The sequence below is a fragment of the Somniosus microcephalus genome, chromosome 25, assembly GCF_052327205.1.
Source record: "Somniosus microcephalus isolate GS21.2 chromosome 25, FLI_Smic_1.0, whole genome shotgun sequence".
Taxonomy (NCBI): domain Eukaryota; kingdom Metazoa; phylum Chordata; class Chondrichthyes; order Squaliformes; family Somniosidae; genus Somniosus; species Somniosus microcephalus.
The window spans coordinates 50845659-50917747 of record NC_141011.1 but is presented as its reverse complement, the minus strand read 5'-3'; the positions used below and the strand labels follow the sequence as shown (position 1 = coordinate 50917747).

At 47.8% G+C, this 72089-nt stretch overlaps 1 long non-coding RNA gene across 2 annotated transcripts; it reads right to left on the bottom strand.

Annotated features, from left to right (window-relative positions):
• Window positions 1-13670: 13670 nt before the first annotated feature.
• Window positions 13671-63483, bottom strand: LOC147100794 (uncharacterized). Of its 2 annotated transcripts, none has more exons than XR_015073576.1 (4): window positions 63303-63483; window positions 23165-23372; window positions 19283-19450; window positions 13671-14285 (listed from the first exon to the last, which is right to left on the bottom strand). It is a non-coding gene; the product is annotated as an uncharacterized LOC147100794 (long non-coding RNA). The 2 variants fall into 2 exon arrangements; XR_015073577.1 differs by lacking the exon at window positions 13671-14285 and adding an exon at window positions 15672-18345.
• Between the last annotated feature and the right edge of the window lie 8606 nt (window positions 63484-72089).

Here is a 72089-nt window from a genome sequence, read left to right as displayed (position 1 = left end):
GAGACGTCCGGTGGTCGTGAATAGGCGCTATATAAATGCAAGTCTTTCTTACCAAGGATTAGCTGAGGAAGTGAAACAACACTGGAAAGGAAGAGTCAATTATGTTAAAGGCTGAAGCCAGAACCAAAATTCTAGAAGGAATGATTTATATAAGCTCACCCTGTGAGGAAGTCTACTGGCAGATGAGCAGGAAACATTTCATTCAAGAAGATAAAACTGTAGCTTCTCCCTGAGTAATGCTATCAAGTCATAACACTGTCAAAAGCTGTCCTGCAATCGTAGAAACAAGGTCCGTTTTGTGAGGAAACGCAATCAATATGCAAAGCGTGCACTTCCTTTCAAATGCCATAGCCCACTACCTCCTTTGGGACAAATGCATCAATAGACAGTAACAAGACAATGACAGGTAAGTGGGAGGCAAGTGGCACTTGTGATTCGATGGTAATACTCATGTAGCTAGGTATTGGAATGAATACACAGTATTAGCAAAACATTTTCTTACATAAGTGCAATTCTAACTTTGTAGCAATTAATTTGAATACATAAATTATATGTGCAATTGACGGCATATTTATACCATGCTAGTGCACGCTAATAGAACCAGGGCCATGTAGTGCTCAATCTGTTGGATTCTGCAAAATCTATTTGCAACTTTGGGTACTTCTGGATTACAAGAAAGTTTTAGAAATTTCAGAAATCTATTCTCTAGTTATTGGTACAATAGCAAAATACTGCGGATGCTGGAAATCTGAAATAACAACAGAAAATGCTGGAAATACTCAGCAGGCCAGGCAGCATCCGTGGAGAGTGTTGTGTTGGTACCTTTCTACCTAGACACAATTTAGGACTCAGAACTCAGAGATTCAAACATGAAGTGCTTTATTGGAAGGAAAGGAAGTTCTGGAAAGTTCCGAACAAAGAGAGCTAAACTTAACAGAGAACACCCAACCATTTATCTCCTGTGACAGCGCCACCACAGGTGGGAGGAGAACACACAATAGAACATACAATACATAACATTTCCTCCCCTCTTAAATGGAAGGTCAACAGTATTCCTCAACAGGTAAGTTACTTTCAATGCACTCAACGAACCTAGGGTAGAGGTAGACTGCCTCAACCCCTGACTTTACCCTGGGGTTTATTCTGCCCCAGTCTTGTGGGTAAGTCACTAAGCCTACAGATCCAAGCGTCTTGGAGGCCGCCGCTCTCTGACAGGATACCGGCGGTCATCGCTGGCTTCCACAGCAGTAGGCATTGACACAGGCCTAGATAGAGAAGGTGCCTGTGTCGGTCGAAAGTCAGGAGTTTGCACAGGTGGAACAGTCTCTTTGACTTCCTATGTTGGAGAAGAGCACTGTGGCAAAGGATGCTGGTTTGCGGTATCATCCGGAAACAGTTCAGGCCAACCAGCCGTTGGAGCCTCTGTGGCTGTCTCTGCTCCTAGCAACAGTTGATCTGTGTGTCTTCTCCAGACGACGTCCTCAGCAGTCTCAACCGTGTAAGACACAGGGCCTGTCTGCGCGATCACCGTAGCAGGAACTCATTTCGGTCCAGTGTTGTAGTTTCGAGCTAGGACGTGCTCTCCAGGGTGAAACCGTCTCTCCTTGGCTCTTTTCTCTCTCTTTTCAACTTGAGCTTGTTGTTGACAATGGACAACCTGTTCTGCCCTTGGAGGTTTGAGTAAGTCAAAACTTGTCCGCAACTGCCTCTTCATCATGAGCGAAGCGGGGGAAGTTTTGGTTGTGGTATGCGGCTCGTTCCTGTAGGACAACAGGAAGCTGGTCAGACGTTGGTGGATTGAGCCCTGACCTTGCGATGCCTTCAAGGCGTGCTTCAAAGTTTGCACAAACCTTTCTGCCTAGCCGTTAGTAGAGGGATGATAGGGCGCAGACCTGATGTGTTGGACACCATTCACATGCAGGAAGGTTGCAAACTCCTGTGATACAAATTGTGGACCGTTGTCACTTACGAGTTGTTCCGGTGAGCCATAACGGCTGAACATCTCACCAAGTTTCTCAATTGTTTTCTCTGCCGTGGTAGACCTCATCACAGCGACCTCCGGCCACTTGCTACGAGCGTCCACAACCACCATAAACATCTTCTCTTCGAAAGGACCGGTGAAGTCCACATGTACTCGCTGCCACACTTCTGCAGGCCAATCCCAGGGGTGTAGGGTTGCCAGCTGTGGAACATTCCGGACCCTTTGACATGGGGAACATGTTTTGGCTTTCTCCTCAATATAATACCATCGAGACCTGGCCACCAGAAGTAGCTTCTTGCCATTTCCTTCATCCGAACCATCCCACTGTGGCCTGTATGAAGTTGTTGCAGTATAGGTTCCCTCAGAGGTGGCGGAATGATGACACGGCGTCCCCAAAGAAGACAACCTGCCTGGACGGAGAGCTCATTTCTTTTTGAAACGTAAGGTTTCAAACTAGGAGAATCTCCTATAGCTCTCCCTCGAATGACATCGTCCATTACCTCAGACAGGACTGGATCATTGCGGGTGTACCTTCGCACCTGAACTGCAGTGACAGGTGCTCCCTCCACTTGTCTGTAACCCCTTCACGGTTCTCTAGATATATGTGAGATGTGGTCTCTGTTGTAGACAGTATTCTATAGTCCAGTAAGGAGATCACTACTACAATGGCTTAATTCTAATTATCTTACTTTATAGTTTTAACGTCAGACAGTATAAGAAGATTACGGGTCAATGACCTAAATTAGACATTTGCATACATTAGAATGAATCTAGACATAATAAACATACATTCTCCATTTATATGGATTCAAAGGAGAATCTGTCCCTGTGTCCAAATTCGAGTGCACTCTTTTGTTGGCGCGCTTAAGTTGGAGCTCATGGTATGTATAATGTTTGCAAGACTTACGACTCCGAACCCCTTCGTTGAATTCTCTTCACGATCACTGAATCCCACTTTGAGTTCTGGATGCAGAGCTACTAATACGAAGGGCGGCGGCCGAGTTTGGAAGCCCGGGACGGGATGCGGCAGCCATTTGCCTCCTGAGCCCTCTTTTCAGAGCTCCTGCCCTCTTTTCTTCCAGTCGCTCGCATTTCCCGCTCGAAAAACCCGACTCCACCCCTTCCTCCTGGGGTTTCTGCCTGGAGACTGCGCAGCCTCACTGTCTGCAACAGTTGATACTGGTGCAGAATTATGGAAAGTCTGCTCTTAGTCACATTGTGTCCGTAAAAGTTCTTGCCGTACCTTCACATGGGCAACTTTAACCCAGGGATTTATAACAATGATAATACAGTGTCTAAGTTAAAGATTGATAACCATACTTAGCATACATAACATTTCCAGTGGGTATTACATGTCTAAAGTAGAAGATGTCTATCTGACGAGGCTCTGGGGGAGTAACAGGCAAGGGTAGCCTCGAGAGACCGTCTGTGTTGCCGTGCAAGTCTGATTTGCGATATTTGATGTCGTATGTGTGTCCTGACAACAGTAAAGCCCACCTTTGCATCCTGCTTGCAGCGAGAGACGGAATTCTGGTGTGGGGCCCGAAGATTGAAGTCAATGGACGGTGGTCCGTCAGGAGTGTGAACCTTCTCCCAAACAGGTACTGGTGAAATTTTCGAATTCCAAAAACGATTTCCAAGGCCTCGCGCTCGATCTGCGTATAGTTACTCTTGGCCTTGTTCAAGGTGCGTGATGCGAAGGCGATAGGTTTCTCTTCACCCGAAGGCATGATGTGGGATATGACTGCTCCCACACCATATGGTGATGCATCACATGCTAGCTGCACGGGCAGCTTTGGGTCGAAGTGTGTCAGGACCTCCGATTTCAGCAATGCTTTCTTTGCTTGGGCGAAAACTTCGTTGCACAGTTCAGTCCATTTCCATATTTTGCCTTGACATAGCAACTGATGTAATGGCTTCAGCAATGTTGCTAAGTCTGGAATAAACTTCCCATAGTAGTTAAGTAGCCCCAGAAATGAACGTAACTGGCTCACATTCTGGGGTGCTGGGGCCTCCACGATTGCCTTGACCTTTGACGGCACCTTATGCAGGCCAGTAGCGTCAATCACATGCCCCAGGTACTCAACTGAAGACTGAAAGAATTCACATTTGTCTTTATGAACTCTGAGTCCGTACTCTTTCAGTCGTTGTAGTGTCGCATCCAAGTTCAGAAGATGATCCTCCTGATTTGTCCCAGTGACAAGGATGTCGTCCAGGTAGCACTGGACTCCTGGCAGTCCACTCAAAATCTGATCCATTGCCCTTTGGAATAGAGCAGGGGCCGACGTAATTCCAAACGGAAGGCGGCAGTACCTGTATAGCCCCTTGTGTGTCACAATTGTCAGCAGCTCCTTTGATTTGTCATCGACATGCATTTGTAGATAAGCCTGGCATAAGTCTATTTTGCTGAACTTTTGCCCTCTGGCCAGGCCCGTAAAAAGATCATCAATGTGGGAAAAGGGTACTGTTCCGCAGACAGCACCGGGTTAATAGTCACTTTAAAATCCCCGCAGATTCGAACAGATCCATCCTTTTTCAGGACAGGAAAAATGGGTGTGGCCCATTTGCTCATGCTCACAGGCTCCAGGACTCCATTCTCGATTAAGGCCTCCAAGTTAGCCTCAACTATTGGGTGTCACCACTGGTGGAGGGACAATCAGTGCGGATGGAGGTGGACACAGGCGCGGCTGGTAGCACGGTGGCATAGTGGTTAGCACTGTTGCCTCACAGCGCCAGGGACCCGGGTTCGAATCCGGCCTCGGGTGACTGTCTGTGTGGAGTTTGCACATTCTCCCCGTGTTTGCGTGGGTTTCCTCCGGGTGCTCCGGTTTCCTCCCACAGTCCAAAGATGTGCGGGTTAGATTGATTGGTTATGATAAATTGACCTTTAGTGTTAGGGGGATTAAATACGTGGGGTTACGGGGTTAGGGTGGGATATGTGTTGGTGTAGGGGTTACAGGGATCGGGTGGGATATGTGTCGGTGCAGGCTCGATGGGCCGAAATGGCCTCTATCTGCACTGTGGGGTTTCTGTGATTTCTGTGATAATTGCATAGGGTATAGGTCGGGCTTTGTGAAACTTCGGCTTGCTGTCCGGTTTAATGTCCAGTCTCACGCTGATCTTTTTCATGCTCCCAAGTTCCCCATTGAAGAGTTCTGCATGTTTGTTTAACACTGCAGTCAGACCTGACTCCCCTTTTGACATCATGCGGACTGCAGGCCAGTCCAGCGTGATTTTCTCTAGCCACGCACATCCCAGTAGCGATGGGTAATTTCCCTTTACCACATATAGTGGCAGTTTTGCAGTCTGTCCGTTCAATTTAACTGTCACCTCAATGACGCCTCTCATGGCCACAGGTTCGCCGGTATACGTCTTTAGCACAATGTTTGTTGGCTGAAGGGTAAGATGCTTTAGCATTTTGTTGTAGACAGTGTCTGAAACAAGGGACACAGCCGCGCCTGTGTCCACCTCCATCCGCACTGATTGTCCCTCCACCAGTGGTGACACCCAGTAGCCATTTGAATCACCTGCAACCGTCAGTATGTGCACCTCTTCCTCCTCAGAGGTGTTGCTCCCCTCTGTTTTGCTTGTTCCATCATACTGCACTGAATGAACACTCTTTTTCCTCTCTTGTCCAAATACAGACATTTTGTTTCCATGCTTCCCAGCTCTGTCTGTTCTTTTTTTTACCTCTACAGGCGCGTTCAATGTGACCCTTTTTGCCACAATTTCGGCATTCCAGCTCTGTACACCAGCAGTCATTAGCGTGATGGCCCGTTTTCCCACAACGGTAACATGTGCCGTTCTGCGCACCTTTAGGCTCAGATGACACCTTGTGAACTCTCCCTGTTGAACTCAACTGGTGAGCCTCCTTTTCCACCATCTCCATGGAGACACTAACTTCAATGGCCTTTTCAAGAGTAAGGTTGTCCTTAGTAAGAAGGCGCTTCTGTGTGGCTGCATTTTGCAGACCACACACAGGTCTGTCTCTAATGGTGTCATTCAGCACCTCCTTGAACTGGCAGTGTTCCGACAACCTTTTTAAAGCAGCAATAAACATCGTCACAGATTTCCCCTCCTCTTGATTCCGTTTATGAAATCTAAATCTCTCAGCAATAACCAGAGGTTTTGGTGAAAAATGTGCTCCAAGAATTTCCACTAGTTGCTTATATGTTTTAGTTCCTGGCTTATCTGGTTGCACGAGGCTGCGAAGTAAATTGAATGTCTTCGGCCCGATTGCACTCAAAAAGGTAGGCACGACCTTTTCATTTGCCACCGCATTCGCCAATACAAAATAGTCAAAACGTTCTGTATAAGCGCTCCATTGCTCCACATTTTCATCAAAATCACCGATGTTTCCTAATATAGTAGCCATCTCACGTTTCAAATTAAATTTTCTGTTTACTCACTGCACCCGTAATGTTCGCAGATTCATCCCATCCTCGTCGCCACTTGTTGTGTCGGTACCTTTCTACCTAGACACAATTTAGGACTCAGAACTCAGAGATTCAAACATGAAGTACTTTATTGGAAGGAAAGGAAGTTCTGGAAAGTAATAGAACACACAATACATAACAGAGAGGGAAATAGAGTCAACGTTTCAGGTCTGGGACCCTTCATCAGAACTGGAAAAAGCTGGAGATGTAACAGATATTAAGCAGGTGCAGAGACGTGGGTGCGGGGGTGGGGGGGGGGTGGTTTAGGAGGGGAGGAAGGAATTGAAAGAATATGCTGTGAAAATGTTGCAAATGGAAATAGCAAAATCATACAGCATGAAAAATGGTGGCAGGGATTATTATCTGAAATTGTTGAACTCGATATTGAGTCCGGAAGGCTGTAAAGTGCCTAATCGGAAGATGAGGTGCTGTTCCTCAAGCTTACGTTGAGCTTCATTGGAACAATGTAATAGGCCGAGGACAGAGAGATCAGAGTGGGAGTGAAGCAGAGAATTAAAGTGACAGGCGACCGGAAGCTCAGGGTCACCCTTACGGACTGAACGGAGGTGCTCCGCAAAGCAGTCGTCCAATCTGCGTTTGGTTTCCCCAATGTAGAGGAGACCGCATCGTGAGCAGTTATTGGTGTAGTTATTGGTGTAGCTTCCAACACAAATACTATACATAGCAGACATATGAAAGGAGATATCTGACCTTTACATTGGGAGCAACACCGGAATACTTCATTTTTATTTCTCGCACCAATATCTGCCCCACTTTTCTCCCCTTCCATCCTCTCCTGAAGCCGTTGACTTATTGCTGGTTCCATGAGTGCTGGGGACCTTCCAGTATCTCACCCAAGTGGCCATAACAGTAAGTATTGTCAGGCTATTTTGTTGAAAAGGGTGGGGGTCAACACAGCCAAGCCTGATCCTGTCCATCCCGATATAGGAGGGATGTGATTGCATTGGAGAGGGTGCAGAGGAGATTCACCAGGATGTTACCTGGGCTGGAGCGCTTCAGCTATGAAGAGAGACTGGACAGGCTGGGGTTGTTTTCCTTAGAGCAGGGAAGGCTGAAGGGGGGCATGATTGAGGTGTACAAAATTATGAGGGGCATAGATAGGGTAGATAGAAAGGAACTTTTCCCCTTAGTAGAGGGGTCAATAACCAGGGGGCATAGTTTCAAGGTAAGGGGCAGGAGGTTCAGAGTGGAATTTGAGGAAAAACTTTTTCACCCAGAGGGTGGTTGGAATCTGGAACTCACTGCCTGAAAGGGTGGTAGAGGCAGGAACCCTCACAACATTCAAGAAGCATTTAGATGAGCATTTGAAACGCCATAGCATACAAGGCTACGGACCAAGTGCTGGAAAATGGAATTAGAATAGAAACATAGAAGCATAGAAGATAGGAGCAGGAGTAGGCCATTCGGCCCTTCGAGCCTGCTCCGCCATTCAATGAGATCATGGCTGATCATTCAAATTCAGTACCCTGTCCCTGCCTTCTCCCCATATCCCTTGATCCCTTTAGCCTTAAGAAATATATCCAACTCTTTCTTGAATATATTTAATGAACTGTCCTCCACCGCCCTCTGTGGCAGAGAATTCCACAGGTTCACCACTCTCTGGGTGAAGAAATTCCTCCTCATTTCAGTCCTAAATGTCCTACGCCTTATCCTTAGACTATGACCCCTGGTTCTGGACTCCCCAACCATCGGGAACATCCTTCCAGCATCTAGTCTGTCTAGGCCTGACTGAATTTTATAGGTTTCGATGAGATCCCCTCTCAATCTTCTAAACTCCAGTGAGTATAAGCCCAATCGACACAATCTCTCCTCATACGTCATTCCTGCCATCCCAGGTATCAGCCTGGTGAATCTTCGCTGCACTCCTTTCATGGCAAGAACGTCCTTCCTCAGATAAGGCGACCAAAACGGCACACAATACTCAAGGTGCGGTCTCACCAAGGCCCTGTACAACTGTAGCAAGACATCCTTGTTCCTGTACTCGAACCCTCTTGCTACGAAGGCCAACATACCATTTGCCTTCTTAACCGCCTGCTGCACCTGCATGCTTACCTTCAGTGACTGGTGCACAAGAACACCCAGGTCTCTTTGCACTTCCCCCTTCTCCCAATCTATTGCCATTCAAATAATAATGTGCCTTCCTGTTTTTGCCACCAAAGTGGATAACCTCACATTTATCCACATTATAGTGCATTTGCCATGTTTCTGCCCAATCACCTAACCTGTCCAAATCGTACTGGAGTTTCATGACATCCTCCTCGCAGCATACCCTCTCACCCAGCTTTGTGTCGTCTGCAAATTTGGAGATATTACATCCAATTCCCTCGTCCAGATCATTAATATATATTGTGAACAGCTGGGGTCCTAGGACCAATCCTTGCAGTACCCCACTAGTCACTGCCTGCCACTTGGAAAACGACCCGCTTATTCCAACTCTTTGCTTTCTGTCCGCCAACCAGTTCTCTATCCAAGTCAATACCTTGCCCCCAATCCCATGTGCCTTAATTTTGCACGCTAATCTCTTATGCGGGACCTTATCGAAAGCCTTCTGAAAGGGAATAGACAGGGCTTGATGGCCGGCGCGGACACAATGGGCCGAAGGGCCTCTTTCTGTGCTGTATAACTCTATGACTCGATGATATCCACGCACACATTCCGTCAGCAGGGGCTGTAGAAATCAGGAGCAGGCGTCCTGGGCAACTGTCCTCTCCCCAGCCTGGAAGCACTATTGTAGACTTTATCACAAAATAGATACAGATGAGGAAGGCGTATCCTGGCTCACCCATTGAGAAACAACCTGCAGCCCTCCCATCACAGCTACTTCTTAAATTAATCCAGAGACTTGCCTACACTACCCTTCCTGGAAGACAGGAAGAAAGTGTCAGCTGTGTCTCAGTGGGTAGAACCCTCACCTTGTGAGTCATGAAGGTTGTGGGTTCAAGTCCCACTCCAGAGACTTGAGCACAAAAATCTAGGCTGACATTGCAGTGCTGAGGAAGTGCTGCACTGTCAGAGGTGCTGCCTTTCAGATGAGATGCTAAAACCGAGGCCCCGTCTGCCCTCTTGTGTGGACGTGAAAGATACTATGGTACTATTTCAGAGCAGGGGAGTTATCCCCAGTGTCCTGGCCAATATTTATATCTCAATCAACATCACTAAAAAACAGATTATCTGGTCATTATCACATTGGCTGTGTGCAAATTGGCTGCCACATTTCCTACATTACAACACTTGAAAAAGTACTTCATTGGCTGTAAAGTGCTTTGGGACATCCGGTGGTTGTGAAAGGCACAAGTCTTTCTTTTTTTTTTGTCCTCCTGTAATTTGAAGTATTGCTCCAGATTTGCTTTTCAGTTCTATTGTTCTATCTTATGTGCTTCTCTGAGACCCCCTTTCAGTCACCTCATTCGATGCTGAAAATCCAATTTCTCCTGCCTTTCCTTGTAACTCAGTCCTCTGGTGTTAAGGGTCAATCTTGTGGCTCTTCCCTACACTATCTTAGGGCTTGAGTGTCTCCCTCATGTCTTAGTGACCAGACTGATCACAATCATCAAGGTCTGGTCTGACGAGACCATAGCGTTGTTAAAGCATGACCGTCAACTTGTAATCAACTGCTTTAGCTTTATAGCTTACCATTCTATTGGCTTTACTGATTGTGGCTCCAATGTGAATGGACAAATTAGGCACCCTTAGATCTATTTCAACTATTTCACCACCATATTTCTTTCCTACGGACAATGCTTTACACTTGTCCATACTAAATTTCAACTTCCACTGTTCCATCCAGTTACATATTTAATCTAACTCATTCTGTAGGTCCCTTGCTAAAACTCCCTAGCTAGAGATTTTTCTTAGATTCTCCTAGCTAAATTTTTACTAGAGCCCTGGTTGGGAATAAAGATCCAGGATTGAATTTAGGGTCCAGCTAGCTGGTATAACGTTTAGCTCCTTCTTTTTCCTGTCCTGTCAGTTTTTTTCCGATCAGTTTTCTTCTCTCCTCTCCTGAAGACGTTGACTCATAGAATCATAGAAATTTACGGCACAGAAGGAGGCCATTCGACCCATTGTGTCTGTGCCGGCCGAAAGAGAGCTCTCCAGCCTAATCCCACTTTCCAGCTCTTGGTCCGTAGCCCTGTAGGTTACGGCACTTCAAGTGCAAATCCAAGTACTTTTTAAATGTGATGAGGGTTTCTGCCTCTACCACCCTTTCAGGCAGTGAGTTCCAGACCCCCACCACCCTCTGGGTGAAAAAAGTTCTCCTCAACTCCCCTCTAATCCTTCTACCAATTACTTTAAATCTATGACCCCTGGTTATTGACCTCTCTGCTACGACTCCTTACTTTTAGATGCTTTTGAGTTACAGGATTTAATTTTCTCCCAGTAATAGATAACCTACAATAAGAACAAAATAGTGGGTGTTGACTTTTATTATATCACCCTGGGAATGTATTTGCAGTAGAGTTCTAGCAAGCTAGGTGAGGGAGAACCACTGCTTTATGTCTGCAATGGTTGTAATCTGACCAAATGCAGTATAACCCGTGTATTCATTTTGCATAGTATGAAGGAACTGCCATCAACACAACTATTGCAGTTGGTGCAAAAAGTACATACATAGCAAGCTGGTTCAACCTGCCCCATACTCAAGAAGCCTTTGGCATCTTAACCAGACCCTTCCTCCCCTCCTGCAGCCATGTAATCTCCTGGGAGAGGCAGAAAAAAAAACCAGGAAAAAAAACCCCAGGGCCAATAAGGGGAAAATAATCTGGAAACTTCCTCTTCGACCCCCCTCAGGGGATCGAAACCAATCCAGGAGATCATCCTGGGATGGCGGGACTGTCGTACGAGAATAGGTTGAGTAAACTAGGCCTGTATTCTCTTGAATTCAGAAGAAACGGGAGGGGATCTCATTGAAGCATACAAAATTATTACAGGGCTTGATAGGGTGGATGCTGGGAGAATGTTTCCCTTGGCTGGGGAGTCTAGAACCAGGGGCCACAGCCTGAAGATAAAGGGTCGGCCATTCAGGACTGAGATGAGAAGAAATTTCTTCACACAGAGGGTGGTGAATCTTTGGAATTCTCTACCCCAGAGGGCTGTGGAGGCTCAGTCATTGAGTATATTCAAAACAGAAGTCCATAGATTTCTGACTAGTAAAGGCATCAAGGGGTATGGCGATAGGGCCGGTGAATGGAGTTGAGGCAGAAGATCAGCCATGATCTCATTGAATGGCGGAGCAGGCTCGAAGGGCCGAATGGCCGACTCCTGCTCCTATTTCTTATGTTCTCATGTACAACCAGTCCAGGCGATCACATGGACCTCAGGTTCATCTGGAGTCAAGAGAGGCTGTGACTGCCACATGAGAAAAGTGGTTTCTAGCCACACCTTTCACAGTAAGGGAAATAACCGCATGAACATGGTATGATTAGGATGGGAATTCCCAAGGGCAATCCCACTAAACAGTTTCTGTTGCATTACTAATACTCTCTCCGGTTACAACCACAACACAACAAATACTGTATTCTTTGGCTTCTGCTATTTATTCCAAAAAAAATTGTTTGAGCAAACTGGGTAGTTTCTAATCTCTTTTCATGTTTGGTGTTCCCCTGAAAGAGAGCAAAGTCCAAATTCTGTAATCATTTCACTGAACTGATTAAAGTGAAACCAATAATGATATGTTTCACATCCTCTTTGGCATTTCTCTCTCTCTGGGGAAATCACAGCATATTTATTAATATGCTATTGCAATGAAAAATGACCAAGAGACAATTCCATTAAGGTGGGTATTTTGTATCTGTGGGCATAAAATCAACTCCCCAATCATCGCACTCCACCCAGGCAAAGTCTGGAAAGACTGATTAAATTGAATCAGTGTTAGCTGTGGCTCAGTGGACAGCACACTCACCTCTGAGTCAGAAGGTTGTGGGTTCATAGTCCCACTCGAGGGACTTGAGTACAAAAATCCAGGCTGACACTCCCAGTGCAGTGCTGAGGGAGTGCTACACTGTTGGAGGTGCCGTCTTTCAGATGAATGTAAGAAATCACACAACACCAGGTTATAATCCAACAGCTTTATTTGAAATCACAAGCTTTTGGAGCGCTGCTCCTTCGTCAGGTGAAGTCCTGTTGGACTATAACCTGGTGTTGTGTGATTTCTTACATCAGTCCAACACCGGCATCTCCACACCATGGCTACTGTCTTTCAGATGAGACATTAAACCGAGGCCGCGTCCGCTCTCTCAGGTGGATGTAAAAGATCCCATGGCCACTATTTCGAAGAAGAGCAGGGGGGTTCTCCCCAGTGTCCTGGGGCAATATTTATCCCTCAATCAACGTAACAAAAACAGTTTATCTGGTCATTATCACATTGCTGTTTGTGGGAGCTTGCTGTGTGCAAATTGGCTTGGGTTGTGAAAGGCGTGACAGAAAAAAAATGTAAATGTAAGAATCACAAAACAAATCTTTTGAAGCTTCTACAAACCATGAAGAGTTTTTAAATGGCAAATATTAAAGCTGTTGAATGATTGGAAGAATTGTTCCTTTGTTCTCTATTTTAACATGGTCATCATTAACCAATCTATATTAAACCAGTTGACGATTTCATTAAAATAGCAAGCTGAAATTTTACTCAAATGTGTAAACCAATTTCTTCAAACACGGCAGACGGGTTTTGTGAATGAGTATAAATTGGGGTGGAGACAGGAAACTGTTCCCACTTCTGTGTGTAGATGACTATTGTTAGCGATAGATCGAATAGGCAGATTTCAGCACTCCTAGTGCACACCATGGACACACATAAGGAAATGATACTCCCCCAGCCAATGATGTTCCATTTCAACACAATGAATGCAAGAAAAATCACAAGCTGGGGGTAGACCGTTTTCCAATATGTGCTCCAAGCATGTGCTGGGAGCACCAGGGTGGAAAAATTCCCTTAATATGTTCAAATGATGGCCTTCCTACATTCAGTCTTCTGATCCTCCAACTATTTTCACACAAAAGAGACAAGGGCCTAGATTTTAATATGTTTCACTTCCCCCTTGGCATTCCCTTGGACTCTAGGGGAATCAACGGATATGGGGATCGGGCGGGAAAGTGGACAGCAGAGGGATATTTTTCCTACTTCATGCTCGTAGTTAGTAGTGCAGATTGTAAAATTGTGTGCTGCACATGCCCTGAATTTCTGATATGCATGGATAATGATGATGATGGTTTGACCATTGATGACGACAGCCTAAAATTCATCTCCAATTTAATACAGATTGTGGGTTCTCACATGACTGTAAAGTCTGAATTTCACGCCGAGTATTTTCCCACACACAGGACATCAGATGTCAGATTGACCTAAGGGCTGATCAGTCCTTGATTCCCTTTGGGCTTTCTTTTCTTTGGCTATGACTTCAAGCTTTGTGGTGGCATCGTGAATCACCTTTTGCCACTTTTTTCTGTCACAAGCATCATGCTCCCATGTGTTAGCTGAGATGTCACATTTGTAGATTGGTCATGGGCCGATCCTTGTATCTTCTTAACTGACCACCATGAGAGTGTTTACCATGTGTGGGCTACTGTTGGGTGAGGCTCCCCATCAGTCATTGTCATCATCTTCCTGACCGCACCATGGGCACGTACCATAACTCGCTGAATGATGGTTTCACTAGTTGGAGGTGTAATGTTCAACAATAACTGTTGTCCTTCTGTGACCCGATCAAGGCAGGGGCCTAACCCTGGATATCCGGGCATGTCTCCGCACGCTCAGCCTCTGGGAAACGCCTTTCAGCAGCTGTCGTCCCAAGCCTCAGCGTTTCCTCCAGATATACATCAGTCATTTGTCCTCAGCGTGGCGGGAGGACCTAAACAACAATAACAACTTGCATTTATATAGTGCCTTTAATGTAGAAAAAACATTTCATAGAGGAAGAAAAGAATGGACACTGCGTCTTTGTAGAGAAGTTAGGAGAGGTGACCACACAGACTTGATTGAAAAGATTTGTTTCAAGGAGCCTTTAAAAGGATGAGAGAGCAATAAAGAGGCAGATTGTGGTGTATGTGCCTTTAAGAGCAATTATGGTGTATGTGCCTTTAAGAGCCCCAGGTGTGCGTAATGCCGGTAATTGCCACTTGGGCTATATAAGCCTGTGTATTGTGTATATCCTTCAGAAAACCCCCCCCAGACTTGCTTAGTAAATACCTATGAACCAACTCCTGTCTTCAGTGTCTTTATCTACACACGGACACTACAGTGGCGACGAGGATGGGATGGCCAGCACATGGCGAACCACTGTTGCCAGCATTCTCGCAAAGAAGAGAACAGCTGTCAGTGTGCCGAGGAACCTTGATGTGTGGATCCAGAGTGGTGATTCCACCCAAACTCCAGGATAAAGTGCTAAAGGAGCTTCACGAGGGGCATCTGGGTGGAGTGAAAATGAAGAACCTAGCTAGGGCGTTTGTATGGTGACCAGGTATCGATGGAGACATCAAAGACATGACCAAGAGCTGCCTAGAATGCCAGAAGGTCCAAAATGCTCCGCCACAGGCCCCTCTACATCCATGGGAGTGGCCCTCATCTCCCTGGCAAAGGGTGCACATTGACTTTGCTGGTCCATTTTTGGACTCAATGTTCTTAATCGCAGTTGATGCACACTCCAAGTGGCCGGAGGTAATAAAGATGTCCTCCACCACCACGGAAAAAACCATCACAGTATTAAGGACCATATTTGCCAGGAATGGGCTGCCGGAGCAGATATGTTCTGATAATGGACCGCAATTTGTGTCCGAAGAATTCAGAAAGTTCTTAAAGAACAATGGGGTAAAGCACTACACGTCCGCCCCATACCATCCCGCCACCAATGGATTGGCTGAAAGGTTTGTCCAGACCTTCAAGAAGGCCATCAAGGCCATGGGTAATGAAGACATAAAACTTCAGCACAAGGTGGATAACTTCTTATTTGCATATAGGAATGCAACGCATATGGTTACTAACCAAACTCCCGCCATGATGTTCTACAATAGAAACCTAAGATGCCGGCTGGATTTGGTCAAGCCCAACATCCGAAGGGACGTGGAGAACTGGCAGTTTCAGGGCATGAATGAAAGGCCAACTAGGGCCTTCCAGATAGGCCAACCGGTTTTGGCCCGGGACTACCGTACCGAGAAATGGCAGCCTGGAACTATCTGCACACGATTAGGACCACTGATGTATACCGTGGACATCGGAGACAGCATAATAAGGCGCCATGCTGACCAAATCATCAAGTCATCCGAAAAGGGACAACCTACACCACCACTCTATACATCTAACGATGAAGTAGAGATACCCATATCTACCTCCAATCCGGTGATACTGGAGCCCGATGAACCCGACACTGGCCTTCAAGCCGAATCAGCCTTGCCAGAAGAACCTACTACACCACCAGAAACTACTACACCCCCGAGGCGTTATCCGGACCGAGTCAGGAAGCCTCCTGAGAGACTAACTTATAATTAATTAATACAGCAATGTATATTATTTTGCATATAACATGTAATTAATAATTACTTAAAATATGATGTACTAGTTAGCTAGAAGGGGAGGAATTGTGGTGTATGTGCCTTTATGAGCAATTATGGTGTATGTGCCTTTAAGAGCCCCAGGTGTGCGTAATGCCGGTAATTGCCACTTGGGCTATATAAGCCTGTGTATTGTGTATATCCTTTAGAAAACCCCCCCCAGACTTGCTTAGTAAATACCTATGAACTAACTCCTGTCTTCAGTGTCTTTATCTACACACGGACACTACACAGACGGTATAGGAGGAGGCTCCAGAAAGCAGGGTGAAACAGCTGGTGGTTCTGCTACGAATGATGGATTGGAGGGGTCAGGGAGAGTACACAAGGCCAGAATCAGAGGGCACGGTCATAAGACTGGGAGAGATTGCAGAAGTGCAGCGGTAGAGTGGGCGAGGCCATGGAGAAGCAGCACGTGATCTGTCAGCCACCTTGATGTCCTTGACATCCAAGCCATTGCCATGCTCTAGACCTACTCAGTGTCAATTGCTTCATACAGCCCTTTCTATAAGAGGCTTTGGCAAATAGGCACACCCATGTGAGCTGACTCTCATCCCAGGCTGCTGAGTAACAGGTTAGTGGAGGCTGGAGCCCTCCCTCCCTGCAACCGTTATCCCTTTTTTTGACTAAAAGTCTACCTTGCAGATTGGTCCTGGCTTTTGGACAGGAAGTCATGAGCGAGGGAGGTACGCAGGCCTCTTTTGCAGGTATTCAGTCGGTTTCCACGCAACATTCTATTTGTGCAACGTATGCGTTCCAATTTTCTGCACCTTTATCAAAAAATTGGTCTTTTATTCTTGGCCAGAGTGAAGTACGACGAACAAGTGCAGTTATTAGGCCCCGGTTGCTATAGTTACAGCTGGCTCTCGCTGGTTCGGAGCAGCTCTTTGATTTTTTTATTCAACTGCAGGGGTCTGATAAAAAACATTTTTTTTCCCACACTTTTGTTTGGCCTTTTTTTCTTCCCTCCCACATGGCAGCTGTCCTTCATTCTGCCAGCGCAATTCACACTTCATCCCGAGCCATCCTTTGTTCCTTAACCTGTCCCATTACCAACCCTTCTTGCCTTGAATATCTCTTAATGTCTCTCAATGGCCCAGAACTTGGTGTCGGGGGCTTGCCGCGCGTGCAAGCCCCCGATCTGCACTCACCCTGCGCGCTGACATCTGAAGCCCGGGCCTGCTTGCATTTCCTGTCACAGGCCCGGTTCAGATGTCAGCGCGCTGTGCTTACCTGATCCAGCGGCGTAGTTAGTGCGATGTGCCGGCTGGGATCAGGTGAGCACTGTACAACCAATCAGGGGAGGGGAAGGTTCATTCATGAGTTTGAGAGTAAGAACTGTCAAACTCATGAAAACTACGGGGGCCCAAAACACTATTTAAACTTTAAATAAAAATTAAAAAAACATCCCAATCATTAAATTAAGTATAAATAAGTTTAAAAAAATAATTTAAACAATAATTTTTTTTTTTGAAAAAAATAAATTTTTAATAAAAAGGGTCTAAAACTAAACTTACCTTATTGTAGATTCTTTAAAATAATAAACCTGTGGAAAAAAAATTCTAAATTGCACTAAAACACCACTTACCTGTAAAAATAAATACTTACGTGTGCTTTTTACAAGCGTAAAGACCGGAGGCCTTTAGACATGCGCAAATCCCCCAAAACAGAGGAAATCCAAGACGCACGCGCTGCCCCCTACAGCGCACGCGCTAGCCTCTTCACCTCTTGGGTTAGAGGAGAGGAAATGCCGGTTTTCAGCGCATGCGCTGTGCATGCTGAAAACCGGCATTTCCTCCGGCCAGACGCGTGAGTACCCCTTCCGTACTCACGCGTTTGGGGAGGAATTACTGCCCCAATGTCTCTTAATCTCTCCTGCTTTCTATCCTATCACTGACCTTCCCTTTGTTCTTTCATCCCCTCCCCCTTTTCCCAGCCCCTAACCTTGCTTTAAAATCTATTCCCATTTCCTGCTTTTTTCTCAGTTCTGACGAAGGGTCTTCGACCTGAAAGGTTGACTCTGTTTCTCTCTCCACGGATGTTGCCTGGCCTGCTGAGTTTTTCCAGCGTTTTCTGTTGTTATTTCGGATTTCCAGCATCCGCAGTATTTTGCTATCGTATTAGGGGCCTGATAACAGTTTAAGTTGTTATCTTAGTCAGAATAAATTTGTGATCCATGTACCTCAGACAACTATCACCAAACGCTATTGGTCTCCCGGCTTGTATGAATCAATTTATAAAAATGTAAAGCAATATATAAAATTTAAAATATCTATTCAAATGACTGACCTGTTTTGCTTCAATTTTACCATATTTAAGGCCAGAATTACTTTTACCTCCATTCTCTTTTTCCATCTCTCGGAGCCACTGTGAGATTCCCAGTTATCGTAAAGTATGAAAGATAAAATTAAGACTTTGCATTAAAAATTAAATATAGATGAACAGATGGCTGGCAGCCACAGTGAATTACTGGGGAAGTACTTCAGACAAGCATTTCTATGGTGTCGTAAAGCATAAAAGCATCGCTTGAGTTTATGAACATCGGCACCCAGTGATTTAGTCAGCAATTTGAATTCACTGACAGGGATTCGTTATTCTTTATGATCTGTAGAAGTTTTTTAAATCTGTTTTGTACTCCGGCACATTTAATACAGCAGAGACAGGGTGATAAGAAAGAAAGACAGAAAGAGAAAAAGAAAGACTTGCATTTCTATAGCGCCTTTCACGGCCACCAGACGTCCCAAAGCACTTTACAGAAAAGCGCTTAACACGGCAGCCAATTTGCGCACAGCAAGCTCCCACAAACAGCAATGTGATAATGACCAGATAATCTGTTTTTATTGATGTTGGTTGAGGGATAAATATTGGCCCCAGAACTCCCCTACACTAGACCACTAGGGGAGCTCTGCTAATATTGCTGATAAGTAAATCAAATTATTTTGGTCAAATAGGTAAGTTAGTGCTACTGCAGCGGTGCTACCGGTACAATAGGCTTCAGTGTGTTTAGGCTAGGGTAGGGTAGGGGAATATCAGCTCGGATTCCTGCTTCTGACTGCTATCCAGTGACCCTAGCCTGCACTCCCTTTCTATCTGTGATAAATGGTCACTAGAGTAGAACACTAGCGGGCTGGCTCAGGCCATTAAAATCTACTTCAAAATCAACCACTTCTTGTCAGGAGAGAAGAGATCAAAGTGCGAAAATCAGAAAACAAACTGGAGGAAAAATTTTAACCCTACCACGAGCCCCGCCCCCAGCAGAAACCAGGCGGGTGGGCAGTTAAAGCGCCCCGGGCTACGTACCCACCAGAAAACCGCCTGAATCCCGCTGACCGCGATTTTCACTCAGGCTTCTGGGGATGGTGTCTAAGGCGGGGTCGTCCTTTAAATATGCAGATCAGGAGTCCAGCTTTAACTCCAGCCGAGCGGAGAGGAGAGGCCACGGCTTTCCCGCCAGGTACAGGCCCGTCAGAACCTGCCAGGAAGAAGAAGAGGCGACAAGAGGTAAGTTTCACACTTTGCTTCGTGGGGCCAGGAGGAGCAGGAGCCCGGCAGCCACTTCCCACCCAGTAGGGTGACCAATGTTGGTTGGACACATTCCTGGAAGTTTCAACCGCAAGATTTACGGGGAGGGAGCGGGGTGGGGTGGGGGAGGGGGGATGCAGTTTTGTGGTCCCTCAATTCCTGCCGAATTTAATGGCAGGACCGGATGACCATTTTTGAAATCCATTTCCTGGCCGCAGCCAGCCAGATTGAGAGGCTGGCTAAATGTTGGGCATGTGTGCCTTTGGCACCAGGAGAGACTCCTGGTCAGGCAATGCCTCGATTTCAAAATTCTCATCCTTGTTTTCAAATCCCTCCGTGACCTTGCCCCTTCCTATCTCTGTAATCTCCTCCAGCCTCACAACCCCCCGAGATATCCGCGCTCCTCTAATTCTGTCCTCTTGAGCATCCCTGATTATAATTGCTCCACCATTGGCAGCCGTGCCTTCTGTTGCCTTGGCCCTAAGCTCTGGAATTCCCCCAATAAACCTCTCTACCTCTCTACCTCTCTTTCCTCCTTTAAGACGCTCCTTAAAGCCTACCTCTTTGACCAAGCTTTTGGTCACCTGCCCTAATTTATCCTTATGTGGCTCGGTGTCAAATTTTTTGTCTTATAATACTCCTGTGCAGCCCCTTGGGACGTTTTACTATGTTAAAGTCGCTATATAAATACAAGTTGTTGTTGTTGAGGGAGAGCGAGATGAGGGGCAGGATTTTCATTGGGCCGTGGAGTCGGGATTGGAAGGCATGTGGGGGGTTAAAAATCCCAAAATCGGGGGTCCCGACTCCATCCCGCACCCAACCCGCCTCCATGCCAGTTTCAAAGGAGGCGGGTACCCGCCCCGCACTGGGACCCGCCTACCCGAGGTGGGAAGGGGATTAGTGCCAATTAACTGCCTGTTAACAGGTAGTTAACAGGCAGTTTTTAGCCTAATCCCTATTTTTAATGTTGAAGTGTGGGATTCCCGACGGCTCCAAACCACGCCAAGTTAGAGGAGGCGGACCGTCGGGATGAAGGGCTTGGAGGGGTCGAGATGTCCGGTGTTCAGGTGAGTGTTGGGTGCATGAGTGCAAAGGTAAGTGTGTTTGGTGTGTTTAAAGTGTTCAAAGAAGTTTTACATACCTTTACTTACCTTTACAGCCTTCCTTCCTTCAGGTCTCGGGAGTCCCTCATCTCACCGGTACAGAAAGCAGAATGTCTGCGAGCTGTCAAAAATTGCAGCCTCTGCTTTCTGTTCCGGGGAGATCTCTAAATCATCCTGAGAGGAAGGAATTAACCTGGAGTACAGATTGTCAGTGTTTGACAGCTTCAAACAGCTGTGAAACGCTGATATTTCATCTGTCAAAAGGTCTTGACAGATGAAATGTCAACCTGTGATGTCACCTGTTGCCGGGTGGCCCTTAATTGGCCTGCTGAGCCCGCTGGGCGGGCTCAACAAGGTCAATCAAGTCAAAATCGCGTGGGTTGGCCACAACTTGATGGAGGCGGGACTACAACCCCAAAAGTTGTCGTCCCGCCTCCTACCCACCTCCTCAATGAAAATCCAGCCCTAGGTCTCAGTGTGGGGGTGGGTGGGGGTGGACATTGATGGGGGGGGTGGGGGCCCGAGAGATCGGGGGGAAGATAGAAAAAGATTGTGCAAGGGCCCGGAGAGATCGGGGGAGGATAGAAAAAGATTGTGCAAGGGCCCGGAAAGATCGGGGGAAGAGGGGAGAAGAAGGGGGGGGCCGTGGAGGGCATTGGTCCACGGTGGGGGGTCCAATCGCTGGGGAGGCTAACAAGTTTGCTTCGGGGGCCGGAGGGAGGCAATCCTGCTCCTCCTGGCCTACAAGCAGCGCTGGAAAAGCACATACCTCTTCCACGCAGCAGTCTTGCCTCCCATTAGCTGCCGGGTTTCCCGAGGTCCGGGAAACCCGGCCGGCCAGGGTTAAACCTGGAAGAGAGATAAAATCTGAGGCACGCAGCCTCATTAAAATATTTAAATGCGGGACCCGCCTCTTGGGAGCGGGTTGGTCGTCTGCTCCCGTCTCACCACCGTCAAAACCGGAAGTGGGTGCGTTCGAGGGGGGTTTGGGTTCGGGGTTGGAATTTTTAAATATTTTTACTTCCCACCAGACCCGTTTTTGGGGTTATAATTCCTCCCTTCATCACATGACCTTCTGCCTCCAACCGCCCTGCCCAGTCAAACAGCCATTTATCCCCATCTCTAATACATTTTAAATAACTGATAAATGAAAGTGTTCAAAGAAAATGAAATACACACTCAATTTTTTTTATTACTCCTATGCTTTTTCTCCCGGCTGTCGCTCACAGGCGTGGCCTGGAGATCAATCTTCAATTCCAGGAGACTCCAGGGCCAATCCGGGAGGGTTGGTGACCAATGTTCCCTCTACGCCGCGTCCGTCTGCGGCCGCGCCGCAATCTGTGCAGGCCGGCTCGGCGGCCTTTACGCCCGTGAGTACCGCGCAGGTGCAGAAATTTAAAAGGGTCCGCGCACTGAAAGAAACGGGCCGCGCGGAACAAGGCGCAGCATTATTGGCCACCTGGCCGTCCATTCCGATGTGAAAGTGGCCCAACGGCGTGTGACGGTGGACCTGGGAGCTTCACTACCCGAAACATAGAAACATAGAAGATAGGAGCAGGAGTAGGCCATTCGGCCCCTTGAGCCTGCTCCGCCATTCAATGAGATCATGGCTGATCATCCAAATTCAGTACCCTGTCCCTGCCTTCTCCCCATATCCCTTGACCCCTTTAGCCTTAAGAAATATATCCAACTCCTTCTTGAATATATTTAATGAATTGGCCTCAACTGCCTTCTGTGGTAGAGAATTCCACAGGTTCACCACTCTCTGGGTGAAGAAATTCACCTTGGTTACTGCTGCGGCAGGCAGTTTCTAACCCACCCGCCCAAAACCTGCGCGGAGTTAAAATCGGGGGGACCAGAAAATGAAAAATTGCGTCAATAAGAGGCAATTAACTGCATAATAATAATAATAACAAACAGGATTGGCTCTGAAGCCTATTGTTGCCATCCCATGGAGCGTGTTACAAAGTTGGCAGGGAGCAATATTCTGGCTATTAGTGAACTCTGCAGAATCCCTTGCCAAGACCCACAGGAAGGTCGACTGTGCTAGGGGCCAGTGCATTCAAATATGTGGGTGTATGGCTTCTTACTGTGTAGAGGACAACATCTTTCTACTGAGGGTATAGAATGCAATGTCTTTAATGCAAATGGTTATTTGTCAGAGGAAAAGTGATCTTATTTGAACCGACTCTCCATCACTTGAAGCTCATTTACTGAAGGCCTCGCCCACATGGGTGCAATCCTGGCGCGGGGAGGGGCCATGGGAATCTTGATCTGGTCCCAGTTTTAGTATGCATGCTGCTAAAACACATGAAACTACAGTACCCTGCAGAGCAGGAAATAGGCTCCAGGGCATCAGAGGTCAAATCTAGCCCCCACCCCCCAATTCAGTCTTTTATTTCCAGGATTGGTTCAAAGTTTTGCTTTAAGAGTAGTTGCTAACCTCGCCAAGGTGTGTTTCCCACACTGACACATGCGCCTGAGTTCAATCTGTTTAATGTGCGCCTGGCAGCTCATTCATTTCAGTTCAGGCTCTGGGAATGTTTGAGTGCTATAAATACCGGAGAGTGTAGGTTTGGCTGTGAGTCTGATTCTCTCTCGGTTTCGTTTAAGTCCTTCAAGATGACGTGGCTGCCTCGATGGTCCTGTTTGTTGTCAGTCCGGTAGCGCAGGATGGGAATTTTCTGTGTCCTTGCCTGGAACACTTCCCCGCAGCCTTTGAAGCAGGATACAGGGCAGAGCTATTAATCTTTCCGAGTGCTTTTGTGGCTGTGGAATAGCAGCGTGGGGTGAGAGAGAAAGGAGAGTGAGGAAGGTAAAGAAACACAAATAAGAAGGAAATAAGGGAAGAATAAACACAAGAATAAAAGGAATAATTAATAAGATAGAAAGAACTTGCATTTCTAAAGTGCCTTTCACGACCACCGGACGTCCCAAAGCGCTTTACAGCCAATTAAGTACTTTTTGAAGTGGAGTCGCTGTTGTAATGTGGGAAACGCAGCAGCCAATTTGCGCACAGCAAGCTCCCACAAACAGCAATGTGATAATGACCAGATAATCTGTTTTTAGTGATGCTGATTGAGGGATAAAATATTGGCCCAGGACACTGGGGAGAACTCCCCTGCTCTTCTTCGAAATAGTGCCGTGGGATCTTTTACGTCCACCTGAGAGAGGGGCCTCGGTTTAATGTCTCATCTGAAAGTCGGCACCTCTGACAGTGCAGCACTCCCTCAGCACTGCACTGGAGTGTCAGCCTAGATTTTTGTGCTCAAGTCTCTGGAGTGGGACTTGAACCCACAACCTTCTGACTCAGGGGCGAGGGTGCTGCCCACTGACACAGAGCAGTGTATAGAGAACCTTACCTCTGGCTCACTGGGATTGCTTTATGCTGACACTGGATGACTAAAACGGAAAAGTGTCCCATTTTCCAGCACTGACTTCCATCACTTTGGTTAATGAAAAATTCAGGAATACAGTATAAAGTAAGCATATATAAATTTTAAACATTACTTACTCTGTCTCATTAATACAGTACGGACCCCCACGCAACGAATCCTATTCATGTGTTTCTTTCCTTTTTCTAAATTTATTCATTCCTGGGATGTGGGCGTCGCTGGCAAGGCCGGCATTTATTGCCCATCCCTAATTGCCCTCGAGAAGGTGGTGGTGAGCTGCCTTCTTGAACCGCTGCAGTCCGTGTGGTGAAGGTACTCTCACAGTGCTGGAACAGTCGATATATTTCCAAGTCAGGATGGTGTGTGACTTGGCGGGGAACTTGGAGGTGGTGGTGTTGCCATGCGCCTGCTGCCCTTGTCCTTCGAGGTGGTACAGGTCGCGGGTTTGGGAGGTGCTGCCGAAGAAGCCAACTGCACAGCTGCAATTGCAGTGCGAAAAATCACCATGACTTATGTGACTATGGGAGTCCTGCTGTATTGGATACACTGGTATTCCAAGCTGAGAATGGCAATAAAGCAGGTATTGAAAATTATTTTAAATTTCTTTTTATGTTTAACCCTCCTTTCCAAACCGCTCGCTCCTGTTCACTGTCCTGTGACTCGTACCAACACAGACACGTGTGTCGATTTAGGGTGAGAACAGAATCAGGAGCGATTACGATACACCCCATGGTTGAACAGCCAGTGCTGACGCTCACTGTCTCGCCTCACACATGAAGGGTGGCCACTTGCCCAAGGTTCGAGCCGACAACTAGTGCCTGCGAAACCCTCACCACTACATTCGGAGAGGCGGGAAGAAAGAAGCAAATCATTCAACCGCATAACAGATAGCAAAGCAGCTGATAGAACACCACATAAAACCTAAAAGAAAAATTAAGATAAGATCTGCAGTATTCAGACTGAATGAAAGTGTCTGTGATTGTTATCATTTTCTGTGAGTGTTTTATTTAGTTTGTTTCCTTACTTTCAAGTTTGAGAAGATCATCTTGTGGCATGGCCACAGTATTAGATGTTTATAGTGATGTTTATATAATACACCCTTTCCCCACCTCCCTCTTCCTCTCCTTTAAGCAGTGATTCACTGTCTAGACTCACACATGAGTCAATAGTCACTTCAGTGATGTACACACAGGCGCTGTGATAGAAGGGCCAAGTGGCTATTCTCGGGATAGTCAGAGCTGACATGCAGTTTCCAGAAGAGCTTGCTGGACAGTGATCAAAAAATGGGAGCTTATTCCCTTCTCCAGCAGGTACTTGCCATAGAGGGAGTGCAGCAAAGGTTAACCAGACTGATTCCTGAGATGGCAGGACTGTCGTATGAGGAGCAATTGGGTGGACTAGGCCTGTATTCACTAGAGTTTAGAAGAATGAGAGGGGATCGCATTGAAACGTATAAAATTCTGACAGGACTCGACAGACTGGATGCAGGGAGGATGTTTCCCCTGGCTGGGGGGTCTAGAACAAGGGGGGTCACAGTCTCAGGATACGGGGTAGGACATTTAGGACTGAGATGAGGAGAAATTTCTTCACTCAGAGGGTGGTGAACCTGTGGAATCCTCTACCACAGAAGGCTGTGGAGGCCAAGTCACTGAATATATTTAAGAAGGAGATAGATAGATTTCTAGCCACAAAAGGCATCAAGGGGTATGGGGAGAGAGCGGGAATATGGTATTGAGATAGAGGATCAGCCATGATCATATTGAATGGTGGAGCAGGCTCGAAGGGCCGAATGGCCGACTCCTGCTCCTATTTTTCGATGTTTCTATGTTACTGATTTATCATTGGAAACTGCTTCCCAGTTATCGCTGCTGGAAAGTGTGTGTGTGGACATCAGGCGCGGGCCTGCCTGTGATGTTCACAACAGTCGATTACCCGCTGATGCTCACTGATGTACGATGAATCTACTAAATGATGGCCCCAGTGTAAAATACAGGAGCAGGATCTGGGAGTATTTTTGTTTTAATCATTCTTGGGATGTGGCACATCGCCGTGGGTTTGGAGTCACATATAGGCCAGGCTGGGCAGATTTCCTTCCCTAAAGGGCATTAGTGAACCCGGTGGAGTTTTTTAATGACAATCTGGTGGTATCATGATCACTGATGTAAGAAAACTACTAGGCACTTGGTCTAAGCGTTAAACAAAGCTTTAATCAACTGTTTTACAACATGGAGGTCTAGTTGTGTCCTTCACTAGTTCCTGTTAAAGAATGTCCTGAGCAAGCTGGGCCCATGCCCGAGTATTTATACTCTCCCTGGACAGCACCACCAGCAGGCCGCCCAGTATTATTTCATAAGTCATTTCCACATGAATGACTAGATTCATGTCAATCACCATTACTGATACTAAGCTTTTTATTCCAGATTTTGTAATTCATTGAATTTAAATTCCCCCAGCTGTTGTGGAGATTTCGAACTCGTGTCTCTGGATTATTTGTGTCCAGGCCTCTAGATTACTAGTCCAGCAACAAACCACAATGCTGCTGGACCCTACTGATAGATAGCTGACTAAAACCAACAGCACATTGTGAAGTAGCACTAAGGAAAACTCATCAGATCTTGGAATTTATAACTCGAAGGATGGAGCACAAATCCCAGGAGGTGATAATGTCCATACAAGGCACTGGTACAGCCACAGCTGCAGCACTGTGTCCAGTTCTGTTTGTTGTACTACAGCAAGCATATCCAGGCATTAGAGGACTGCAGAGAAGGGCTACAAAACCAATCTCTGGCTTGAGGTATCTGAGCTATGAGCAGAGAATGAAGAGCCTGGAATTGTTTCCTCTGGAGAGAAATAAAAGCTTAGGGAGGTGATATTCAAGTTCAGTAATCATGTGGAGCAGTAACACCGGCCCTGTTTCTGTGCTGTAAATTCTATGTAATTCAACAGTCTACCCAATAATAGGGTAGATTTTAACTATTGGTTGGCTGACCAGTCGGCTGATAACCCCTACGGGAGGCCCGGTCCATTTTGAGAGCCGAGCCTATTTAGGGACAGGGGTCACAGTCTCAGAATAAGGGGTGAGATGAGGAGGAATTTCTTCACTCAGAGGGTGGTGAATCTTTGGAATTCTCTGCCCCAGAGGGCTGTGAATGCTGAGTCTTTGAGTATATTCAAGGCTGAGATCGATAGAATTTTGGACTCTAGGGAAATCAAGGGATATGGGGATCGGGCGGGAAAGTGGAGTTGAGGTCGATGATCAGCCATGATCTTATTGAATGGCGGAGCAGGCTCGAGGGGCCGTATGGCCGACTCCTGCTCCTATTTCTTATGTTCTTATTTAGCCTTCAGCCGGTGGGCTGCAGGCAGAACACGAGAGTTCGGGGACAGTGCGCCGGCCCCAGCCGCTGCATTGCTGGGCGGCCCGGGGGGTGGGGGGTCCGGATCTTGGGGTGGGGCGAGCCGGCGCAGCAGGATTTTGTGGAACCCCAGAGGAGCACTCCTGCTCCTCCTGACCCCATAAAAATAAACACAGACTTGCCTGTCGGCTCCTCGTCAGAATGGGCCTGTCCTAAAATGGCAAAAGGCGTCTCAGGTACGTCATAACGCCCCGATTTGCATTTGTGATGGGGCCTGCTGCCTGACTCAGGCAGGTGCTCCGGCCGCTCAGCAGTAGGCCCGGGAGGAATGCGGTGGCAATGCGGCAGTGGGAATGGGGCGGTAAGTCATTGTAGTGCCACTACACAATGTGGTGTTGGTTTTAGTGAGCTTTCTATCAATACTCCTGACATGAATCTGGTCATTCATGTGGAAATGACTCATGAAATGATACTGGGCGGCCTGCTGGTGGCGCTGTCCAGGGAGAGTATAAATACTCGGGCATGGGCCCAGCTTGCTCAGGACATTCTTTAACAGGAACTAGTGAAGGACACAACTAGATCTCCATGTTGAAAAACAGTTGATTAAAGCCTTGTTTAATACTTAGACCAAGTGCCCAGTAGTTTTCTTACGTCAACTCCCACCATTCCCCACCACTGATGCCTCCTTGCCCATACTCTCCGGGTCTCCCTCCCTGAACCACTTCCACTCCTCACTTCTCTGTCCATTGCTCTTGACTAAGGTTTTGCTCAGCTTCTCCAACTTCCCCACCGTCGCCTCCATTCCTTTTATCTAAAGCACCATGGAGCATTTTCTATGTTAACGACAAGATATAAATGCAAGTTGTTGTTATCGTCTCAAACAGGCCGTGGCCTTGACATCACAGACAGCAAGACTTGTTGGAGGCGGCGCAGAGAAACTATCTACTGGCCAACTGCTGTTTCCTGCCCCAAACCCACTGTGGTGGATTATCTACGTTGTGTTCTCGGGCAGCGCGGTCCTAACTCCAGATACAGACCATGCGTTACTGGCTCGAGTTGGCAAAGGTCCCACAGAGGCTTTGTCTACATGTTTGCTGGGACATTATCAGGCTGCCCCACAGCTGGTGGGTGCATCTTCTCACTCCTAGGAGGGAGAACTATGCAAGCCAACGGGTAGCAAGGGTTCCTTCTCCCGCTGACAGCAGGGTGAATGTTTGGAAATTCCTGTCATTGCTCTGGTGGCCATTAGGATTAGCATGCAGAAGGGCTGGAGGTAGCAGCATGACCAGACTTTGTGGCTAATTGGTTATTGAATAAACTCTGGCTGCTGCGTAGGCTTGGAATCCAACCCCATTCTCGAGATAGAAAAGCAAGCTTGTGGCAGAGGCTGACCCTCTCCTTTTCCATTACTTCAGATTTTGGAAAACCTCACTTCAAATCTGTACAGTGCTTCTCTTCTTCTTCTTCTTAGGCAGCCCCTCGGAACCGAGGATGACTTGCTTCCACATTAAAAATGAGTTCTCAGGTGACTGATGAGTCCAATGCGGGACCTACAGTCTCTGTCACAGGTGGGGCAGACGGTGGTTGAAGGGGCGGGTGGGTGGGGTGCTTGGGTTGACGTGCGCTCCTTCCGCTGCCTGCGCTTGGCTTCCACTTGCTCCCAGCGAAGAGACTCGAGGTGTTCGGCGCCTTCCCGGATGCTTCTCCTTCACTTTGTGCGGTCTTGGGCCAGGGATTCCCAGGTGTCGATGGGAATGTTACACTTTTTCAAGGAGGCTTTGAGGGTGTCCTTGAAGCGTTTCCTCTGCCCACCTGGGGCTCTCTTGCCGTGCCGGAGCTCCGAGTAGAGCGCTTGTTTTGGGAGTCTCGTATCGGGCATGCGGACAATGTGACCCGTCCATCGGAGCTGATTGAGCGTGGTCAAAGCTTCGATGCTGGGGATGTTGGCCTGAGCAAGAACACTGACGTTGGTGCGCCTATCCTGCCAATGGATTTGCAGGATCTTGCGGAGGCAGCGTTGGTGGTACCTCTCCAGTGCTTTGAGGTGCCTGCTGTACATGGTCCATGTCTCTGAGGCATACAGCAGGGCGGGTATTACTGCTGCTCTGTAGACCATGAGCTTAGTGCCGGGTTTGAGGTCCTGGTCTTCAAACACTCTCTTCCTCAGGCGACCGAAGGCTGCACTGGCACACTGAAGGCGGTGTTGGACTTCGTCGTCGACGTCTGCCCTTGTTGACAGTAGGCTCTGTACAGTCTCTGTACAGTGCACCACAATTGCCACTGCACCAGAATTATGGATAATTTGACATAATTTGTCTCCAACAAAGAAGCCTCCGCTTGAGTTATTGTAACAAATTTAACCCCATAACAGCTTCAAAGAGGCCCACTTAGAGTGGAGACATAAACCCAGTGTTATTTTAGTTTCTAGGATCTACATACGTTATAGTTGTTGAGGCATAAAGACTGATTTCCCTGGACTCTGGTTCCATAATATTTTTTATAACAATACTCTGGGATGCAGGGAGGATGTTTCCCCTGGCTGGGGAGTCTAAAACTAGGGGGCATCATCTCAGGATAAGGGGTCGGCCATTTAGGACTGAGATGAGGAGAAATTTCTTCACTCAGAGGGTGGTGAATCTTTGGAATTCTCTACCCCAGAGGGCTGTGGAGGCTCAGTCGTTGAGTATATTCAAGACAGAGATCGATAGATTTTTGAATATTAAGGGAATCAAGGGATATGGGGATAGTGCAAGAAAGTGGAGATGAGGTAGAAGATCAGCCATGATCTTATTGAATGGCGCAGCAGGCTCGAGGGGCCAAATGGCCTATTCCTGCTCCTACTTCTTATGTCCGTATGTACTGAGAGAGCATAAAGTAGTAAACACTGTTACAAATACTCCAACATGTGCTGCGACAGGGCTCAGACCACTTTTTGATTCGGTTGTTACTGGTAAGAAAGAACTTGCATTTCTACAGCGCCTTCCACAACCTCAGGATGTCCCAAAGTACTTTTGAAATGTAGTCACTGTTGTAATGGCGGCAGCCAATTTGCGCACAGCAAGATCCCACAAACAGCAATAAGATAATCACCAGATACGTAGGATTACACAGGATATACGGCACAGAAACAGGCCATTCGGCCCAACCAGTCCATGCCGGTGTTTATGCTCCACTCGAGCCTCCTCCCGTCTTTCCTCATCTAACTCTATCAGCGTAACCCTCTATTCCCTTCTCCCTCATATGCTTATCTAGCCTTCCCTTAAATGCATCGATACTATTCGCCTCAACCACTCCCTGTGGTAGCGAGTTCCACATTCTCACCACTCTCTGGGTAAAGAAGTTTCTTCTGAATTCCCTATTGGATTTCTTGGTGACTATCTTATATTGATGGCCTCTAGTTTTGCTCTTCCCCACAAGTGGAAACATTCTCTCTGTATCTACTCTATCAAAACCTTTCATAATTTTAAAGACCTCTATTAGGTCACCCCTCAGCCTTCTCTTTTCAAGAGAAAAGAGACCCAGCCTGTTCATCCTTTCCTGATAGGTGTGCCAGATAATCTGTTTTTTTAGTGACATAGGTGAGTGCCTCACTGCTACAGTGTAAACAGGATGGTTTACATTTTTCCCAACTGCTATCCAGAGCAAATTATGCTGGCTCTCCGGGTATCTGGATCAACGGGGCTTAGGGTGTTCTGTTTCCCACATTACAACAGTGACCACACTTCAAAAGTACTTCATTGGCTGTAAAGCCCTTTGAGACGTCCGGTGGTCGTGAAAGGCGCTGGAGAAATGCAAGTCTTTCTTTTTCTTTTTTTTTATCTAGAGGCTAACAGATGAGAAAATCCAGTCCCTTTTTATTAATTTAACCCAAGATTGTATTTTGAATTCTTTTAATTGTAATGGAAAATTTTGCGATATGTTAATCAGCAGTTTGAAGTGTTTTATCCAATTCACAAAAATAGACAGGAAACTGGTTGTAGACAGAAAATGTCTTTGAATTGAGATTCATTAATCAGTCATTTAGAGGAAGCGACTGCAGCAATAGAACTACCTCAGTTTCGTCAGATAACCAGCTTGACCATATTGGCGGTGTTAAAGATCTGCAAGGAAAGAATGCCAGTCAAATCCAAATCTACCCCAACACCTTTTTTCTGTTGCCAATTTTCTCCCCTCCTCCTCTTCACCTGGAAGCACGGAGTCCAACTGGGCTAGAGTTCCAAAGGCAACCTTCTGTACCTCAGCCAGATGTTCCTTATAAACGTGCGAACCTTGAACAGTGAATGTCAGCAGAACTGCCCATCAACCCCCCCTCCCACCCTTCCCCCCTGCTGCACCCATCCTGTCCTCACTTGTCCTCACCTGCCCTCACCTGTCCTCACCTGCCCTCACTTGTTCTCACCTGCCCCCACCTGCCCTCACCTGTTCTCACCTGCCCTCACTTGTTCTCACCTGCCCCCACCTGTCCTCACCTGCCCTCACTTGCCCCCACCTGCCCTCACTTGTTCTCACCTGCCCCCACCTGTCCTCACCTGTCCCCACCTGTCCTCACTTGTTCCCACCTGTCCTCACTTGTTCCCACCTGTCCTCACTTGTTCCCACCTGCCCTCACCTGTCCCCACCTGCCCTCACTTGTTCTCACCTGCCCCCACCTGCCCTCACCTGTCCCCACCTGTCCTCACCTGCCCTCACTTGTTCTCACCTGTCCCCACCTGCCCTCACTTGTTCTCACCTGTCCTCACTTGTTCCCACCTGTCCTCACTTGTTCTCACCCGCCATCACCTGTCCTCACCTGTCCTCACCTGCCCTCACCTCCATAACCCAGTGGCACTTTAGATACACAGAATTTCATAGAATCTACAGCACAGAAACAGGCCATTCAGCCCAGCCAGCCTGTGCTGGTGTTTGTACTCCACATGAGTCTCCTCCCATTCCATCTCCCTCATCTCAACCTTTCAGCATTTCTTTCTATTTATTTTCTCTCATGTACTCGTCTAGTTTCCTTTTGAAAGCATCTAAGCTATTTGCTCAACCACTTCCTGTGGTAGCGAGTTCCACATTCTAACCACTCTCTGAGTAAAGAAATTTCTCCTTATTTCCCTATGGATTTATTAGTAACTATCCTGTATTCATGGCCCCTAGTTTTGGATTCTCCCACAAGTGGAAACATTCTCTCCACATCTACCCTGTCCAACCCATTCATAATATTAAAGACCTCGATCAGATCACCTCTAAGCCTTCTCTTTTCTACATTTCCTACATCACAACAGCAACTTCACTTCAAAAAGTACTTCATTGGCTGTAAAGCGCTTTGGGACGTCCTGAGGTCATGAAAGGCGCTATAGAAATGCAAGTCTTTACAACTCCAACCTGTTCACTCTTTCCCGATCGCTGTAATCTCTCAGTTATGGTACCATCCTTGTCAATCCTTTTTGCACTTTCTCCAGTGCTTCTGTGTCCTTTTGATAGTGTGGAGACCAGAACTGTGCTCGACACTCTAATTGTGGACTGACCAGGGTCCTACACAAGTTTAACATAACTTCACTACTTTAAAATTCTATACCCCTAGAAATAAATCCCAGTGCTTTGTTAGCATTTTTAATTGTCAATTACAGCATGTCTGTCACCGCCCTGCTGAAGTAAGCTAATTCAGTACATCTGGTGCCTGGGAACACCTGGCTACCACTGTTCAAAGACTGACTCAGTACAGTAATTTGCAACTGAAGAGTTAGTTTAAATGAAATGGTAAGAAAAACAATAATGGCTGGTTAACATAATTTCAACCTTTATATTGTTATATAATCAATTTCTGTTTCACTGTCAAGAGTCAAGCTAAAGATGTCCTTCAATTAGAGTCATGAGGTTTAATGCAAGGGCATAATGACTTAACATAAATGTAGTTGTTATCTATAAACGGCAGAGTTACATTGAAGAGAAGACTCATTAATGGACTTGTTCCATAAAATCCATTGTCACTTACACCTAATATATTGTACCTCTGCTCTTCTTATTGATTTTATTAATGATTTTTGATTTTTGAGAGGTTTAAAGAATATTTCCTTTGGGAATACGAAAAGGTAAAGTTATTTTAATCCTACTTTGAGACAGGTTGCTGGACAATAACAGCACCAGATATTTTCTCTTCACTGAAATAATGATTCACATGTGTCCAGGGCGATGATTTTTCCCAGTTTTCTATCCTCCTGTCCTGAAGACACTTACTGAGGCGCAGGTGATGATAGCTGGCTGGTGCTTTATACAAGTGGCCTTTCTTCATGTCTGTGTTTGGAGAGCATAGCCTCGAAATTGGGGAGCGTCCATTTCTGGGGCACAGTTTAAATACCCGGTGCCAGAATGGAGCGGTCCGAGGAGCCCTCGGTATTGGCCTGCTCTCCTCCTATGTACGCTTGAGGGAGGGAAGGCACTTCAAGAAAGACTTGCATTTATATAACACCTTCCACGTCCTCCGTATATCCCAAAGCCCTTCACAATCAATCACTTTTACTATTGTGTAGGCAAACATGGGGGCCAATTTGCACACAGTATGATCCCACGAAAAGCAAACAAGATGAATGACCAGTTAGTGTGTTTTTGGGTGGTGTTTGAGTGATCAATGTTGGCCAGGATACCTGACAGATCTTTTTTTCCAAATAGCATCATGGAATCTTTTCTATCCACCTGAAGAGGCAGATGGGGCCTAAATTTAATATCTCATCTAAAATCATATACCTTCATTACATAAGAACATAAGAATTAGGAGCAGGAGTCGGCCATTCGGCCCCTCAAGCCTGCTCCGCCATTCAATGAGATCATGGCTGATCTTCGACCTCAACTCCACTTTCCCGCCCGATCCCCATATCCCTCGATTCCCTTGGAGTCCAAAAATCTATCGATCTCTGTCTGGAATATACTCAACGACTCAGCATTCACAGCCCTCTGAGGCTGAGAATTCCAAAGATTCACCACCCTCTGAGTGAAGAAATTCCTCCTCATCTCAGTCCTAAATGGCGGACTCCTTATCCTGAGACTGTGACCCTGGTTCTAGACTCCCCAGGCAGGGGGAAAAAACCTCTCAGCATCTACCCTGTCAATCCCCCTCAGAATAAGAACATAAGAAATAGGAGCAGGAGTCGGCCATTTGGCCCCTCGAGCCTGCTCCGCCATTCAATAAGATCATGGCTGAATCTTATACGTTTCAATGAGATCAGTGTCTGCCGAGATTATGACCTTAAGGGGGAAAAATTGGGGTGATTTGCGCCACTCATTAGCGCCCCCAGCAGGAGGTGAGTGGCGGCGGTAGCCACTAGCACCCCGCAGTACTGCACCATTGGCGATGACATCACTGCCGTGCGCAGCGCACCGCTCGCGCCCCCTGACCTATCGCCAGACGATACGTCCAACAGGGTCAGAGGGGCGTTTCTGCAGCCGCGGCGACGCTAGTAAAAGGGGCAGGTGTGGGGTGGCCATTTTTTTTTTTGGCTGACTTACTGCACCCCTTCCCCTTTTTTCCTCGGGGTGCCGGCCGCGATCGCTCAGCCCAGCGCTCCTCGTGTTTCCACGGCACCCCGCTCCCCGGTGGTCCAGCAGGGCCCCGGTGCGCACAGCGCTAGGCCCCTCCCCTTTAATTGGGGGAGGAGGCCTGCAATGATGCGGCGCTACTTGTGGCACTGTTGCACATAATGACGTGATATTCAGTCGTAGCGCCCTAAGAAGGAGATGGGAGTGCTTCCAGTAGCCCCCCCGCCTCCTGCTTGGGGCGCTACAACTGAATTTCAGGCAGAGGGGCACTAATATTTTCGGGGCGCTAAAATTAGCGCCTCAGTGACGTTCGTGCCCCAAAAGTGGCGACACCGAATTTTCCCCCCTAAATCTTCTGACTCAGTGGTGAGAGGGCTATCACTGAGCCAATCTGACATTATTGTAACATTGTGGAATCCTCATAATTCAGTGGTATCTTTTGAATCACATAAATACTTTTCTGGCTATTATTGTGCAGAGGTGAGAGTGTCAACACATAAACTGAATGTCATAAATGCCAGTAAGACACATTCTAAAATCTACAAAAGCAAGTTTATATAACTGAGCAGCTAAATCTTAATATTCGCCACATAAATGTGGCAAAATATTCCAGACAAGATGAAATTTAAACCAATACAAAAGCAAAATACTGCGGATGCTGGAAATCTGAAATAGAAACAGAAAATGCTGGAAACACTCAGCAGGATCCGTGGAGAGAGAAACAGAGTTAACGTTTCAGGTCGATGACCTTTCGTCAGAACTGGAAAAAGTTGGAGATGGAACCGGTTTTTAAGCAAGTGTCGGGGCAGGGAAAGGGGGGGAGGGGAGGAAAGAACAAAAGGGAAGGTCTGTGATAGGCTGGAGGGCAGGAGAGATTAAGAGACAAAAGGGATGATGGTGCAAGGCAAAAGGAAATGGTAATGGGACAAGTTAAGAAACAAAAGATGACTCTAGAGTCATAGGCCTAGAAATTGGGTTTTGGCTTAGCCAGGGCTTTAGCGCCGGAAGTTAGTGCCGGCGCTAAGTCCCCCTGCGCGCGCCAAAACTTCAGTAGCGCCGCGCCCAAACGGCTGCCGGCGCTACTGAAGGGTCTTAGCGCCTGGAAAAGGGCGCTAACTGCCGTTTAGCGCCGCAATTCCGGCGCTGCGGCACCCGATGCGGTGCGGCAGGCTGGGGAAGTGCAGGCCTCCTCCTTCCGTTAAGGAGGAGCTGCCTGCACCGGCCGCGGCCCGCGCAAATCTGTTTAAAAATTAGCCCGGCACCTCGGACAAGTGCCGGGCTTGCATCTGTTCCGGGGGGGGGGGGGGGGAGAAGTCCGGGGAGGGAGCTGCGGGCAGGCGGCCGGCGGGAAAGCGGCCGGCCGCCGCGGGGCCTTTAATGCGCCGGCGCAAACACATGTTGGACTCTGTTGCCAGAGTCTTAGTTGCGGCTGCCACGGGCGAGGCGGCCGCAACTGAATGTCGGCGCTGGGGCCCGTCGGCATGGCAACCGGGACGCTGTGCACACCGATGACGTCATCGGTGCCGGCGCAGCGCTACCGGTGCAACGCCGCTTTAGGGCCCCAGGGAATTTTTCAACTGGCCATAACTCTGGCGCTAGTCCCTCTAGCGCCTCAAAAGCGGCGCTAAGGCTAGTGAATTTCTAGGCCATAGAGTTATACAGCACAGAAAGAGGCCCTTCGGCCCATCGTGTCTGCGCCGTCCATCAATCCCTGTCCAGTCTAATCCCATTTTCCAGCATTTGGTCCATAGCCTTGTATGCAATGGCATTTCAAGTGCTCATCCAAATGCTTCTTGAATGTTGTGAGGGTTCCTGCCTCTACCACCCTTTCAGGCAGTGAGTTCCAGATTCCAACCACCCTCTGGGTGAAAAAGTTCCTCCTCAAATCCCCTCCAAACCTCCTGCCCCTTACCTTGAATCTATGCCCCCTTGTTATTGACCCCCTTACTAAGGGGAAAAGTTCCTCTTTATCTACCCTATCTATGCCCCTCATCATTTTGTACACCTCAACCAGGTCCCCCCTCAGCCTTCTTTGCTCCAAGGAAAACAACCCCAGCCTGTTTAGTCTTTCTTCATAGCTGAGGCGCTCCATCCCAGGTAGCATCCTGGTGAATCTCCTCTGCACCCTCTCCAAAGCAATCACATCCTTCCTATAGTGAGGCGACCAGAACTGCACACAGTACTCCAGCTGTGGCCTCACCAGCGTTTTGTACAGCTCCATCATAACCTCCCTGCTCTTATATTCTATGCCTCGGCTAATGAAGGCAAGTATCCCATATGCCTTTTTAACCACCTTGTCTACCTGTTCCGCTGCTTTCAGGGATCTATGTACATGTACACCAAGGTCCCTCTGACCCTCTGTACTTCCTAGGGTCCTACCACTCATTGTGTATTCCCTTGCCTTATTTGTCCGTCCAAAATGCATCACCTCGCACTTTTCAGGGTTAAATTCCATTTGCCACTTTTCTGCCCATCTGACCAACCCGTTTATATCGTCCTGTAGCCTGAGGCTTTCCTCCTCGCAATTTACCACCCCACCAATTTTCGTGTCATCTGCGAACTTACTGATCATACCTTTTACATTCTCATCCAAATCATTTATGTAGATCACAAACAGCAAGGGACCCAGCACCGATCCCTGAGGTACCCCACTGGACACAGGCTTCCAGTCACAAAAGCAACCTTCGACCATCACCCTCTGCCTCCTGCCACTCAGCCAGTTTAGGATCCAACGCGCCAAGGCACCCTGGATCCCATGGGCTCTTACCTTCTTGACCAGTCTCCTATGCGGGACTTTGTCAAAAGCTTTACTGAAATCCATGTAAACCACATCCACAGCATTTCCCTCATCCACACACCTAGTCACCCCCTCGAAAAATTCAATCAGATTGGTCAGACATGATTTACCCTTGACAAAGCCATGCTGACTATCCCCGATTAATCCTTGCCTCTCCAAGTGGAGACTAATTTTGTCCCTCAGAATTTTTTCCAATAATTTCCCTACCATAGATGTTAGGCTCACTGGCCTGTAATTCCCTGGTTTATCCCTGCTACCCTTCTTGAATAATGGTACTACGTTAGCTGTTCTCCAGTCCTCTGGTACATCCCCTGTGGCCAGAGAGGTTCTGAAAATTTGTGTCAGAGCCCCTGCAATCTCCTCCTTTGCCTCACACAACAGCCTGGGATACATCTCGTCCGGGCCTGGGGATTTATCCACTTTTTGGCCTGCTAAAACCGCTAGTACCTCCTCCCTCTCGATGCTAATATGTTCAAGTATGTCACAGTCCCCTTGCCCGATTTCTATGTCTACATCGTCTTTCTCCATAGTGAACACAGATGCAAAAAATTCATTCAAAATCCCGCCTACATCATCTGGCTCTACACACAGATTGCCACTTTGGTCCCTAATGGGCCCTACCCTTTCCCTGGTTATCCTCTTGCCCTTAATATACTTATAAAACATCTTAGGATTTTCCTTTATTTTGCTCGCCAGTGTTATTTCATGGCCCCTCCTCGCCCTCCTAATTTCTTTTTTAAGTATCCCCCTGCACTTTTTATACTCCTCTAGATGAGGTGTAAATGGCACTGGCGGAATCATCAACAGCTGCCATGTGAGAGAAAAAAAAAAGAGGAAAAGGGGAAAAAAAGGAAAAATAAAAACGAAATAAATTGGGGCCGAGGTTATGGTCTGAAATTGTTGAACTCTATGTTGAGTCCAGAGGGCTGTAGAGTGCCTAATCGAAAGATGAGGTGCTGTTCGTCAAGCTTACGTTGAGCTTCGATGGAACAGTGCAAGAGGCCAAGGACGGAGAGGTCAGAGTGGGAGTGGAGCGGAGAATTAAAGTGACAGGCGGCCGGAAGCTCGGGGTCACGCTTACGGACTGAACGGAGGTGTTCCGCAAAGCGGCCGCCCAATCTGCGTTTGGTCTCCCCAATGTAGAGGAAACCACCTCGATGTCAGTAAGTTCCCTTGGATACAGCCTCCAGCAACTAAGGCAGCTAAATGCAGCACCACATTTGAGAAAGTTCTGTGCAGTGGATAACGATTGCATTGCCAGCCCTCATTTGACAGCACGGCGTGTGGACCCACGTAGCATGTTTGCATATTTAAAAAAAAGAGAAGGTTCTTGCCAATTATCTCCTCTCCCCTCAACAACTCGCATTCATACAGCGCCTTTAATGTAGGAAAACATCCCAAGACGCTTCACAGAAGTGTCATCAGGCAAAAACTGACAACGAGCCAAAGTAGGAGATATTGGCCCTGGATTTGTGGTCAGAGGCTTCCCGCCAGGAAATGCCTCCGATCCGCAAAGAAAATGCCCGCCTTCCTGGTGGCCTCGGGATCCACGGAGACTCGCGGTCCTGGGGCTCCCTGGGTACCCACGGGCAGAGGCCCCCGTATCCCGCGGCGCAGGCGATTCGCGAGCGCCCCTGGGATCATGTGGACCGGCCCAACCAATGAAAGAAGGGAATCCCCATTCATACTTATGCGGATTCCGTGTGTACGGAAACCCCATAATCACGAATGGGAATAGCCCAAAAAAATACACCTAGATATCAAATAAATAAAAAACCATTGCATATTTAAAATGAATTAAAATGCCATTTAATTAAATATTTAAAACAAAAATGTAATTTTTTGCAAAATAAATTTAAATATTTTATAGGGGCTAAAAATGTGGCGGAACCACCAGAGGATTACGGACAATTGTATATAATTCCTTTTACAGCAATGTAGTACAGCTGGGGGCTGCACCTTTAATGTATTTGTTAACTGTACTAGGGCTTCTTTCCTGTACTCCGCGTGATGACGTTGTGCCGTCCGTCACGTGATCTCTCAACGGTGGGAAGAACGTGATGACGTCATGGCGTCAGAGCTCGGAACCTTCTAGCAGTAGAGCTCGGAACCTTCTAGCAGTTGAGCTCGGAACCTGCTAGCAGTTGAGCTCGGAACCTGCTAGCAGTTGAGCTCGGAACCTTCTAGCAGTTTCCAGAGAGGCTTTCAAGCAGACCAGACCTATTTGCATTGTATCCTACAGTTTCCTGTACAGCTTCGTTTGTTCATTAAATTTTATTGTTTTTGATTTTCTGAGTTGATCTCAATTCTTCGGCTAGGAACCCCAGTTCCTACATTGGTGACCCCGATTTCTTCGAACAATTTTCGTTGAAGTTACATCATGGACACGAACGCCGTCACCCTCAAACTGCCGCAATTTTGGGAGCAACAACCGGCCGCGTAGTTTTTCCAGGCGGAAGCCCAATTTGCAATCCGGGGAGTAGCAGCGGATTCGACCCGTTATTATTATGTGGTCTCCGCCCTCGACAGCGCCACGGCCTCGCGGGTCATCAGCCTCCTCGAGAGTCCACCGAACGATGGCAAGTACGAAGCTTTAAAAGCACGTTTACTGCAGATTTTCGGTCTGTCCAAGTCGGAGCGCGCTCGCAGACTTATCGCCATGCCCGGCCTCAGGGACTCAAAACCCTCAGAGCTCATGAGCCAAATGCTCACGCATTTGGGCTCGGAATCGCAATGTTTTCTGTTCCGCGAGCTGTTTCTCTGTCAACTACCAGAGCCAGTACAGACGGCCTTGGCCAATTCCACGATCACGGATTGTGCTGAACTCGCCGCGGAAGCGGATAAAATATTCACCGTCTCACAACAATCTTGTGCAGCCACAAGGCGCCCATCCCCCACAAGAGCGAATCCGACTCCTCCTCCTGCAGGCTGGTGTGCATACCACGCTCGTTTCGGCGCGAAGGCCAGAAATTGCCATCCACCCTGCAGTTTCTCACCAAAAAAAAAACCTACCTCAAACCAGCGGTTTCTGAGACGATCAATAAGGCCTAAAGGGACGCGCCGGAGTTGCGATGACCGTCGGGTCCGCAGGGAAACTCCTATACATTACAGACTCCCTGTCAGGGCGACGTTTTCTCTGTGATACTGGCTCCCAGTGCAGTATCCTACCAGCGTCGAAGCTAGATCTTCAATCCGGCGGTCAAGGTCCCCCCCTCGAGGCAGCCAATGGTGCGGCCATTCGCACGTTCGGAAAGCGTAGGGTCCAGTTGAGTTTTGGCGGCCAACGTTTTGTTTGGGAGTTCATCACGGCGAAAGTCTCACAGGCCATCCTGGGGGCAGATTTCTTCTGCGCAAACGGGTTTCTCATCGACGTCCGACACTGCCGGCTAATCAGTGCCTCCGCTTTTCACTCGGTCCCCTGCCACCGAAGCACCGCGATGTCTTGGTCAGTTGCCTGTGCAGTCCCATCTCCAAATGAGTTCTCTCGTCTTCTCAGTGAGTTCCCTGAGCTCACCAGGCCCACATTTTCTTCTTCAGTCGCGAGGCACGGTGTGGCGCACCACATTACCACGACAGGATCCCCCGTTTATGCGAGAGCTCGAAGGCTGGAACCCGGTAAACTCGCGGCCACCAAGGTGGAGTTCCATACAATGGAACGTCTGGGTATTATTCGACGTTCGAATAGTCCTTGGTCCTCGCCATTACACATTGTTCCTCAGCCAGGCGGCGGATGGCGACCATGCGGCGACTACAGACGCCTGAATGAGGCTACCACACCGGATCGGTACCCAATTCCTCACATTCAGGATTTTTCGGCCCATCTGGCAGGGAATTCCATCTTTTCCAAAGTAGACCACATCCGAGGCTATCATCAAGTGCCCGTGCATCCTCAGGACGTCCCCAAAACTGCCGTCATCACACCTTTCGGGCTCTTTGAGTTCCTTCGTATGCCGTTTGGGCTGAAGAATGCAGCACAAGCCTTCCAACGTCTCATGGATTCCGTGTTGCGCGATCTGCCGTTCATCTTTGTCTACCTAGGCGACATCCTTATTGCCAGTAACAGCATGAAAGAACACATTACGCACTTGCGTACCCTTTTTTCTTGTCTCAGCCAACATGGCCTTATTATCAACCCGGCCAAGTGCCAGTTTGGGTTGCACAGCATTGATTTTCTGGGACACAAAATCACCTCAGAAGGCGCCGTCCCGCTGGCCACGAAGGTGGAAGCAGTCACCTCATTCCCTCTTCCTCAGACCGTCAGGACCCTCCAGGAATTTCTGGGAATGGTCAATTTTTATCATCGGTTCGTCCCCAAGGCGGCATTGTTGATGCAACCTTTGTATGAGGCCCTCAGAGGTAAATCGGGCAAAGACCCGATCGATTGGACACCCCAGATGGACTAGGCTTTCCTCGACACTAAGAACGCTTTGGCTGCTGCGGCCATGTTGGCACATCCCCTTCCGGGCGCAACCATTGCCCTTACCACCGACACCTCTGATTATGCCATCGGGGCAGTACAGGAGCAGTGGGTCGATGGCACATGGCAACCACTGGCTTTCTTCAGCCGCCAATTGCGGAAGAACGAACGCAAGTATAGTACTTTTGATAGGGAGTTGTAGGCATTGTTTCTGGCCATCCGCCATTTTTGCTTCCTACTGGAAGGACGCCCATTCACGGCTTTTGTAGACCACAAGCCACTTACTTTTGCGATGGCCAAGACAGCGGAACCATGGTTGGCACGGGAACAACGTCATCTTACGTACATATCTGAATTTACAACCGACATACAACATGTCTCGGGCAAAGACAACCTGGTGGCGGATTGTCTCTCCCGCGCCCAGCTCCACGCAGTACACCTGGGAGTCGACTATGTTGGTTTGGCAAAAGAACAGAAGGCAGACCCTGAAGTGCAGGCATACCGGACCGCACCTTCCAGCTCACAAGTGGCTGATGTCGGTTTCCAGGCCGCAGGGACCACACTCCTGTGTGACATCTTGATGGGCGTCCCACGTCCAATCGTTCCAGTCGAATGGCGCAGGAGAATTTTTGACACTATCCACGTGTTGTCACACCCTGGCATGAGAGCGTCACAACAACTCATGGCAAAGAAATTCGTCTGGAAGGGCATGCATCTCGACGTCCGTGACTGGACCAATACCTGCGTGAGTTGCCAGAAGTCCAAGATACAACGCCATGTTAAGGCCCCAGCCGCCACTTTTCCGGTTCCGGAGCGTCGATTCGACCATGTGCACGTGGACCTGGTTGGTCCTCTCCCTTCCTCTCGTGGGTACACTCACATCCTCACCGTGGTAGACCGCACCACCAGGTGGCCAGAGGCAATTCCTTTTGTTGCCACCACAGCGGCAGACGTCTCCAGAGCCTTCATCTTGTCGTGGGTAGCTCAGTTCGGGGTACCGGCTGACATCTCCTCCGACCAGGGGCCTCAATTTACCTCTGAGCTTTGGAACGCCGTAGCTCAAGGTTTGGGCACCAAGCTTCATCGTACCACCGCCTACCATCCACAGGCGAACGGTCTGTGTGAAAGATTCCACAGGTCCCTTAAAGTCGCACTGCGTGCTAGTCTCCGTGGGCCTAGTTGGGTGGACAGGCTCCCTTGGGTGCTGCTAGGTCTTCGCACGGCGCCTAAGGACGACCCGCATTCTTCTTCAGCAGAGCTGGTTTACGGCCAACCACTCAGAGTGCCTGGTGATTTTCTTCCTCCTCACACGGAACCCTGGTCCCCAGCTCAGCAGCTCGTCAGCCACCAGGAAGCGGCTAGGAATTTCATCCCAGTGCCTACGTCGTATCATGACCTGCAGCGCTCCCATGTCCCGGTGGATCTTAAGAGCGCAGAATACGCGTTCATTCGGCAGGATGCTCGCAAAAACCCGCTCAAACCGCCTTACACAGGTCCTTTCCGCGTCATCTCGTCAGGTGACAAGTCCTTCACGGTCGACGTCAGCGGTAAGCCTGACCACATCTCCATCGACCGGTTGAAACCGGCGCATCTGGATCTGAGCGAGCCAGTCGTCACCGCTCAGCCGCCTTGTCGTGGTCGTCAACCGTCGACTGCCTGTCCAGTACAGCCACAGTCATCCGCCGAGTCGCCAGTGCCCGCCTCACCGGGTCGACCACAGCCGGCCTCTTCTCCTCCTCCGCCTGCGGCGTCATCCCAACCACAGCCAACGACCAGTTCGTCTTCTAGCGCTCCGTTCCAGCTGCCGGGGTATCGCAGTCGGTCGGACAGACTCGTCAGACCCCCTTCTCGCCTTACCTTCTCTGTTAAAAGCAATTCTGGGGGGGGCATGTGGCGGAACCACCAGAGGATTACGGACAATTGTATATCATTCCTTTTACAGCAATGTAGTACAGCTGGGGGCTTTAATGTATCTGTTAACTGTACTAGGACTTCTTTCCTGTACTTCGCGTGATGATGTCATGCCGTCCGTCACGTGATCTCTCAACGGCGGGAAGAACGTGATGATGTCATGACGTCGGAGCTCGGAACCTTCTAGCGGTAGAGCTCGGAACCTTCTAGCAGTTGAGCTCGGAACCTGCTAGCAGTTGAGCTTGGAACCTGCTAGCAATTGAGCTCGGAACCTTCTAGCAGTTTCCAGAGAGGCTTTCAAGCAGACCAGACCTATTTGCATTGTATCCTACAATTTCCTGTACAGCTTCGTTTGTTCATTAAATTTTATTGTTTTTGAATTTCTGAGTTGATCTAAATTCTTCGGCTAGGAACCCCAGTTCCTACACTTACCTTATTGTACAGGTTTTTTAATGTTTAAATGATTTTAAAAAAATGTCATTTTATGTTTTTTAAACTCTTACGCTGGTAACAGCAGGCCTTGTGCTTTTACCAGGTGTATGAATTTCACAAGCATTCGCTGGGCAGAATAGTTCAACTCTCTGCCCGCGAGTGCCCCTTTCCCGGGGATTCTTGACACATCACAAGTTCCAGTTTTTCACGCCTGCGCTTCGCGCACGCAAACCCGGAACCCACGCGGCCCTTACAGGCGCATACACACCTCGGACGCGCCCGTAGGGGTCGCAAATTACAGGCCGTTACAATGGGTGATTAAAAGCTTGGGCCAAGAGGTGGGTTTTAAGGAAGGTCTTAAAGGAGGATAGAGAGGTGAAGAGATGGAGAGGTTTAGGGAGGGAATGGCAAAAAGTTGGGCTTAGGCTGCTGTAAGCAAAGCCGCCAACGGTGGGGCAAAGGGAGTGGGGAATGCGGAAGAGGCCAGAGTTGGAGGAACGCAGAGTTCTCGGAGGGTTATCGGGTTGGAGGAGGTTACAGATCATCTCGACTGTAAAATGGGTGCAACGAGGACCAACTTCTACCATTTACGTAAGTGTAGGTGATGGTGTAGGCCGCCTGCCTTATTAACCCCCTCCCGCCACACCCCCGCCCGCCCACACCTCCCCATCAGTGCACATTTCTTGATGGATCCAGGTGGGTGGGTGGGGAAGCTGCTCGACAGCACGCTCCTCTGCACCCCCCGCCTCCGTGTGACTCTCTGCTCTGTCTTCCAGGGAGCAGTTCCACCGGGGCAACAATGCACCCGCCACTGTGTGGGTGGTTACATGATAATAGAATGCAAATGAATGGAAACATGGCCCTCGTTGTGTTTCCCTTCACTTCCGCTCTTTAAATACTGGTCGCAACGGCTTCCTGTTTGGTCTGGGTGTTCAGCATTCCAGGGTAGGTGGCAGGGGAGCTCGAAATCTTCGAGCAGTCAGGGACTGCACAAGCACTCAGTGGGGTCCCACCTCGCACAGGCCCAAAGAGGAGAGTGAAAATGTTCTGGAATCCCCAATGCTGCGGCAGGCCATCAAAACTCAATTTTTCTTGTGGGATCCCAAGTATAATAAGTATTCCGAGGTCAGAAAGTTTCCGAGGTCAGTGAGGCATCATCTCCCTCGCAGCCAGAACCTAGAGATCTGCCTCAAATGGGGTCAAGGGAAGGGACTTCCTTCTCTAAGGAACATCAGTGAACCAGTTGGGATTTTACGACAATCCGACAGCTTCATGGTCACTGTTACTGATCCCAGCGTGACACCATACTGCGTCAGCAGTGGCTCAGTGGGCAGCACCCTCGCCTCTGAGTCAGAAGGTTGTGGGTTCAAGTCCCACTCCAGGGACTTGAGCACAAAAATCTAGGCTGACACTCCAGTGCAGTAAACATAGAAGATAGGAGCAGGAGTAGGCCATTCGGCCCCTCGAGCCTGCTCTGCCATTTAATGCGATCATGGCTGATCATCCAAGTTCAGTACCCGGTCCCTGCTTTCTCCCCATACCCCTTGATCCCTTTAGCCTTAAGAAATATATCCAACTCCTTCTTGAATACAGTACTGAGGAAGTGCCGCACTGTCGGAGGTGCCGTCTTTCGGATGAGACGTTAAACCATCTGCTCTCTCAGGTGGATGTAAAAGATCCCACGGCAACTATTTCAAAGAAGCGCAGGTGGAGTTGTGTCCTGGGGCCAATATTTATCCCTCAACCAACATAACAAAAACAGATTATCTGGTCATTATCACATTGCTGTTTGTGGGAGCTTGCTGTGCGCAAATTGGCTGCTGCGTTTCCCACATTACAACAGTGAATCCACTTCAAAAAAGTACTTCATTGGCTGTAAAGTGCTTTTGGACGTCCGTTGGTTGTGAAAGGCGCTACAGAAATGTAAGTCTTTCTTTCTAGATTTTTATTGACCGAATTCAAATTCTCAAACTGCCAGGGTGGGGAATGAACTCACATTCTCTGAATTATTATTCCAGGTCTCTGGATTACTGGTCCAATAACATTACCGCTGCACTATCGTACCCTCCTGCTGCAAACTTAAAACAGCATCATTCATACTAAATTAATGTTTCTGTCACCGTTTTTGAAATAGGGTTGCTGACGTTTTAATTTGTTTGTTTGGGGCCAAATTTAATAGATGACAGGATGAAACAGTGAATTACATGAAAAAAAATCCCCAAATCACAATGACACAAAAGTCCTCGTAATTTATGTCCACGCAGTGCAATTGTATCCCATCACACATCATGTTTCAGGAGATTCGCCTCGCATTTAATGATAAATATAAAACACCTCCACGCAGCTATCAATGATTTATCAAAGATTTAACAAAGGAGACAACAAAAGAACATAAGAACATAAGCAATAGGAGCAGGAGTCGGCCATACGGCCCCTCGAGCCTGCTCCGCCATTCAACAAGATCATGGCTGATCTTCGACCTCATCTCCACTTTCCCGCCCGATCCCCATATCCCTTGATTCCCTTAATATTCAAAAATCTATCGATCTCTGTCTTGAATATACTCAACGACTGAGCCTCCACAGCCCTCTGGGGTAGAGAATTCCAAAGATTCACCACCCTCTGAGTGAAGAAATTTCTGTCCTAAATGGTCGACCCTTTATTCTGAGACTGTGACCCCTGGTTCTAGACTCCCCAGCCAGGGGAAACATCCTCCCTGCATCTACCCTGTCAACCCCTGTAAGAATTTTTGTATGCTTGTGTGGGACAAGGACGTCACTTCACTCCTGCACTGGTTTGGAGAAGAGCTTCCAGGATTAGAACACTCCTTAAATTATTTCTTTCTCTAAAAAGGCAAATGAGAAATGGGATTACAATCTATCTCCCAGAGCAAAATAAACAGCCGTTTCCATTGGTACATGAATCCTGGTCGCGGTTACGCAGCATTAAAGTATATTATGGAGATAGAGCAACAATTTTGTACCTATACTAAATATGCAAAATAATTCAGTTGAAGCTTTATTCTATTGCGGCTTTACTACATGACAGAAGGCAATTCCAAATTGACACAGTTGGGATTCTAGACTAAGGATTGCATCGTTTTTGATCTATTTGCATTAATTTTATACGAGTGAAGAGCTGCTTGGTCTCTCAGACACTGTACACGCATCTGAACCAAGTTAACTTAACTAAAACAAAGGCAAAGTACTTTTGCTGGGGGGGTTGGGGGTTGGGGGGGTGGGTGGGTGCAGGAAGGAAAGAACGAAAGGGAAGGTTTGTAATAAAAAACAGAAAACACTGGAAACATTCAGCAGGCCAGGCAGCATCTGTGGAGAGAGAAACAGAGTTAATGTTTCAGGTCGATGACCGGCTCGTTCTGTGCAGTTTAACGCAGGTATTATCCTGTGCTTTAAAATAATTTAGTACAAGAGCGATGTGTCCGTATGGGAACAGTGCCAATTGGTAAACATATTCCGACATTCAATACATGGCTGGACTTACAGCACTGGTACAAATGGAAAATACTGCAGATGTTGGAAATCTGAAATAAAAACAGAAAATGCTAGAAACACTCAGCAGGCCAGGCAGCATCTGTGGAGAGAGAAACAGAGTTAGCGGCCGGAATTTTAATTTGGAGGCGGGTAGGGAGCAGGGGGTGGGGGCTAGGAAACAGTCGGGAAACGCGGGAGAACGGGATTCCCACCAGCTCTGTCGAATTTAAGGGCAGTGCCTGATTAGCATTTCAAAGCTCTGATTCCCGCCCGCAGCCAGATGGAGAGGCTGACTGGCTGTCAGGCCGCAGAGAGGAGAGAGGGAGGGATCGGGGGTTGGGATCAGAGGCTGGAGGGAGGAGGTCTGAAGGGGATCGGGGGCCGGAGGGAGGATAAGGGTCTGGGATTGGAGGTGGGCGGTGGGGGTGGGATTGGAGATCGGAGGCCGGGGAGGGGGGGATCGGAGGTCGGGGTAGGGAGGGGGTGGGGGGATGTTGGAGGCCTCGGAGGCAGATCAGAAAAGTCAGGGGCGTGACCGATCGCGAGGGGGTTGGCGAGGCGGAGACGCTGGATCCAGCCGGTAAGTGCAAAGGCACGCACCTCCTGGATCCAGCAGTCCTCGCCTTCCTTCAGCTGGCGAGTTTCCCGAGGCCCGGGAAACCCGACCAGCCAGAGTTAAATTTAAAATGGTGGATCGCCATGAGGCGCGGAGCCTCATTATAATAGTTAATAAAGTGCCAACCCGCCTCCTGGGATGGTTGCCCGCCCGCCCGGTCCTATCCCGCTTTTGTTAAAACCAGAAATGGGTGGGTTGGGGGTCGGAATTCAGATTTTTAACTCTTTAACCTCCCACCTGACCCCCAACCCACCCATCTCTTGGGGTTCAAATTCCCCCCCAACGTTCCGGGTCGATGACCTTTCATAAGAAAGAATTTTTCAGCTAGTCTCTCGGGGTGTAAACTGGGCGAGTGGCTACGCACATATCCTGCTGAAGCATTGGCAGCTTGAAAAAAAATGAATATCGCGCTCTTCGATTCGTTTCAACTTTTGTGTCAAACTGTAAAAAGACGTTAATAGTCTTCTATCTATTGAACAGTTGCTTCTAATCTGAAATCCTTTTATTCTCAGCCGCAAGGTTTGAAACTGCCAACAGGCTGCATGTGGTCTTTAGGAGCAGATTACACGCCGTTTAGCCCCAGAACTGACATTGATTGAGGAAAAAAAAAGCCCATTGTTGAACAATGCTCATCAGCACCATCTGAATTCCAGGCTTTGACTCAACGTCTTAAAAAGTTTCCAGGAACCTCCTGGTATCCGGCAGCTTAGCTTCCAAGGGGAAGGGATGCCTGCCAGTTCTCAAGCTACTTAACCTTCCGCAGATATGCTTCGTGACGGTACGCAAGATGAGAGGCTCAGCAGGAAACAAGCCTGAAACTGCGATGAGAGTGGATTACTTTCCAAAATGCTATCAAATTGCTTGTTAGTTATGCTTAATAGGTTTAAAGATGTGAAAGCTGGCCGATTTGAATGGTTGTTATAATGATTCACATTTTCACTTGAAAAGAAAGACTTGTGTTTTCATAGCGCCTTTCACGACCACCGGACGCCCCGAACCGCGGTCCAGCCTATGAAGTACTTTTTGAGGGTCATTGAATATATTTAAGGTGGAGTTAGACAGATTTTTGAACGATAAGGGAGTCGAGGGTTATGGGGAGCGGGCAGGGAAGTGGAGTTGAGGCCAAGATCAGATCAGACATCATCTTATTGAATGGCGGAGCAGGCTCGAGGGGCCGAATGACCGACTCCTGCTCCTACGTCTTATGTTCTTATGTCTTATGTTGAAGTGGAGTCACTGTTGTAATGTGGGAAACTCGGCAGCCAATTTGTGCACAGCAAGCTCCTACAAACAGCAATGTGATAATGACCATATTATCTGTTATCTTGCTTATAAACTGTTAAATCTCCGAAACATTAACTCTGTTTCTCTCTCCACACATGCTGCCCGACCCGCTGAGTGTTTCCAGCATCTTCTGTTCTTATTTCCGATTTCCAGCATCCGCAGTGTTTTTGCTTTTGCGCTTAAAATTCTTGATGGGAAATTTTAAAAAAAATACTAAAACATTTTAATAATCCAGGACATAATCGAGGCTGAAATGTCAGTGCTTCACTGAGGCAGGTGGAAGATGCCACCTTCCCCTTAAACTGAATCTGTCTGTTCAGGAGCAAGGATGTCTTGCTGCAGTTGTACAGGGCCTTGGTGAGACCACACCTTGAGTATTGTGTGCAGTTTTGGTCGCCTTATCTGAGGAAGGATGTTCTTGCCATGGAGGGAGTGCAGCGAAGATTCACCAGACTGATACCTGGGATGGCAGGAATGACGTATGAGGAGAGATAGGGTCGATTGGGCTTATACTCGCTGGAGTTTAGAAGAATGAGAGGGGACCTCATTGAAACTTATAAAATTCTAACAGGACTAGACAGACTAGATGTAGGAAGGATGTTCCCGATGGTGGGGGAGTCCAGAACCAGGGGTCACAGTCTAAGGATAAGGGGTAAGCCATTTAGGACTGAGCTGAGGAGGAATTTCTTCACCCAGAAAGTGGTGAACCTGTGGAATTCTCTACCACACAAGGCAGTTGAAGCCAAGAAGGAGTTGGATATATTTCTTGAGGCTAAAGGGATCAAGGGATATGGGGAGAAAGCAGGGACAGGGTACTGAATTTGGATGATCAGCCATGATCTCATTAAATGGCGGAGCGGGCTTGACGGGCCGAATGGCCTCCTCCTGCTCCTATCTTCTATGTTTCTATGTTCAGATGGACGGAAAAGGCCCCATGGAGAAGAGCTGAGACTTCTCCCGCTGTCCTGGCCAATAATCTTTCCTCAACCAACGCCACCAAAACACATCAGCTGACTTTTCAATTCATGGTTTTACCCAGGGCCTTGCTGTGAGCACGTTTGTCATCCAATACTAGAGTCACTGCTAATGTCTTATCAAGCTGTGCAGCTGCACGGCCACGCTGGTTTGGAGGTCCCGCGCGGGCAGCTCGCTGGCTTTATAATGGTAATAACCGCGCATGTGCGAAAAATTGAATGGGCCGCGCAGCCAAACAAAGAAAAATAGAGGGAAAATTGGTCACCGCGCCCCGAGAGTGGTGAAGCGCTTTAGGATGTCCTGAGGATGTGAGTGGCGCTATATAAAGTCACAGAAGGAGGCCATTCGGCCCATCGAGTCCGTGCCGGCTCTCTAGAGCAATCCAGTCAGTCCCATTCCCCCGCTCTATCCCCGTAGCCCTGCAAGTTTATTTCCCCCAAGTGCCTATCCAGTCTCCCCTTGAAAACATTGAGTGTGTCCGCATCCACCACTTCCGTCAGCAGCGAGTTCCAGGTCCTCACCACTCGCTGCGTAAAAAAGTTTTTCCTCACGTTCCCCCCTGTATCTCTTGCCCAAAACCTTAAATCTGTGTCCCCTAGTCCTTGTACCATCAACTAGTGGGAACAGCCTTTCCCCGTCTAGCCTATCCAAACCTGTCATAATCTTGTACACCTCGATCAAATCACCCCTCAACCTCCTTTTCTCTAATGAAAGCAAATCCAGCTTCTCCAACCTGTCCTTGTAGCTAAGATCCCCCATCCCCGGAACCATTCTGGTAAATCTCCTCTGCACCCTCTCAAGGGCCTTCACACCCTTCCTAAAGTGTGGTGACCAGAACTGGACGCAATACTCCAGTTGTGGCCTAACTAAATGCAAGGTCTTTCTTTTTCCCTAATCGCCGTCTTTCAAATGAGACGTTAAGCCGAAGCCCCGTCTGCTCTGTCAGGTGGATGTAAAAGATCCTGTGGCACTATTTCGAAGAAGAGCAGGGGAATTCTCCCCAGTGTCCTGGGCCAATATTTATCCCTCAATCAACATAACAAAAACAGATTATCTGGTCATTATCACATTATTGTTTGTGGGAGCTTGCTGTGCGCATATTGGCTGCCGCGTTTCCTACATTACAACAGTGACTACACTCCAAAAAATGTACTTCATTGGCTGTAAAGCGCTTTGAGACGTCTAGTGGTCGTGAAAGTCGCTATAGAAATGCAAGTCTTTCTTTTCTTTCTAAAGTTGTACATTTTTAAAAATCTGGAATCTGTTACCACTTTTCTTATAGACTGGGTAACCTGTTTTTGTTTAGCAATAAATGTTACAAAGGACAAGATTCTTTGAAGATGTGGATGCAGCATATCAGTATATTGATGGGCCAATAGGCGCCTTGGCAGCTGCGAAGTAGCTTTAATATTTACACCTCTAATTACAACTCAGAGGGTGGTGAATCTTTGGAATTCTCTGCCCCAGAGGGCTGTGGATGCTCAGTCATTGAGTATATTCAAATCAGAGATCGATAAGAGTTTATGGGCTCCAGAGGAATCAAGGGATATGGGGATAGTGTGGGAAAATGGAGTTGAGGTCAAAGATCAGCCATGATCTTACTGAATGGCGGAGCAGGCTCGAAGGGCCGAATGGCCGACTCCTGCTCCTAATTCTTATGTCCTTATATAACTAAAATGAGCTCAGCCATCCTTGGCTCTACTGGACCTCTGAACCCAGAGGCTTGAAGACTAAGATTGCTCTTTGGTTGGTCGCATTACCAGCAGAACTGGAGGGGCATAGCACGCATCCCCATTCAGACAACATTGGAGATTGTTCCATGTCAAAAGATGTCATGCTAGTATTCACTAGAGTTTAGAAAAATGAGAGGGGATCTCATTGAAACGTATAAAATTCTGACAGGGCTAGACAGACTGTATGCAGGGAGGATGTTTCCCCTGGCTGGGGGGTCTAGGACGAGGAGTCACAGTCTCAGGATACGGGGTAGGACATTTAGGACTGAGATGAGGAGAAACTTTTTCACTCAGAGGGTGGTGAACCTGTGGAATTCTCTACCACAGAAGGCTGTGGAGGCCAAGTCACTGAATATATTTAAGAAGGAGATAGATAGATTTCTAGACACAAAAGGCATCAAGGGGTATGGAGAGAATGCAGGAATATGGTATTGAGATAGCGGATCAGCCATGATCATATTGAATGGCGGAGCAGGCTCGAAGGGCCGAATGGCCGACTCCTGCTCCTATTTTTCTATTTTTTTTCTATGTTTCTATGATTAGGGGTTAGAAGCAAAGGTGAGACCTGGAGCCTAATGAGGCAGTGTGGAATTAGTGGAAATGTTCAACTTCCTCCCCACCTCTTCACTCCACCATTTCTGTGTCATGTCATTTGTTCTGGCGAGGAGCCAGCACAGACATGATGGGCCAAATGGCCTCCTTCGGGTGCTGTAAACTTCTGTAGATTGATGTTAGAAGCAATATCAAACAGGTCACCGGCCTGAAACGTTAACTCAGTCTCTCTCTACAGATGCTGCCTGACCTGCTGAGTATTTCCCAGCATTATCTGTCTTTATTACAGATAGAAAGACTTGTATCATTATAGAACCTTTCACATCCTCGGGACCTCCCACAGCCAATGAAGTATTTTGAATTGTAGACACTTACTTTGTCATGAATCTGTGCGCATAAAGTCGAACAAAAAGCAAATGAGTTATATCACCAGTTAATCTGTGTTTAATGCTGCGGTGGCCAGGTCAATGGGAGAACGCCCTGTTCTTGAATAAATAATGGCGTGGCATTTTGTACGTCCACCTGAACAGGGGGACAGGGCCTCATTTTAATATCTTACCCGCAAGACGGCACCTCCAACAATGCAGCACCCGCTCGCAGCGCACTGAATTGCCGGTTTATGCTACGTGCTCACGGCCTGCGTGAAGCTTGAGGGTGAACCTTGCAACTCAAAAGCAAGAGTGTTGCCATCTGAGCCAAGCTAGAGCAGGTCCTCCCCGAGGGGTCGTTCTGCCACTGGCAGCTGACTCCGCTCAGAACAAAACCAAAAATCAAACTCTGGTCACAATTCACCGAGCCAAATCCACCTGCAGGTAGGTCTCGTGCACTTACAGTTACTGATTTATGCATGTCACTACAGGCTGACCCTACCATGTCTCAGCAAACCTTTTCTTAATACTATGATGTGTCCAATTGTTCCTTTGATAGTTGCTTATTATACTTGCCATCCTCTACAGTTTTAAAATTAAATTATCAACAAACTGAAAATCAATAACCTTCAAATATTCAATTTCATTATTATCTTATAACAATGTTTCTTGTCGTTCTCTCCTGACGTGTGGGCCCCAAGCTTCCAATCTGGGCAGAAATTGGGAGAGACCCAATTATGCTGTGCCCCACACCTTTTCCACCCGTCAGAAGTTGGGAGTTGAAACGTAATACTCCCACTCACAAACATGGCAGCAGGCAAATGAAGGATTACAGCACAGGACACATTTGCCACCATTTGTGTCCCAGCAACGTTGGGTGACAGGGATGCCTAAAAGAAAGAAAGAAAGACTTGCATTTCTATAGCGCCTTTCACGACCACCGGATGTCCCAAAGCACTTTACAGCCAATGAAGTACTTTTTTTGAAGTGGAGTCACTGTTGTAACGTAGGCAGCCAATTTGCGCTCAGCAAGCTCCCACAAACAGCAATGTGATAAAAACCAGATAATCTGTTTTTTCTATGTTGATTGAGGGATAAATATTGGCCAGGACACCGGGGAGAACTCCCCTGCTCCTCTTCGAAATAGTGCCATAGGATCTTTTACGTCCACCTGAGAGAGCAGACGGGGCCTCAGTTTAACGTCTCATCCAAAAGACGGGCACCTCTGACAGTGCAGCACTCCCTCAGCACTGCACTGGAGCATCAGCCTAGATTTTTGTGCTCAAGTCCCTGAAGCAGGACTTGAACCCACAACCTTCTGATTCAGAGACGAGTGTGCTGCCCACTGAGCCACTGCATATATGGGGAGAGGGAGAGGATTGTATTTATATTTAAAAGGCCAATTTTCTCCACTGCAGAATGATCAATTGCAGAATTGGTGCAGCTTATTCAAAGGGACATTTTAATGCTTTCTTTAACTTCCCCTTAGGTTCTGGCACCACAACAAATTCTCTCTCTCCCATCGGAGGCGGATGCCCCAGTTGTGGTGCGAAAGATGCAGGGCCTTATAAACTCCCCTGATCCTGGAAAGATTTTTTTCATACTGAACATTCGAGCAAGCTGATGTCCCCTCCCTAGTTCAGAGGCTCTGAGATCTCTCTCCCCCAAAATGCTGTTGAGGCTGGGGGTCACTTGAAAATTTCAAAGCGGAGATTGATAGATTTTTGTTAGGCAGGGGTATTAAGGGTTACGGAATCAAGGCTGGTATTTGATCTACTTGCCTGGATGAGTGCAGCTCCAACAACACTCAAGAAGCTCGACACCATCCAGGACAAAGCAGCCCCGCTTGATTGGCACCCCATCCACCACCTTAAACATTCACTCTCTCCACCACCGGCGCACCGTGGCTGCAGTGTGTACCATCTACAAAATGCACTGCAGCAACTCGCCAAGGCTTCTTCGGCAGCACTTCCCAAACCCGCGACCTCTTCCACCTAGAAGGACAAGGACAGCAGGCGCATGGGAACACCACCACCTCCAAGTTCCCCTCCAAGTCACACACCATCCTGACTTGGAAATATATCGCCGTTCCTTCATCGTCGCTGGGTCAAAATCCTGGAACTCTCTCCCTAATGGCACTGTGGGAGCACCTTCACCACACGGACTGCAGCGGTTCAAGAAGGCGGCTCACCACCACCTTCTCGAGGGCAATAAGGAATGGGCAATAAATGCTGGCCTTGCCAGTGATGCCCACATCCCAGGAACGAATAAAAAAAAGAAAGGTGGAACAGGCGCGAGGGGCTGAATGACCTCCTCCTGTTCCTAATTGTAGTGCCCTAATACCACCCCAGCTAATTCAGTACTGACCAGGAACTGAAGCTGGGACCTTCGGGTGGGGATAGCTCAGTTACATACTTGCTTCATTAACGGAACCTACGCAGGCCTTTTCTGCTTTTTCTTCAACCATCAAAAAATTAAAACCAATAAACTGTTTGAATATCCAATTTCCTATTTTAAAAAGTCCAAACATACTTAGGTTTCGCAGACAGACATCAAACTATAATATAAAATAACAGATAGTCGGGAATGTCAGCGGAGGCTGTAACAGGATCTCAGGCTCAAATTGCATTAATAAACCACTCTTGCTTCTTGCTCATGATTTATGACATAATCTCAACCCTTCATTGTGCTGGAGCCTCCGGGCTGCCTTGCTCTACATTTGGAGATTGGTCCCATAGTCGCTGCCAACAATACTGACTTGTTATTTAGTTTAAACATCACCTCCCGCCACAGTTAATGACAAGACATGAATGTAGATGATCGTTTCTCCAAAGGTAAAGCAATATTTAGCCATTTGCAACCAGCAAATTTGTGTTACATAGAAGATAGGAGCAGGAGTAGGCCATTCGGCCCCTCGAGCCTGCTCCGCCATTTAATGAGATCATGGCTGATCATCCAAACTCAGTACCCGGTCCCTGCTTTCTCCCCATATCCCTTGATCCCTTTAGCCTTAAGAAATTTATCTAACTCCTTCTTGAATATATTTAATGAATTGGCCTCAAGTTAATCACGTGAAGCTTAGATATTAAAATGCAACTTTTTGTTTGGTGCTAATGCAGCATGCAGTGCAGTAAAATCATCATGATGGAGGACCAGATATTAACTTGCAACCTGTGATAAGATGATGCCCTCAGCGCCCTATTAGGTGGAAATCTGACAAGGCAAGATCCCATTTTGAAAAAGTGTGATTAATGAAAATTACAAAGATCATCGTTACCTAGAATTACATCGAAATTACTGCGCAGAAACAGGCCATTCGGCCCAACCGCTCCATGCCGGTGTTTATTAAGAACCTTGGGACGTTTTATAATTTAAAGGTGCTATATAAATATAAGTTGTTGTTGTTGTTATGCTCCACACGAGCCTCCTCCCACCCTGCTTCATCTCACCCTATCAGCATAATCTTCTACTTTCTCCCTTGTGTGTTTATCTAGCTTCCCCTTAAATGCATCTAAGCTATTTGCCTCAACCACTCCCTGTGGTAGCGAGTTCCACATTCTCACCGCTCTCTGGGTAAAGACGTTTCTCCTGGATCCCTTATTGGACATATTAATAATTTCATACTTGACCATCAGTTTTCTACATTAATGGTACTTAATATCAGCTTCGTTTGTGAACATAAGAAATAGGAGCAGGAGTCGGCCATTTGGCCCTTCGAGCCTGCTCTGCCATGCAATAAGATCATGGCTGATCTTCTACCTCATCTCCACTTTCCCGCACTATCCCCATATCCCTTGATTCCCTTAATATGAATGTGAATTCTCATTGGATTATCTATATTTAAAAAATAATTAGATTGTAATTTTTCATCTGGTCTGATAAAAGATTATAAATTTTTGAGTTTGTTGCACTGATGTAAAAGTCACAGCTCTGATTTTAGTGTTTTGTCGTGAATATACTCAATGACTGAGCCTCCACAGCCCTCTGGGGTAGAGAATTCCAAAGATTCACCACCCTCTGAGTGAAGAAATTTCTCCTCATCTCAGTCCTAAATGGCCGACCCCTTATTCTGAGACTGTGACCCCCTGGTTCTGGACTCCCCAGCCAGGGGAAACATCCCCCCTGCATCTACCCTGTCGAGCCCTGTAAGAATTTTGCATGTTTCAATGAGATCACCTCTCATTCTTCTAAATGCTCAAGAATATAGGCCTAGTCTACTCAATAGTGAGAATGTATTGGGTTTTACTCAGTTGCAGAAAAAAATCAAACTATACCAGGATTAAAATATACAAACTCCAGAGCTTTCTCCATGTAAATTGGCCCAGCTCTTATGAAGGCAATCAGTAAAAGCAGACTTTTCTTCTGTAATGTTCTGGGAGGGTGGGGGGAGGGGGGGATTTTATTTGCGAAAGACTTGATAATCATAGTCAGTACTGCCATTGTGTCAGACTTCAAATTGGAGGCACAATTAGCCTAACTCCAGCCTGTGTTTTTGCAGTAATATGATGCAGGTTTAGGTGTTGTGAATCAGTACCCGTATAAAGAAGGATGGCTCGGGATTTGGTTTCGTGTACGAGTTTGTCCGGACACATGTTCCTATCACTCCCCTGAATAACCCCTGACCTCCCCAGCCATAGCTAATGATGTGTCCAAGCTTCTGACCTTTGTGAGCGGCACGGTGTGTAGCACGGAGCTCTGGCGGCCACACACGTCAAGTTTAAACCCATTTGGCCCATGAAGCTGTATACGTCTCCGGTTGCTGATAATAATAGATCTTGGCGTAATGGTTCAGGGTTTATCCAGCTATGAGGCAACAGCGCTAAAAACAGCCCCTTTCCAGGCCCATGAAATTCAAACTGGATAAACCAGCAGGCAAGAACTATAAACCCAAACAGGAGTGTGTTTTGGCTGGCCTCAATTTTGAAATTCTCATCCTTGTTTTCAACTCCCTCCATGGCCCTCGCCCCTCCCTATCTCTGTAATCTCCTCCAGCCCCACAACCCCCCGAGATAGCTGCACTCTGGCCTCTTGAGCATCCCCGATTTCCATCGCTCCACCATTGACAGCCGTGCCTTCAGCTGCTGAGGCCTGAAGCTCTGGAATTCCCTCCCTAAACCTCTCCGTCTCGCTCTCCTCCTTTAAGATGCTTCTTAAAACCGACCTCTCTCCTGCCCTAATTTCTCCTTATGTGGCTCGGTGTCAAATTTTGTTTGATAATCGCTCCTGTGAAGCACCTTGGGAGGTTTTACTACGTTAAAGGCGCTATATAAATGCATGTTGTTGTTCTTCTTCTTCTTTGAAAGGCAGATTTCTGGGACTCAGGGCCGTGGATTACAGGTTGGTACCTCTGTTACAGCCAACCTCCGCCACTCAGTGTCCATGGTTAACACCACGTCGTTGGCATGTTGAAGGATTTTTTTAATAAAAAGGTTTACAATCTTGTAAGATTAGGATCACAGGCCACACACAGATTACCCAAAGGGTTTTAGGAGTTGCAAGGCTTTTTATTAAAGAGCTACAGTTTTAAAGCATAATCAGATATTACATGTGGTTTAAGCTGAGTATAATAGACACACGACCCGTGACAGTAGAGAGCGATCCACGACTCCCGAATCGGAATGCCATGACTGGAGGGACGGGGAGGCAGTATGGTGATCTCGGATTGGGTGGATTCCTGCAGTCTGCTGCAGCGGTCACTTCCGTTGGGTCATCCCTCGAGCTGTTGGAGGTGTTAGGTCGTCAGCCACCTCAGAGGCTAAACTTGACCAAGGAGTAACATAGAAACATAGAAGATAGGAGCAGGAGTAGGCCATTCGGCCCCTCAAGCCTGTTCTGCCATTTAATGAGATCATGGCTGATCATCCAAATTCAGTACCCTGTCCCTGCTTTCTCCCCATATCCCTTGATCCCTTTAGCCTTAAGAAATATATCTAACTCCTTCTTGAATATATTTAATGAATTGGCCTCAACTGCCTTCTGTGGTAGAGAATTCCACAGGTTCACCACTCTCTGGGTGAAGAAATTCCTCCTCATCTCAGTCCTAAATGGCTTACCCCTTATCATTAGACTGTGACCCCTGGTTCTGGACTCCCCCGCCATCGGGAACATCCTTCCTGCATCTAGTCTGTCCAGTCCTGTTAGAATTTTATAAGTTTCAATGAGATCCCCTCTCATTCTTCTAAACTCTAGTGAATATAAGCCCAATCGACTCAATCTCTCCTCATACGTCATTCCTGCCATCCCAGGTATCAGTCTGGTGAATCTTCGCTGCACTCCCTCCATGCCAAGAACATCCTTCCTCAGATAAGATGACCAAAACTGCACACAATGCTCAAGGTGTGGTCTCACCAAGGCCCTGTACAACTGCAGCAAGACATCCTTGCTCCTGTACTCTAATCCTCTCGCTATGAAGGCCAACATACCATTTGCCTTCTTAACTGCCTGCTGCACCTGCATGCTTACCTTCAGCGACTGGTGCACAAGGACACCCAGGTCTCGTTGCACTTCCCCTTTTCCCAATCTATTGCTGTTCAGATAATAATCTGTCTTCCTGTTTTTGCCACCAAAGTGGATAACCTCGCATTTATCCACATTATACTGCATCTGCCATACATCTGCCCAATCACCCAACCTGTCCAAATCATACTGGAGTTTCTCTGCATCCTCCTCACAGCACACATGCCCACCCAGCTTTGTGTCGTCTGCAAACTTGGAGATATTACATCTAGTTCCCTTGTCTAGATCATTAATATATATTGTAAATAGCTGGGGTCCTAGCACCGATCCCTGCGGTACCCCACTAGTCACTGCCTGCCACTCGGAAAAAGACCATTTATTCCAACTCTTTGCTTCCTGTCTGCCAACCAGTTCTTTATCCAAGTCAGTACCTTACCCCCAATCCCATGTGCTTTAACTTTGCACGCCAATCTCGTATGCGGGACCTTATCGAAAGCCTTCTGAAAGTCCAAATACACCACATCCACTGGTTCTCCCTGATCTATTCTACCAGTTACATCCTCAAAAAATTCCAGAAGATTAGTCAAGCATGATTTACCTTTTGTAAATCCATGTTGACTTTGTCCGATCCTGTCACTGTTTTCCAAGTGCTCTGCTATTACATCTTTTATAATGGACTCTAGCATTTTCCCCACTACCGATGTCAGGCTTAGCGGTCTATAATTCCCCGTTTTCTCTCGACCACCTTTTTTAAATAGTGGGATTACATTAGCTACCCTCCAATCCATGGGAACTGTTCCAGAGTCTATAGAATTTTGGAAGATAACCAGCAATGCATCTACTATTTCTAGGGCCACTTCCTTAAGTACCCTAGGATGTAGATTATCAGGCCCTGGGGATTTATCAGCCTTCAATCTCGTCAATTTCCCTAACACCATTTCCCTACAAATACTGATTTCATTGAATTCCTCCCTCTCTTTAGACCCTATGTTCCCTGAAATCTCTGGAAGGTTAGGCCATAGCCACCTCGGGGAAGCCTTCGCCCCTAACTGCCCGATTTCCTCTCTCGGTCGTCTATATTTATAGTTATTTCGGTGGGCTGGTAATCGCCTGGTGTCAATCACTTGATCCCCCATCCTATTGTCCAATTGTGAAGTGGGAAGGCATCACTCGCCGTCCCTTTCTGCGTGGCTGACGAGGCCTTCCTCTTATCTTTCTGAGGAATGTTTTGTTATGTTTCTTTAAGGACATTTTGTGACTTTTCGGCTCCATTTTTGTCTATTATCCCACCACCCTGTGATGTTTTGCATTTTACGATTCCCTTATCACTTCTATTTGTCTTTTGATGCTTGATATTCGACCTTGCTGGCATTTCTGCGATCTGTTCCCGGCTGCATGTCGTCAGTCTCTGTTCTGAGAATTAAAACCCATCTTTGAAACTAACAACTATTTCTTACAATCTGGCTCAGTGGTTAAATGCACTATATCGAGCCTCTCATTTTCAGTCAGTCTGTGCTGAATTGACCAATCTCATCCAGTGCACTAACAAGGGCCCTCACTCCTCATAGGCTTGGGAGGGGGAAAGTTGTTCAGGGATTCCCACTCCTGGTCACCGTGCAGATACGCTACTGGAAAGAGTCAGCTTTGGATGTCAGGCCAGGTGCGGGCCAGCTACGATGCTCCTACAGTTGAATAGTCTGCCACACTCAACGTCAAGGCTGACCCATGAAGAATAGTCACATGCTGAGGGCTTCTGGTGCCAAATCCCAGCAAGATTCTGTACCCTAAACTCTTACAAATCCAATGCAACTCTTCATTACACATGTCAACCATGGCTCAGTGGGCAGCACCCTCGCCTCTGAGTCAGAAGGTTGTGGGTTCAAGTCCCACTCCAGAGACTTGAGCACATAAAGCTAGGCTGACACTCCAGTGCAGTGCTGAGGGACTGCCGCACTGTCAGAGGTGCCGTCTTTCGGATGAGACGTTAAACCGAGGCCCTGTCTGCTCTCTCAGGTGGACGTAAAAGATCCCATGGCAATATTTCGAAGAAGAGCAGGGGAGTTCTCCCCAGTGTCTTGGCCAATATTTATTCCTCAATCAACATCACTAAAAACTGATTATCTGGTCATTATCACATTGTTGTTTGTGGGAGCTTGCTGTGCGCAAATTGGCATCTGCGTTTCCCACATTACAACAGTGACTACACTTCTAAAAGTACTTCATTGGCTGGAAAGCGCTTTGGGCAGTCCTGAAAGGTGCTATATAAATGCAAGTCTTTCTTGCAGTTCAGAGAAGGTTCACGAGGTTGATTCCAGAGATGAAGGGGTTGACTTATGAAGAAATGTTGAGCCTATACTCATTGGAGTTTAGAAGAATGAGAGGTGATCTTATTGAAACATATAAGATACTGAGGGGACGCGACGGGGTAGATGCAGAGAAGATGTTTCCCCTCGGGGGAAATTTTGAACTAGGGGGCACAGTTTCAAGATAAGAGGTCGCCCATTTAAAACTGAGATGAGGAGGAATTTCTTCTCTCAGAGGGTTGTAAATCTGTGGAATTCCCTGCCCCAGAGAGCTGTGGAGGCGGAATCATTGAATATATTTAAGGTGGAGATAGACAGATTTTTGAACAATAAGGGAGTGAAGGGTTATGGGGAGCGGGCAGGGAAATGGAGCCGAGCCCAAGATCAGATCAGCCATGATCTTGTTGAATGGCGGGGCAGGCTCGAGGGGCCGAATGGCCGACTCCTGCTCCTATTTCTTATGTTCTTTTTTCTTCATTAAGAGCTTTGAATTGTTGAAATTTTGGGGCAGATTGCACTGCAACCTGGAAGAGCTACCAACCGTGAAGAACTGGTGGTGGGAAGAACATCAGAGATCAGAAAGGGCTGTAAACCCACGACAAAAAAATTGGATGGGGGAGCGGGGAGTTGGGTGTGGTCAGAGAACACCACCCCCTCCCCTCCCCGCCCAGTCTCAATCACACAGTGATTGCACCTACAATGCTACTGCATAAAATGTGTTTATTTATATGATTCATTCTGGCAGTAATTCAGAAGCAAATTGTGTGTCTGCCAGAAACAGGAGAAAACAGACTGCGGTGATATGCAGCAGATTTATGATCAAAGGCAGTCTTGACTGCTGTAACTCGCAGCTGAGCAACCCGCTGCTTGAAAAGGAGGCGTCGGGGGAAACACAGAGGACGATTCATCACTGCCGATACAGGTTAAAACCAACAGGTGGGTTACAGAAAAGGGCCTCGAGTAATAATGGAAAAAGAGCCGCGTGCAAAAAAAAAACAGATTCCACCCTTTCCACCCATTAAAGCTAATATACAGCAGAGATAGGTAATGCAGAACAAAGGGGACCTGGGCAGCAGAAGCTTTTCACACTCAACTCACATTTCAGCCAATTGATTTTTATTCGTCAAGCTGCCGACTTGATTGAAGCAAACTCGGCCTTATCAACTAGCAGATCAATGTCTCGCCCCATTACGTAACTCGAATCTTTTCAGCTTTTATCGCTCCTGAGGGAGGGGGCGGGTTCGTGGGAGGCACCAAACCATCTGCTCAAATTAGCGCAGCTCCTTTGATGTGAATTAGGCACAAGTTAATACAAGAGGCAGGACATTAAAGAAACAAAGACTTGCATTTCTATAGCGCCTTTCACGACCACCGGGCGTCCCAAAGCGCTTTACAGCCAATGAAGTACTTTTTGAAGTGTGGTCACTGCTGTAGTGTAAGCAACGCGGCAGCCAATTTGCGCACAGCAAGCTCCCACAAACAGCAATGTGATAATGACCAGATAATCTTTTTCTGTTATGTTGATTGAGGGATAAATATTGGCCCAGGACACCGGGGAGAACCCCCCTGCTCTTCTTCGAAACAGTGCCGTGACATCTATAGATTAAGGATATTAGATTATTTCTATAGTGAAGCTTGGTTACAAAGTTGTAGGTCCTGAGCCCCAATCCCAAGAGTATCAGCTCATAGTCTGGGCTGACACTCCGGTGCAGTACTGAAGGAGTGCTGCATTGTCAGAGGTGCCGTCCTACAGATAAGATGCTAAACCAAGGTTTGCTCTGCCTAATCCGGTGGTGAGGCGGACATTAATGATCCCAAGGCACTATTCAAAAAAGAATAGGGGCACTTCCTTGTGTTCTGGCCAATATTCCTTCCTCACTAACACCAAAAATAAATGAACTGGTTATTCAGCTCAGTGCTGTGATTGTGCTGTGCACAAAATGGCTGCCAATCCACCCACGTTCCAATAGTCACAGCATTTGAAAATGATCCATTTCTGAGCGAGGCAATAATGCAAGTCTTTCTTTCTTCTTAAGGTTGGGATTTTAAATAATTTGGTCTTTTTTACAAATCACCTCTAGCTTCCTTTTTTAATGGATAATTTTCAACACCTTGCTGAAAGCACAGTGTCAACACAAGATTTGTGCAAAACCTGTTTGTGTCGCGTGCCTCCAGGCTTCTCCTCGGGGCTGCCAATGCATTCCGATCAAGTTACCACAGCGGAGCGGGAAAAGTCCCCAGGAAATTCCAAGCATCGCTGTGTCTCTGTGGTTGTGTAGGTGTATGCGTGTCACATGTATGTCCGTGGTTGTGTAGGTGTATGCGTGTCACATGTATGTCCGTGGTTGTGTAGGTGTATGCGTGTCACATGTATGTCCGTGGTTGTGTAGGTGTATGCGTGTCACATGTATGTCCGTGGTTGTGTAGGTGTATGCGTGTCACATGTATGTCCGTGGTTGTGTAGGTGTATGCGTGTCACATGTATGTCCGTGGTTGTGTAGGTGTATGCGTGTCACATGTATGTCCGTGGTTGTGTAGGTGTATGCGTGTCACATGTATGTCCGTGGTTGTGTAGGTGTATGCGTGTCACATGTATGTCCGTGGTTGTGTAGGTGTATGCGTGTCACATGTATGTCCGTGGTTGTGTAGGTGTATGCGTGTCACATGTATGTCCGTGGTTGTGTAGGTGTATGCGTGTCACATGTATGTCCGTGGTTGTGTAGGTGTATGCGTGTCACATGTATGTCCGTGGTTGTGTAGGTGTATGCGTGTCACATGTATGTCCGTGGTTGTGTAGGTGTATGCGTGTCACATGTATGTCCGTGGTTGTGTAGGTGTATGCGTGTCACATGTATGTCCGTGGTTGTGTAGGTGTATGCGTGTCACATGTATGTCCGTGGTTGTGTAGGTGTATGCGTGTCACATGTATGTCCGTGGTTGTGTAGGTGTATGCGTGTCACATGTATGTCCGTGGTTGTGTAGGTGTATGCGTGTCACATGTATGTCCGTGGTTGTGTAGGTGTATGCGTGTCACATGTATGTCCGTGGTTGTGTAGGTGTATGCGTGTCACATGTATGTCCGTGGTTGTGTAGGTGTATGCGTGTCACATGTATGTCCGTGGTTGTGTAGGTGTATGCGTGTCACATGTATGTCTGTGGTTGTGTAGGTGTATGCGTGTCACATGTATGTCCGTGGTTGTGTAGGTGTATGCGTGTCACATGTATGTCCGTGGTTGTGTAGGTGTATGCGTGTCACATGTATGTCCGTGGTTGTGTAGGTGTATGCGTGTCACATGTATGTCCGTGGTTGTGTAGGTGTATGCGTGTCACATGTATGTCCGTGGTTGTGTAGGTGTATGCGTGTCACATGTATGTCCGTGGTTGTGTAGGTGTATGCGTGTCACATGTATGTCCGTGGTTGTGTAGGTGTATGCGTGTCACATGTATGTCCGTGGTTGTGTAGGTGTATGCGTGTCACATGTATGTCCGTGGTTGTGTAGGTGTATGCGTGTCACATGTATGTCCGTGGTTGTGTAGGTGTATGCGTGTCACATGTATGTCCGTGGTTGTGTAGGTGTATGCGTGTCACATGTATGTCCGTGGTTGTGCAGGTGTATGCGTGTCACATGTATGTCCGTGGTTGTGCAGGTGTATGCGTGTCACATGTATGTCCGTGGTTGTGCAGGTGTAAGTGTGTCACATGTATGTCCGTGGTTGTCTAGGTGTATGTGTGTCACATATATGTCTGTGGTTGTGTAGGTGTGTGTGTCACATGTCGTGGTTGTGTAGTTGTATGTGTGTCACATGCATGAGGAAAATCATTCACAACTGCTCCCGATTGTAAACCCAGTTTCCTCTGTTGGATGTGATGACAGGATCAGGCTCAGCTGTGGCTGAATAAACTTGAGCACAAGAATCTAGGCTGACCCTCCAGTGCAGTGCTGAGGGAGTGCTGCACTGTCGGAGGTGCCGTCTTTCGGATGAGACGTTAAACCAAGGCCATATCTGCTATCTCACGTAAAAAATACCATGGCACTATTTCGAAGAAGAGCAGGGGAGTTCTCCTCGGTGTCCTGGCCAATATTTATCCCTCAATCAACATCACTAAAAATAGATTATCTGGTCAGTATCTCAGTGCTGTTTGTGGGAGCTTGCTGTGCACAAATTGACTGCCGCGTTTCCTACATTACAACAGTGACTACACTTCAAAAAGTACTTCATTGGCTGTAAAGCGCTTTGAGAGGTCCTGGGGTTGTGAAAGGCGCTATAGAAATGCAAGTCTCTTTTTTTTCTCACGCATGAAGAGTTTTTAGTCAAGATATCTGTGTCCCAGCAAGGCGTCAACGCCTTCAGGGAAGGAGCAATGAAACAATAGAAGTGCTGGCTCTCTCTCACCGGCTCGCACCATGAGCATGCCAATAGCTCAGCCCTCACTCAGCTCCTTCTTCTTAGGCAGTCCCTCGGAACCGAGGATGACTTGCTTCCACATTAAAAATGAGTTTGCAGGTGACTGATGAGTCCAATGCGGGACCTATAGTCTCTGTCACAGGTGGGGCAGATGGTGGTTGAAGGGGCGGGTGGGTGGGGTGCTTGGGTTGACGTGCGCTCCTTGCGCTTGGCTTCCACTTGCTCCCGGCGAAGAGACTTGAGGTGTTCGGCGCCTTCCCGGATGCTTCTCCTCCACTTTGAGCGGTCTTGGGCCAGGGATTCCCAGGTGTCGTGGGGATGTTACACTTTTTCAAGGAGGCTTTGAGGGTGTCCTTGAAGCGTTTCCTCTGCCCACCTGGGGCTCTCTTGCCGTGTCGGAGCTCCGAGTAGAGCGCTTGTTTTGGGAGTCTCGTATCAGTCTTGCGGACGATGTGACCCGTCCATCGGAGCTGATTGAGCGTGGTCAAAGCTTCGATGCTGGGGATGTTGGCCTGAGCAAGATCACTGAAGTTGGTGCGCCTATCCTGCCAATGGATTTGCAGGATCTTGCGGAGGCAGCGTTGGTGGTACCTCTCCAGTGCTTTGAGGTGCCTGCTGTACATGGTCCATGTCTCTGAGGCATACAGCAGGGCGGGTATCACTGCTGCTCTGTAGACCATAAGCTTAGTGCCGGGTTTGAGGTCCTGGTCTTCAAACACTCTCTTCCTCAGGTGACCAAAGGCTGCACTGGCACACTGAAGACGGTGTTGGACTTTGTCATCGACGTCTGCCCTTGTTGACAGTAGGCTCCTGAGGTATGGAAAGTGGTCCACGTTGTCCAAGGCCTTGTTGTGGATTTTGATAATCGGGGGGCAGTACTGTGTGGCGGGGGCAGGTTGGTAGAGGACCTTTGTCTTATGGATGTTTAGTGTAAGGCCCATGCTCTCGTACGCTTCGGTGAAGGTGTTGACGATGGTTTGGAGTTTGACCTCCGAGTGAGCGCAGACGCAAGCGTCGTCTGCATACTGTAATTCGACGACAGAGGATGGGACGACCTTGGATCTGGACTGGAGGCAACGGAGGTTGAACAGTTTCCCGTTTGTTCTGTAAATTAGCTCCACTCCAGTCAATCAGCTCATTACCTATTGTAAGAGGTGACAACCGTACTTCCACAAACCTTGTTACACAGCGTTACAAGGAGGGCAGAGCGATAAAATACAGAATAAGGTCATCTGACTGGCTAGGCTTGCACTGCTCCTGGACCCAAAGCAAAATAATTCCCTCATCGTCAAGGCAGGTTTGAGAAATCATTTTTGGTTTGAATCTGATGTTGAAGTTAAAAGTAATTCAGTTCCATTTATGTGAGTTTCTTCACTGCAGTTCTCTCTCCTGAGAGCGGTGCCCAGGGCAGGAAGCCAGCTGTGCTCTGCTACCTTGCCCATGTTCACGTTCTTCAGCACAACACCTCAAAAGTACTTCACTGGCTGTAAAGCGCTTTTGGGACGTCCTGAGGTCGTGAAAGGTGCTATAGAAATGCGAGTCTTTCTTCCTTTTTTTCGTGTGCAAGGCAGTGAATGTCTTCAGGGCGCTCGTTGTGGGAGGGTATCAGAGGGAGAGCCTTAGTCTGTCCTCATGTCCACACCTTCCAGCCAGAGTCAGTCAAGTCCTGCCCACCTGATCTTAAGTAACTCAGCACAGACCAAGGAGTGTATCAACAACAACCACAACAACAACTTGTATTTGTATAGCACCCTTAACGTAGCGAAACGTCCCACGGCGCTGCCCAGGAGCGTTACCAGGCAAAATTTGACACCGAGCCACATAAGGAGGAATCAGGGCCGATGACCAAAGGCTTGATACAGGAAGGAGGGGTCAAGGAGGGATAGAGAGCAAAGAAAAAGGGGAAGAAAAAAGTGGAAATAGAAAAGTGATCGGCTCGGGTCCGGAGCGGCAGCCAAAACGCGCGCGCGCGAATGGACAGGGGGAAAACTCAAATTATATAGGCCTGAATACACCAGCGATCAAACCTTTAGTCAGCAGCATAAACCAGCAGGGGAATCCAGTTCTGGTTATTGTCTCACTCCTGTTGCACTCGGGGATTTTCTGTGTCTCAGAAAGACTTGCATTTCTGTAGCGCCTTTCAAGACCACCGGACGTCCCAAAGTGCTTTACAGCCAATGAAGTACTATCTGAAGTGGAGTCACTGTTGTAATGTGGGAAACGCGGCAGGCAATTTGCGCACAGCAAGCTTCCACAGACAGCAATGTGATAGTGACCAGATAATCTGTTTTTGTTATGTTGATCGAGGGATAAATATTGGCCAGGACACCGGGGGGGGAACTCCCCTGCTCCTCTTCGAAATAGTGCCGTGGGATCTTTTACGTCCACCTGAGAGAACAGACGGGGGCCTGGGTTTAACGTCTCAACAGAAAGACGGCTCCTCCGACAGTGCAGCACTCCCTCAGCACTGCACTGGTGTGTCAGCCTAGATTTTTGTGCTCAAGTCTCTGGAGTGGGACTTGAACCCACGATTTTCTGACCCAGAGTGAGGGTGCTGCCCACTGGGCCACGGCTGACTCAGTGCCACACTGGTGGTGCATTTATGAACTGATTTGCTTCGATCTGAGGCAAGAGCAAAGCTGCAAGTTATCAGTACATTGCTGTTCAGTTCCAGTCAACCGACAATCAAACAATTGTTTTGATCTAGGTTAAGCAGTATCTCCCGTCAAATTGCTTTTCTTGAAATCAATAGTCCTTATCAAAATAAGTTGCTTGTGGAAAACCCGCAGTTCACTTGCTTTGTGTGATATTGTAGCAACACTGAAAGGGCGCCGATTGCATTAAAGTAATTGTTTCTTTTAAAAAATTCTATGCTATTCACTTTCCAATCTATCAACCACAATATCATTGGTCTTTAGGGAATCAGGGCCAATGCCCAATTAAATCAAACCATGCAGGTCACGCTTTCTACGTGTTCCTTTTTCGTGGTGAAAACAAACAGGCTGTGGAATGAACCCACTGGGTGAATGCCCTCCAGGTGCGGCAGTAAGCTGTACAAACCAGGAAGGCCCCAGATTCGATCCCCCCGCCTGTATTGCGCTAGTTTTAGTGTCAGCCATGGCTCTGTGGGCAGCACCCTCGCCTCGAGTTGTGGGTTCAAGTCCCACTCCAGAGACTTGAGCACAAAAAATCCAGGCTGACCCTCCCAGTGCAGTGCTGAGGGAGTGCTGCACTGTCGCAGGTGCCGTCTTTCGGATGAGACGTTAAACCGAGGCCCCGTCTGCCCTCTCGGGTGGAGAGCAAAGGAGTTATCCCCGGTGTCCTGGCCAATAGTGATCCCTCAACCAACATTACTAAAACAGATTATCTGGTCATTATCACATTGCTGTTTGTGGGAGCTTGCTGTGCGCAAATTGGCTGCCCCGTTTCCTACATTACAACAGTGACTACACTTCAAAAAAAGTCCTTCATTGGCTGTAAAGCGCTTTGGGACATCCTGAGGGCGTGAAAGCCGCTATAGAAATGCAAGTCTTTCTTTTCAGTGGGGAAATTACTTGCCCGCCTCCCTGCGTCTGGACAGGTCGCCTTTCAAGAGGCCTCAAAGAGAAATATGAACAATGACGGACAGGTAAAGACCCTCTGGTCCATCCAGCCTGTCCCATACAGTTGCGATACCTTGTGTATCACAACATATACACCCCACCCCACCCGAAACCATGTGATCTCCTGGGAGGGGTGGAAAACCAGATAAAAAACCCAAGCCAATTTGGGGAAAGAAAATCTGAGAAATTCCTCTCTGTCCCATCTAGGCGATCTAAGCGAGTCCAGGAGATCATTCTCTGGCCCTGATCATTTTACGCAGTGCCCACCTTCTCTAAGAGGTGATCTCCGCCCCAGCCAGAAACGGGTCCAGCTCTCGCCTGAAGGGACTCAGTGAGTCGATCGCACGAGACGGTAGCCTGTCCCAGAGCGCCACTATTCTCTGGGGAAAGAACCACCTCCTGACATCTAACCTAGATCTGGCCTTATACAACTTAAATTTGTCACCCTGAGAAGGTGGTGGTGAGCCGCCGTCTTGAACCGCTGCAGTCCATGTGGTGAGGGTGCTCCCACAGTACTGTTAGGGAGGGAGTTCCAGGATTTTGACCCAGTGATGATGAAGGATCGGCCGATATATTTCCAAGTCAGGATGGTGTGTGACTTGGAGGGGAACTTGGAGGTGGTGGTGTTCCCATGTCCCTGCTGCACTTGTCCATCTAGGTGGAAGAGGTCGTAGGTTTGGGAGGTGCTGCTGAAGAAGCCTTGGCGAGTTGCTGCAGTGCATCTTGTAGATGGTACACACTGCAGCCACGGTGCGCCGGTGGTGGAGGGAGTGAATGTCTAAGGTGTCATGGTCCCAGTGGTCCCCAAGTTTCTGTGATCATCCCAATATCTCTCCAATTACCAGGGATCATGTTTGTCCTGTGTGGACATCCAGCACGACAGAACAAACACACCAGACATGCGCAATAATTCCTTTTTTCTCCAATTCATGTAGGATCACCTATACACAGGCTTTTCAGGAAAGGGAATTGGTCAGTGGGAACCCTGATGATTCCCTGCACTTCCCCCCCCCCCCCACCCCCCGCAACCAAATCACAAACACCAATACAAGAGCCCGGGTCATGGCAGTTTCCGATGTCTGGGTCTCACCCAACTGGCTGCAACTTTAAAGTAAACTTGCCGACATTCATTAAGCAGGGAGGCCCAGTAAAAACAGGTGTTCGCCAGCTGCTGCCCCTAGAGAATCCAGACAGAGTTACTTTCGAGTTGCAGCTCGTTCCAGAGACACCATTGCCACTAGCATGGCTCTTGCACAATACAAATGAAGCTTTAGTTCAGAGCAGGGCTGATATTTGGGATCCCTCTTGGTCTGTAGTGTCACAATCTGCAGTGATTTACCAAGATGTCTCTTTCATTCCTGTAATTCCAAATGACCTTAAATAAAGGTCGGGGTTTCAACTCAATCACTGCTCTCCCTCCCCCGCCCACTTCGACAACACCTCCCAAACACGCAACCTCCACCACCTAGAAGGACAAGGGCAGCAGGTTCATGGGAACACCATCACCTCCAAGTCACACACACCATCCCAACTTGGACATATCCCACCCGTTCCTTCATCGTCGCTGGGTCAAAATCCTGGAACCGCGCTGTGGGAGCACCTTCACCACACGGACTGCAGCGGTTCAATATATCACTGTCCTCCCCCTCTAACAGCGCTGTGGGAGCACCTTCACCACACGGACTGCAGCGGTTCAAGGAGGTGGCTCACCAACACCTTCTCCAGGGCAACTAGGGATGGGCAATAAATGCTGGCCTTGCCAGCGACGCCCACATTCTGCGAATGAATAAAACACACACACACAATTTGAGACATAGTAACGATAAACTAAACAATATCCCTGAAAGCGTGTCCCGAAAGTTAGGGATGTCATCGG